This window comes from Nicotiana tomentosiformis, chromosome 8, assembly GCF_000390325.3.
Source record: "Nicotiana tomentosiformis chromosome 8, ASM39032v3, whole genome shotgun sequence".
NCBI classification, from domain to species: Eukaryota; Viridiplantae; Streptophyta; class Magnoliopsida; order Solanales; family Solanaceae; genus Nicotiana; species Nicotiana tomentosiformis.
In genome coordinates, this window is record NC_090819.1 from 61324096 (window position 1) to 61396184 (window position 72089).

Below are 72089 nucleotides of genomic sequence, written 5' to 3' on the forward strand. Positions count from 1 at the left end.
ATCTTTCAACACTTGCCCACTTCTCAGAGTTACAGCATTCACTGTTTCTTTGGGATTCTTTTCTGTATCAGCGGGGAGACTACCTGGAACCCTCTCAGATAATATTGTTGTAATCTATCCCACTTGTCTCTCCAAGTTTCGCAAACCAGTGCCCAATTCTTTGATATCTTCCCCGTGAGCGTCCAACCTCTCATCTGTCTTGATAATGAAGGCCTTCATTAGATCCTCTAGACCAGGCTGAATAGGCTGTTGAGGCTGAAATTGCTGCCTCTGCCGATTTTGAAAGACTGGATCTCCTTGTCCTTGAGGTCTAGAGTTATTTTGTTGCCACACATTTGCAGTACCCCCAGGTGAACTCCATGAAAAATTGGGGTGCCTCTGACCCATTGCATTATAATTTCCAACAGCATTTACTTCCTCAATTGAGGCTTGACACTCATGAGTAGGATGTCCTCTTCCACATATATCACAAGCTGCTTGAGGCTCACTTTGTATTGTAGCTAAGGTAAGGTTCCGTATTTCTTTAACAATAACATCAAGTTGTACCTGCACAGATCTGTTAGTATCAACCTGGTGAACACCAGTTGATCTTCTTCTTTTCGCACTCTCAGAGGGCCATTGATTTGCATCTTCAGACAACTCGTCAAGAATTATGACTATCTCCTCTGGAGTCTTCTTCATCAACGGGCCTCCAGCTGCATTGCTCAATGTTCTACGTGAGGCCGGTATCAATCAATCCCAAAAGTCTTGGAGTTGCATCCAGAGTTCAATTCCACTATGTTGACACTTTCGAACAATCTCCTTAAACCTCTCCCATGCTTCAAAAATAGTTCCAGTATTTTTCTGGCAGAAGTTATGGATTTCTCTTCTAAACTTGCCTGTTTTAGCTAAGGAGATATAGTTATCAAGGAACTTCCTGGTCATCTCCACCCACGTTCTAATCGAACCTGCGGGTAAGCTTCGAAGCCATTGTTTTGCATCGTTTTTGAGTGTGAAGGGGAATGCCCTCAAGTACACTGCATCTCGTGACACACCATTATATTGAAAGGTGTTCATAATCTCCTCGAAGTCCATTAGATGTGTTTTTGGATCTTCAGTTGGCTTCCCTTTAAAGACACAACAATTCTAAAGGGTTTGAAGTAACCTTTGCTTCAACTCGAAATTGTTTGCTGCAATTGGTGGTGGTCTAACACTTGATAATCCTTGATTGTAGATCGGTCTAGCATAATCGCTAAGTGGTCTCCCAAGCAAGGGTTGATGTTGATTAAGTCTAAGACCCCTCTCTTCTTCATAGAGGTTCTGCGCATCTCTAATAGTTGTTTCCTCAGCATCCCGTGCAACTTGTTCTCTTCGTTGGGCTGCTTCTCTCGCAGCCAAATCTACATTATCTTCACCATTTCGAGCCATAAGTTCTTTGGTTGAGGAATGCCCAACCTTTTTTGTTGTCTCGGTGAGATTTCTTTCCTTCTTCAACTGTCGCAGTTGTTTTTCAATCTCTGACTCGTATGGTAGCACTTCCTTCGCAGAAGTTCTAGTCATGCACCACTCAGAACCTGTAACCTGCGCACAGTCAAAGAACACTAACTATAAAAAGGGAAAAATAAAATTAAATAAAAAGAAAAATTCCTGAATTAGAACTACAAACTATTTCAAACACTATTGATTGCCAATCCCCAGCAACGACGCCAAAATTTGACGAGCTCGAAACACACACTTAAATTATGCTCGCTAGTCAAAGATAGTATAGTATAATATCGTATCCACAGGGATTGGAGTTAAACTATATCTTCGTAGTTTCTAGCTTGATTGCTAATCAGGAGAATCAACAATTGAGGTTTATATGATTTCTAACTAAGATTAACTAAAAATCTAAAGCTATTGGCTAATGACAATTGCAACAAAGTTAAGCAAGGAAGTTATCAGTGGGAGAAAATAGGGGTTGATAGGATAGGTACAAGATAATTATTTGGGATCTAGCTCTAGATAATTCACTTCTAATGTTTAAGTGAGTCTCTCGAATTCACTCAATTATTAGTTCAAACGTTTAGTAGAAACTCCTCTCTCGATTAAGTTTCAACCTCACAAGATGAACCAATTTAAGCACGTGAAGATATGCAAGAATGCGTAGTGGATTGGTCTTTAGGAGAACCTCTATCAATTATCCTCCTAACTAGGTTTAATCAATGATTCAACTAGCCTATTTTGATTACTAAGAAGAATTAAAGAACTCAACCAACAATATAATGCAAAGATATCACAAGTTATGCCTCTCGTGATTACATGAACAAATATATATAGATGCAACAATTAAATCATCCAAAAACGCTTCATTACATAAAATTAGAGTTATAATCCACAAACAAGTTGCTGTGTAAGTTGCTACTGCAAGCTGTTGCGTAAGCTGTTACTGTACCAGATATAGATGATCTTCTACCGAGGGTAATGTTTATCCATAACGGAGTACGAAAATGATAAGCTTATTCAAGAGGCTTATTTCCAATAGAGTACTAAATAGATAAACATATTTACAGCGGAGTCTCATATGGATAAACTTCTTGAGGAAGCTTATTTACAACAGAGTACTAAATGAACATCCATAATATAATATATTTATAACAGTTTTTTATTTTTTTAATTTTAATATTTTTATTCATATATATTACATTAGGCTCATGGGACAGCCCATCTCAGCTTCAACAAAGCTTGGTTGGACTGGGCTAAAAAGCCTTGTGCTCCAAATATATTAATCCAATCGTATTAAATCACGGGCCGAGTTTGGACCCCGTGAAAAATCCTAGAACAATAGAACATTCGAAAACCCTAAAACTAAAGAGCGGGCCTCAAATTCCAAAGCCCTAGACGTAACAGCCACAGGAGCCACATTGAGAGTATTTTCTTGGGGTTTTGGCATGGTATAACAACATACCCATATAATTGGCAGAAAACAGTCCTAGTTATAGATATTGGCATCAAATAGCCAGTAAATATATATCACATTAATAATATGCATATCACAACTTTTTTTTTCTTCTTTGTCTATATCAACATGTATATTAAAATTTTATTTTCATTCTTTGTATATAAATAATATTATTCTTTGTATATCGATAATATAAAATTATATATATAGTTATTGCTGCCTTTATATCAATGTATATCACAATAAAAATATTGTATTATTTGTATATCACAGTGTATAGCACATCAGACATGTGTATACCAAAATAGATATCATAAGTTTATTTTTCTTCTTTGTGTATATCAAAAATTAATTTTCTTTGTATACCAAAATATTATTTACTCCCGTAATTAAATTTATTGTTTTTATATTTTATAACTTGCTTAAACAATCTATATCCAAAAATAATTCCATTTTTGATCAATAATTAATAATTATATTATTTGTATATCACAGTGTGTAACATAATAATAATGTGTATATCAAAAATATTAATTAAAATTTTATTTTCCTTCTTTATATAACATATTTCAGATTTAAAACTCAAGTTCAAGACGACTCCACTTGTATATCCCCTATTGTAACCCGTGTATATCTCTTTGTACATAAGTGATATATCATGTATATTATGTGTGTCTGTGTATATCCATAAAAATTTGTGTTATATATACGATATACAATGTGATATATATGGACGTCCATAAAAAAATTATGTTGTATACACGATATACAAAATGATATACACAGGCGTCCTCAAAAACTTTTGTGTGTGATATACACTGATGTACACGATATACAACGTGATATACACATGTCGCAGTTGGATTTTTAGGTCAGATTTTTTTTTTTACCTAAAATCAGTCTAAATCACTTCTAATCTTGCTCAATTTTTGTATATAGCCTTGTTTAGGCATTTTCAACTAATTTCAATTGCACCCACTCATTCAATCCAAATAAAAAAAGGAAGAGAGAAGAAAAATAAAGTTGAAATATATTTTTTCTCTCTCTTAGTTTTTGCTAATGTTGCTCAAATTTTATATATAGCCTCATTTAAGTTTTTTCAACTAATTTCAATCACACCCACTCATTCAATCCAACAAAAAAAAGAAGAGAGAAGAAAAACCAAGTTGAAATATATTTTTTCTCTCCTAGTTTTTGCTTATGATTTTCTCTGATGTGACACCAACCTTACCTTTTCATCCCATTGATTTTTTTTGCATAATTTTCAAGAATTTTTGCTAAATTATGAGAGAGATAGAAGAAGAAATAGAAGGAGAGAAAAGGGGTGGGGAGCCAAAATGAGCGTGTAGTTATTTTTTAGAGAGAATATAAAAGAGTAGTTTTTTAAGATTTGGCTATATAATGACAATTATTTGGGGCTATCTTTGCCAAACCTAATATAAGCCTAAAAAATTGTCAATTCCGATTATGTGGTGTTATTTTTCTATTTTCTTTCTATCTCAATGGCAACGCAACAGACGTATGAGCAACATTTGATATGTGTCCATGGTGTTGCTGGTAGGGAGGATTTGTGGTATTGTATTGATTTAGTAATGTCCTTGCCGCATCAACTTTTTCCGACTGTTGTGGGTGATTACATCTACTGGGCTGGTGGAATCATTAACCTTACTTCCGCCATAAAACCTCACCGTATCTTATTCCAAGAAGCTTCACCGGCACGAAGCTTGTGTCTTTGCTGAGGGTGATATGATCTATGTTCTGGGGGGCAACACATTTCCATATGAAGGCCGGGAGGATGAAGGGAGGTACTGCGGTGAAGCTTACAACATTAAAACCCAAGGCTGGGAGCTGTTGCCATTGAATGTCTAGGATTTTGCTTTTCTTACTGGTTGTACTAGCACCCTCGTGCAAGAGGAAGGTGAGACGAAGGTTGTATGTTACTCGTCTGGTATGGGTTATTTGCTACTTTACAATGTCCATAAGGATGATTGCTCCGTTAGCTGATGGAATATTGGGAGTGGCTTCCCTTGTTGTCTCCAAACGCGCATACTCTTTAGATGCGTCCGTGGAGTTATGCGGCACTTTTATCTGTTGATCCTGATTTCACTTCTCTTGATGGGATGGCAATGTGAGTGCACTCTGTCTTTTATTCCTTACCTCTTTTATATAATTACATTAGCGTTTTCCAATGCGGATAAAAGGCAATTAAATAAATTGGTTAAGTCTTATTGGTTTTTGAATCTGTTTCAACTCTAAATATTAGAATCAATGTCCTGTGAATGAAGTTAATAAATTGGGTCTCTTATCTATGATGATTGTTTTAAAGATTGACATTTGAAGATGACTTTTAAAAAGTCAAGGAATACTTGAGATAGCTTTCTTTGAATAATAGTATACAATGTATGTGTTGTCACCCTATTCAATGCTAGAAAACATGTTTTCCTATGTGCAACAGATGCAACATGTGCGGAAAGGGAGTTGGATGATGCAAATTGTTTGTTTTTGCATTCTCATTAATAGTCTGTTTGGTTGCGCTTCTAATATTAGCTTATTTTGAAAGGTGCTTTTAGAAAAAGTACTTTTGGTTTTTGTAATATCTTTCTAAAAAAAAGTACTTTTGATGAGGAGTTTTGACGAAGAACTGTTTGTGTTTGGCTAATCAATTGGAAAAGTACTTTTGAGCAGTAATTAGTATTTGACCAAACTATTAAAAAGTATTTTTAAGTTAATTTCCTCAAAAGTACTTTTCAAAGTGCTTTTGGGAAGAAACTACTTTATTTTACTTTTCTGAAATATGCTTCTATGTCTACTCAAAAGCACTTTTGGCAAAACATCTTTAACCTTGGAAAAAAGTACATTTGGCCAAAAAAAGCTTCTTTTTACCAAAAAGAAGCACGCCCAAACAGGCTATAAGTTATACGATTTAAGTTACCCGATTAAGGGAGATGTTCCGCAATTTGGATACCAAAATGGTTGTCTCTTTGAAAGAAGCTTTAGTTATCTAGTCAGGAAGCAAAATCGACATCGACGGGTAGAGGTGTGCGTAGTTCCATCTTGCTCTCACTGGGTGGATTTGGAGACAAAACTATCGTTGTACGAAATGAAAAATACAATCTTTTGTATCTATTTAGCTTTTTGGTGCAAGATGGGATATGGCATTGACATGTTAGTTGACTTTCTTACATCTCGTCAAGCCGTAGATAATAAAGTAGACAGGCTATAAAGTCAAAATAAAAATGCAACATTAAGTGGATAGATAGAATGAAAGGAAAAATAGCTTCGAATTCGTCTGGCATGCCAATATTATCTTTTACGCTATACGTAGTTTGCAACTACTTGGTGCTGTCTATAAGGAGCTAATAAAATATTTTAACCATAAAAAAATATAAATCTTGAAGGTTAAAAGCACAGATGTGTCACTTTATTAGCATTTTGATGTAAACATTTGAATGTATATGATGCATATAGTTTGATAGAATCCAATGTTCCAGTAGAATGGTATGATATATTAGATATCACACATTAAAACATGACAATTAAGATGTTCTAACACTATGCTCATAAAAATAAAACAAAGCAGTTTTCCCTAGTTGTTTTCCTCAAGGGAATAACAATTATCTGTTGTAGCCTAGATGTGTTAGAACTGTTAATTTTTTGTTGCCCTGCAAGTGTTTCATGTTGAAGTTACAAATTTGGCTGTTTAAATTTAGTTTGCAATTGCATGTTTGGATTTGGTTGACGAACTCCTAATAGTAAACTTGAGTGGAAGATACACTTTGGGTGATTGCTTTATCCCTTTTGTCTTCAGGGACACAGTATTTTCAGGCTTTAGTCTTCAGATTTTCCTTTATATATATATTTTTTAAAATATCTAACAATGAACTTGAGTGGGTGCTTTTATTTTGGGTATACGTGTAACAAAGGCTTTGATTATAGTTCTGACTTCCTATAGAAAGCAGAAAAAGGCAAATTTGGAGGAAATATTTGGAGCGGGAAAAAAAAAGAAATTGTCTTCCACCCTGTTTGTTTTTCCTGCCAGATTTTCTGAGTTTTGACGTGGTGATATTTTTTTTAACATAGTGTTAAAGGTTGAAGAATATTCGGTCAAATACTATGCATGGATAATGCAATTCTTCAATGGAGAACTAATGGTGAGATGCTCTTTTCAATTATCATTTTTGGCTGTTTATTTTGAGAATAAACTTGATGTTACGGTGTTTCTTCCCTTTCTTCATGAAGTTATATATGAAACAATTTTGAAGTGCATGCATTTGAAAAAAATTCTTTGCAAACCTGCAATTTAGCATTTCTTGGTTATCTTCAGCAGTTAAGATGTCTTTGTCAGTGGCGAAGATAAAAAATTCAATAATTTGAACACCCTTTGCCAGTGGGCTATGCAAGGGTGTTCAAAGTCTATTTTTAATCAATAACAAGCAGTATTTTACCTTATATGTAGTATAAACTTTCGGTCAAGGGTGGTCCCCTTGGGCCAACATAGCTTCCGCCCCTGGTCTTTATTTTCTGGCTTTTGGCTGGGTTTGGTATGGTTCGTGTACTTGCAGTAGTTGATATATTGGTTACTTTGTGTTCTGAAGTTGTAGTGAACTTGTGGAAAAAAGAAATAGATGTGTTTTGCAACTGTAGGAAAAAGAAAAGAAAAGAAAACTTTTTGCATTGAACTTCTCTCTAGTACTTGAACCCCCCTCCAACCCCCAACACACACACAGCATAAAAATGTAAAGTCTGTATTTTCTAAGTTCGTGAAATATCATTGTGAAAATTTTGAAACATGCATATAATGCCCTTGAATAAGGAGAGATCGCAATATGACTTATTTGATATCCTACTTTTTCTTATCAAAGTTTTCGCTACTATTTGCTGTGCTTGCTACAGGTATAAAATCTTTTTATTATAGGAAATTTCCTTTCAAGATATTTTTTCTGACTTATTTTTTGTGGTTGCATTGCAGGTATCTTGTTCAGGTCAGAGTTGCGCAACTTAAAATTTATGAGTTTTGTACATTAGCTGTCTGTGTATGTACGTGGTACAGTGCGATGAACTTCTAGCATATTGTGCTAGAATATTTTTTCCGAATTTTGCACAATGTTTTCGTTCAGATTTATCTTTACATGAAAAGTGGCTAAATTTCGATTACTTTTGAAACTGTGGCTATTTTTCAATTAACACTTGTAAATCTAGCTATTTTTGAATTTCATCCAATGCCATCGCTTAAGTTTGGATTTTCATTGAAACACTTCTATGAAGCATAGTTAAAATTAAACACCTGAATTCGTTCACAAGTGTGCCTATCAGATGCCATTCACTGACATTGGTGCGTTACACAACATTTTTGCGGGTGAAATTGCTCGTGTTATATTTTTGCCGGAAAAATTAATTTTCTTGCAATGTTGGTTCTACTTCCTCCTCCCATCCTTTCGATCTATCTTTGCCATATATTCAATTTCTCTCCACCTCAAACTCAACTCTTTAGCCATTTTTACTGTGAATTCCTACTAAACTAGTTCTGCCAATTTTTGAGCCATTGTCTGTCATGCTTTTCAGCCTTAGATTCAAACGCTCTTTTTGTTCGAATAAGTCCGGCCATCCTCGAAGAAGTGTCTTTTTAGAATTTAAAGCCAAGAAAAGTTTATAATGCTACAACTTAATTAGACTTGTTTTAAAGTTTCTGAACAATTTGCCGGTGACATTTTTCCGTCGAAGAAATCAGACGTGGCGTTGTTTGAAATAGTTCAATGGAAGTCCGATTTCATTTCAGAGTAAAATATTCACATGGTTGAATCACTGCACTAATTTAAAAGCATCTAGGAAATTAAAAAAATATCTGAAGACTGAAATTCCTAGTTGGATGTTATAGATCCTTCGCCTGAATCGTTTTTTCCGGTCACCTTCTCTCTCTTTTCTTTTAGATCTTGAGTTTTACTTTTTCTAACTTGTTTCTTTTTTTAATTGCTTTTGTTTGCCATGTCATGACAACTGATATTTACGCCCTAAATTTGAAAATAATTTAACTTTAAACTTTTTATTTTACCCTTAATGAAAAGCTTTTATATTCACATAAATATCATGGCCCCACAAAGCTTTTACCCCTTAAGTTTTTAAGACCACAAATTTTATAAGTCTTTTTTTTTTCTTAAACTCTGTGCTGAGTCAAACTACCTCATCTAAATTGAAACAGATGGATTAGGTCATAAGATTTGTTTAGATGTCTAAATAAAATCTTCGCACAAGATTAAGAGGCCGCATATGTATTCAAATAAGAGATTTTTACCTATATATACTACATTAGAAACTTATTTACTCTCACTGTTTGAGTTTTAACTTAATTACAAGTTGATCTATAATTTACCAATTATATACAAATTAGTATTAATGAGTATCACTTTATATTAGAAATTGAATAGGGAATATCAATTATACATGCGCTTTCTCTGTCTCCGTCTCTTTTCTGTTCTTTCCCTATTTTTTTCTTACTTTAATGTTCTCTGCCTTTTACCCTTTCATGTTGAATTGAAAGAGTGTTTTTTTTTCATAAACAGAGAAATTTACAAAAGAACAAAACAGTGTCTAAGTTAGTACCACAAAGAGTTGTGGCCATCGACAATTTGGATCACGTATAATTTGTCTATCTATGGCAATTCAGTGTCTTATCCCTACCTCGCCCCTCCCAAAGCTTCAAAAGCAGGCAAAAACTATTGTATCCCTGCATTAGTATAAAAATTTGAATTTAAACTTCATTGACAATTATTAAAAAGGTTCGGAGCTTTTAATTCGAAAATTGGGTTTGATTAAATTGTTATTTATTTGGACTGGGTGTTGTTGCAAATGATTGAGAATGTCATTTGGAGTTTATATCTCAATTTTAATTGAGAATTTGGTTTTGGTTGGAATTTCAGATTGAAACTCGAAAAAGAAGACATAAACAAATTGTATATATTTTGTATCTCGGGTATAGAAACGACATACAAAATATCACAACAACAACATACACAATATTATCCCACACCGTGGGGTCTGGGGAGGGTAGTGTGTACGCAGACCTTACCCCTACCTTGTGAGGATAGAGAGGTTGTTTCCAATAGACCATCGGCTCAGGAAAGCATAAACACCACATTAATAAAAATATAGACAAGAAGGGATAGTACCAAAAAGCCATATAAAAGCAGAATAAAAATAACAAGATAGTAAGGTAATTAACAATGAAAAAAAATAACGGTTAGTCATAAAAACTTATTACCAATAGAAAGCGAGACTACGTGTCAATACTACTGTTATGAACACTCTAGACTACCTACTCTACTACCCTAATCATTGACCTCCATACCTTCCTATCAAGGGTCATGTCCTCGGTCAGCTGAAGCTGCGTCATGTCTTGCCTAATCACCTCTCCCCACCTCTTCTTTGGCCTACCTCTACCTTTTCGTAGGCCCTCCAATATCAATCTCACACCTCCTCACCGGGGCGTCTGTGCTCCTCCTCCTCACTTGACCAAACCACCTAAGTCGCGCTTCCCGCATCTTGTCCTCAATAGGGGCCACACCCACCTTGTCGCGAATAACCTCATTTCTGATCCTATCTAACTAGGTTTAATCAATGATTCAACTAGCCTATTTAGATTACTAAGAAGAATTAAAGAACTCAACCAACAATATAATGCAAAGATATCACAAGTTATGCCTCTCTCGATTATATGAACAAGTAAATATAGATGCAACAATTAAATCATCTAAAAACGTTTCAATACATAAAACTAGAGTTATAATCCACAAACAAATATCAATACACCAAATCCATCAAACCCTAAAGAGAACTACTCCATAGATATGGAGCAATTCACCACAAATATAATTAAAGTATAGGAAAATATAAATTCAAACCAAACTCGGGTCTTGAGTGAGGAAGGAATGATGAAATCCTTATGCTTGTGTTCTTCCAACTCCTCCTTAGCCTCCTTAGGTCTAAAGTATGTCAAAAGTCCAGAAAATAACGTTTTCCATGTATTTATACCAAGTAGGGTCGGGCCCAGACGAAATCACCCTTTCCTAGCCGAAATAGGAAAACTTGCAAACTTATTACTTTTCATGCGTTGCACTGTGCGTAGCAGGGTGCGTAGCATTATTGCGTTTTCTTGTCAGGCCACAAAAACCCAGCCTCTGAACTTTGTCAATTCCTGACACAAAAATACACTGCTTCGTTGCCCAGTGCGTCGCACTAGTGCATTTCTTCAGTTGTTGCTTCTTCCTTGATTTTTGACGTCCAGAAGTGATCCTCGACCCCCGAACACGATCCCGGCTTAATCCTTTGGGCTTTTACTCAGACTTCAAAGCTCCAAATAGCTCGAAGTAGTTCCACAACATCTACATAATTCGGAATCATTCCTACAAGGCATAAAATATGCAATAAGTGCAAAATACTATCAATTAAAGCTCAAAACAAGTAAAGTGCAGTGAATTAGAGTGCAATAAGCGACTAAAATACGTAATTATAGCATACCATCAACACCCCGCACTTAAACCATTTCTCGTCCTCGAGCAATCAAACTACACTTCATATAGACACGACATTTTTAAACAACTCTCCAAACTCATTATACCAAGAATATTTAAAATATATTAAGTACATTACTGAAACATCCTCTCCTCAATATTTGACTCAAAAGCACCACGCAACTTTCACAACCTGCTCACTTACTCTAACATAGAGATCAACGACATTACCTTTCCTTTATGAATCAAGTGCCCTCACACAATAATAGAGAGTAATTCCACATACAATAAATTTAAGAACAACTAGGAACTCAAGATAGAAAGAATTCGCTCACTCTCAGAAACAACATTCATATGCCACAAAAACGTACCATAGGCTTGCCTGTAGTGTACTACTCTACTAATTGAGCTCATTCAATCAAGGATCAAGTAGGACTTTTATTGGTTGTAATATAGGGTGCGGGACGGGTATGATACATTTAGATATATGAATGACTACACCTCCTTAAGAACTTTAATACATACATTTCATTGTTCAAAACCCCACACTTATGTCAAACCAAAACTCCACATTCACATCAATATACATCAACTCCTTACTTCTTTAAGCACAATTACATCAAGAGTCACCACTATCAAATAATATTTTGCACAACAATACAATATTTTTTTCTTTTTCGTTTCTTATTCAATTCAAGTGGCTTTTACTTTTTCAAAATAATGCACCTTTTTCCTATTTCATTAGTTCCACTCAAAAGCCAAACCAACCACCCCATACTTCAATTTTTGCAAAGTTCATAACAAATTCAAGTACTCACGAGAGGTACAAGGTTCAAATAGGTGGTCAATTCGAGCAAATGGGTAAGACTTGTAATGTGGTTGCCAAGAAAACAGGATTACAGGCTCAAAAGGGTTAACTAAGATACATAACAATTAGGTGGGTAAAAGCATATAACTGGCTCAACAAAGAAATGGCTATATCACTTCCAGGACTGAATACAACTACTATTTCGCTTAGCAAACACATGGGGCAAGTTCTAGACATCAAATGTAATGCACATAATAACACAAAACCTCACACCCATATGGCACATAACTCACTCAAGATCGGATTATCAAGACACTCTAGTCAAAATAGTTAAGCAGAGTTAAGATCATACAGTGTAAGGTACTTATACAAGAGTCAAAAACTGAGCCTAAGCGTCAAAACTAAAGCACTCACTATTCTCAAGGTATAATAAAGTCATGAGATATTGCCTTCAATTCAAATCATAGCACAAGGTTTCCTACTCCTAAAAAAATAAACTAACTACACCCGGTTCAAACAAAACACTTGGAAAAGAATCGCGGCACAGAGAAAAACCAAAGGGGAATTATTATACTACCTAACAAAAGAAAATCTTTTTGTCTTTTTCTTTCGACTTTATTCCCTCAAGAAACCCGTCGAATGATATCCATCGTTGGGAAAAATCAATTTTTTTTAAAATTTTTATGGTGTTTTCAATCTCTAACTACTACAACTAACAAAAAGAAACACATATACAAACAAACATACAAATATCCCCCACCCCACACTTTAAGTTGCGACATGTTCCATGACACACAATTAGAAAGTATAAGGTAAAGGAAACGTCCATGAACATCTAGTCGGGGTCTGAGTCGAAGTCGGGATCCATTCCTCGCCTTCGAACTAATGCGCACATCCAGGCAGACAACTTCTTCTCAGCCTTCTTGGGGTATGCCCCACACTTATCTTTCTCAATCAATGCAGCCTTCTCTTTTGAGCCCTTCACTTTCCACTCAACACTCGCAGATAGTTTTTCTTTTTGTGCCCCCTTTGCTACATTCATATCAAAAGTCACTGTCTCCTCACCCACTCTAAGCATGAGTTTTATCTCGTGAATATCCAATATAGCTCTACCTGTCGCTAAGAATGGTCTTTCCAAGATGAGGGGGGCCTCCTTATTCTCCTCCATATTCACCAGTATAAAATCCACAGGAAATACGAACTTATCCACCCGAACTAACACATCTTCCACTATTACCTCGGGTATTAAAGTCGTTTGGTCCGCCAGCTGCAAAGATATTGGCACCGACCTTATCTCTCTAATCTCCTTCTCCAGTTTCCTGTAAATAGATAGAGGCATCAAATTAATTGAGGCATCAGAATCACATAAAGATTTATCAAAATTTATAGAGCCTAAAGAGCAAGGTATAGTAAAACTTTCTGGATCTCAACACTTTTGTGGGAGTTTGTTTTACAATATCACGCTGCAATGCTTTGTGAGCTTGACCACTGAGGTATCCTCTATCTTCCTCTTCTTTGTAAGGATCTCCTTCATAAATTTGGCATAAGCATGCATTTGTGAGAGCACTTCTGTAAATGGTAAGTTTACATGAACCTTTTTCAGCAAATCCAGAAATCTCGCAAACTGCTTGTCTAGCTTTTCTCTACATAGATTTTGAGGGAAAGGTAGAGCAGGCATATGCTCACTCTCATCACGTTCCTCCCTTCTCGAAGTTTCTCCCTTCTTCTTTTTCTTCTCAGTTTTCATCGGGCCCCTTTTTCTTTTTATCAACATTATTCTTCAGTTGCTCCCCACTTTCTTTTTTAAGTATCACCTCTTTTTGGATCGGGGTAGGATCTTTCAACACTTGCCCACTTCTCAGAGTTACAGCATTCACTGTTTCTTTGGGATTCTTTTCTGTATCAGCGGGGAGACTACCTGGAACCCTCTCAGATAATATTGTTGCAATCTGTCCCACTTGTCTCTCCAAGTTTCGCAAACCAGTGCCCAATTCTTTGATATCTTCCCCGTGAGCGTCCAACCTCTCATCTGTCTTGATAATGAAGGCCTTCATTAGATCCTCTAGACCAGGCTGAATAGGCTGTTGAGGCTGAAATTGCTGCCTCTGCCGATTTTGAAAGACTGGATCTCCTTGTCCTAGAGGTTTAGAGTTATTTTGTTGCCACACATTTGCAGTACCCCCAGGTGAACTCCATGAAAAATTGGGGTGCCTCTGACCCATTGCATTATAATTTCCAACAGCATTTACTTCCTCAATTGAGGCTTGACACTCATGAGTAGGATGTCCTCTTCCACATATATCACAAGCTGCTTGAGGCTCACTTTGTATTGTAGCTAAGGTAAGGTTCCGTATTTCTTTAGCCATAACATCAAGTTGTACCTGCACAGATCTGTTAGTATCAACCTGGTGAACACCAGTTGATCTTCTTCTTTTCGCACTCTCAGAGGGCCATTGATTTGCATCTTCAGACAACTCGTCAAGAATTATGACTATCTCCTCTGGAGTCTTCTTCATCAACGGGCCTCCAGCTGCATTGCTCAATGTTCTACGTGAGGCCGGTGTCAATCAATCCCAAAAGTCTTGGAGTTGCATCCAGAGTTCAATTCCACTATGTTGACACTTTCGAACAATCTCCTTAAACCTCTCCCATGCTTCAAAAATAGTTCCAGTATTTTTCTGGTAGAAGTTATGGATTTCTCTTCTAAACTTGCCTGTTTTAGCTGAGGAGATATAGTTATCAAGGAATTTCCTGGTCATCTCCACCCACGTTCTAATCGAACCTGCGGGTAAGCTTCGAAGCCATTATTTTGCATCGTTTTTGAGTGTGAAGGGGAATGCCCTCAAGTACACTGCATCTCGTGACACACCATTGTATTGAAAGGTGTTCATAATCTCCTCGAAGTCCATTAGATGTGTTTTTGGATCTTCAGTTGGCTTCCCTCTAAAGACACAACAATTCTGAAGGGTTTGAAGTAACCTTTGCTTCAACTCGAAATTGTTTGCTGCAATTGGTGGTAGTCTAACACTTGATAATCCTTGATTGTAGATCGGTCTAGCATAATCGCTAAGTGGTCTCCCAAGCAAGGGTTGATGTTGATTAAGTCTGAGACCCCTCTCTTCTTCATAGAGGTTCCGCGTATCTCTAATAGTTATTTCCTCAGCATCCCGTGCAACTTGTTCTCTTCGTTGGGCTGCTTCTCTCGCAGCCAAATCTACATTATCTTTACCATTTCGAGCCATAAGTTCTTTGGTTGAGGAATGCCCAACCTTTTCTGTTGTCTCGGTGAGATTTCTTTCCTTCTTCAACTGTCGCAGTTGTTTTTCAATCTCTGACTCGTATGGTAGCAATTCCTTCGCAGAAGTTCTAGTCACGCACCACTCCGAACCTGTAACCTGCGCACAGTCAAAGAACACCAACTATAAAAAGGGAAAAATAAAATTAAATAAAAAGAAAAATTCCTGAATTAGAACTACAAACTATTTCAAACACTATTGATTGCCAATCCCCAGCAACGACGCCAAAATTTGACGAGCTCGAAACACATACTTAAATTATGCTCGCTAGTCAAAGATAGTATAGTATAATATCGTATCCACAGGGATTGGAGTTAAACAATATCTTCGTAGTTTCTAGCTTGATTGCTAATCAGGAGAATCAACAATTGAGGTTTATATGATTTCTAACTAAGATTAACTAAAAATCTAAAGCTATTGACTAATGACAATTGCAACAAAGTTAAGCAAGGAAGTTATCAGTGGGAGAAAATAGGGGTTGATAGGATAGGTACAAGATAATTATTTGGGATCTAGCTCTAGATAATTCACTTCTAATGTTTAAGTGAGTCTCTCGAATTCACTCAATTATTAGTTCAAACGTTTAGTAGAAACTCCTCTCTCGATTAAGTTTCAACCTCACAAGATGAACCAATTTAAGCACGTGAAGATATGCAAGAATGCGTAGTGGATTGGTCTTTAGACGAACCTATATCGATTATCCTCCTAACTAGGTTTAATCAATGATTCAACTAGCCTATTTTGATTACTAAGAAGAATTAAAGAACTCAACCAACAATATAATGCAAAGATATCACAAGTTATGCCTCTCGTGATTACATGAACAAATGAATATAGATGCAACAATTAAATCATCCAAAAGTGCTTCATTACATAAAATTAGAGTTATAATCTACAAACAAATATCAATACACCAAATTCATCAAACCCTAAAGAGAACTACTCCATAGATATGGAGTAATTCACCACAAATATAATTAAAGTATAGGAAAACATAAATTCAAACCAAACTCGGGTCTTGAGTGAGGAAGGAAAGATGAAATCCTTGTGCTTGTATTCTTCCAACTCCTACTTAGCCTCCTTAGGTCTAAAGTATGTCAAAAGTTCAGAAAATAACGTTTTTTATGTATTTATACCAAGTAGGGTCGGGCCCAAACGAAATCATCCTTTCCTAGCCGAAATAGGAAAACTTGCAAACTTATTACTTTTCATGCATTGCACTGTGCGTAGCATTGTTGCGTTTTCTTGTCAGGCCACATAAACCCAGCCTATGAACTTTGTCAATTCCTAACACAAAAATACATTGTTTCGGTGCCCAGTGCGTCGCACTAGTGCATTTCTTCAGATGTTGCTTCTTCCTTGATTTTTGACGTCCAGAAGTGATCCTCGACCCCCGTACACGATTCTGGCTTAGTACTTTGGGCTTTTACTCAGACTTCAAAGCTCCAAATAGCTCGAATTAGTTCCACAACATCTACATAACTCGGAATCATTCCTACAGGGCATAAAATATGCAATAAGTGCAAAATACTATCAATTAAAGCTCAAAACAAGTAAAGTACAGTGAATTAGAGTGCAATAAGTGACTAAAATACGTAATTATAGCCTACCATCAGTGTGCCCGCACATCCATCTCAACATCCTCATCTCTGCTACCTTCATCTTCTGGACATGAGCGATCTTGACTGGCTAACACTCCGCCCCATACAACACCGTTGGTCTCACCACCACTCTATAAAACTTACCCTTATGTTTTGGTGGCACCTTCTTATCATACAAAACAATGGAAGCGAGTCTCCATTTTATCCATCCAGCTCAAATACGATGTGTGGCATCTTCATCAATCTCCCACCCCTCTGAATAATAGATCCAAGGTACTTAAAAATCTCTCTCCCAGGGATGACCTGCGAGTCCAGCCTTACCTCCCCTTCCCCTCCCTGAGTCTCGCCACTGAACTTACACTCCAAGTATTCTGTCTTGGTCCTGCTCAACTTGAAACCTTTAGATTCCAGGGTATGCCTCCATACCTCTAATTGCACGTTCACACCGTCTCGCGTCTCGTCAATCAATATAATATCATCTGCAAATAGCATGCACCACGACACCTCTCATTGGATGTGGCGCGTCAGTACGTCCATCACTAGAGCAAACAAAAAAGGGCTGAGTGCCGACCCTTGATGCAACCCCATCATAACCGAAAAATGCCCTGAGTTCCCACCCACCATCCTCACTCGGGTCTTTACTCCATCATACATGTCCTTAATCAACCTAACGTAGGCAACAGGTACACCTCTAGCCTCCAAACATCTCCACAAAATCTCCCTCGAAACTTTATCGTACGCCTTTTCTAAGTCGATGAACACCATATGTAAGTCCTTTTTTCTCTCCCTATACTGCTCCATCAATATCCTAACAAGGTGGATGGCTTCTGTAGTCGAACGCCCCGGCATAAATCCAAACTGGTTCTCGAAAATAGACACACTCCTCCTCACCCTTAACTCTACCACTCTCTCCCAGACTTTCATAGTATGGCTAAGCAGATTGATACCCCGATAGTTATTGTAATTTTTGGATATCACCTTTGTTCTTGTATACAGGAACCATCGTGCTCCACCTCCACTCTTCGCGCATCTTCTTCGTTCCAAAAATGACATTATGGAATACCTCGATTTATAATTTTTTGAATTATGAAAAATCGAGGATTTAGGAGCCGAAACGAGCAATAGAAGAGATCCACTATACGACAACACCTTGGATCCGGTGTTAGCTCGCTAAAATACAGAGGGGACACGATTTTTGGGGGATGGGTGGGCTCCAATTGAGGTTTAAATTTTAAAAAAGGGAGGGCTGTTTTTTCGATTCTGTCCGCGAAGAAGACGACTGGGCTTTTTTAATATAGGTATAGCACATATATAGGATGCACTATACCTAACTGTCTTTTCAATTTCATATATAGATTTTAAAATTTAAATATAGCACATGGGTTGCATGCGTGCCGTTAAGGTATAGCGCATTCAACACATGCGTTATATATAAATTGGTTATCAGTTGGTTTTTTCATCTATTTTTGTACTTTGAGTCAAGACCACACTTTGATTTCGGGCTCAGTCTTGTTGTGACCAGGGGATAATAGCGGAAAAAGATTAAATTTTTTTTTGCTGTGCTTGTAATAGACAATGCTTGTAGGATGTTAATAGCTAAGTTTGGTAACAAAAATATCCTTCGAGACATCAAAATGGGTTGTAATACTATAGAACAACTGTAGTTTTATTTAATGAGATAAAATCCATTTTCTCTCAAAACAAATTTAAAATAATTTTTAAATTCGAAGTCAACTCACTTTATGATAATCATAATTGGGTTGTATGGGGAAAACTCACACATGCAATGCTTAAGGTTGAAGAGTCGAGATATTTATAAAGAAAAGTAGGGGTGTACCCAATCGAAAAATCGCACCAAACCAAAAAGTCAAATCAAATCGATTAAAAAGCCCGACTTGATTTGGTATTGAGTAAAAAAATCCGAACCAACCCAATATATAAATATATAATTTTTATATAGAATTTTAAGATTTTATATAGAATTTTCTTTAAATAATGTCTAGAAATATTTGGGATTCTCTTGCGAGATATAAATTTTAATAGAATATGAAGTGCTCCATATTTATTGACCTTAAATAATGGATTGTATGATCACTTTCTTATCAAGTGTTACTGAAATGCGCATATCTCTCTGTTCTTCCATATTCATATCATATGTTAAGATCTATTAAATTCTTCTATCTTTTTCGAATGTGAAGTGATTATTAATATTTAGGTATCATATTGATTTTTATTTTTAATTACTAAATTCGGTTAACCTGAAAGTGTACATCAACGAAAAATTCTTGTCAGACGACTAAAAAAATAACTATTATGTGTTACTAATAGAATTTTCCCATAAGAATATTTTAATCGATAATATGTTTGTCAATTTTTTATATTTTTACTAAATATATATTTACTTATCAAATATTTAACAAAGTAAGATTGAAATAATATTTAAGTAACAAAAAATCCGAAAATCCGAAAAATCCGACTAAACCGAAGCAATCCAAACTGAAATAGTTGATTTGGTTTGATTTTGATAAAAATCGAACCAACTCTGTCCCATGTACATCCCTAAAGAAAAAAATGAGATTAACTTGCACTTCAACCCTAAAAAGACGAGGTCAACTATACAAGCTTTGTATCCTACTATCTCCAATAATTCAAGAACCATGTCTATTTTACTAGGATTCAAAATTTTATTAACGACTAAAATAGATTATTTGGAGTCTGCAATTTGATTTTATGTAGAAGAAAGAACAACCCTGATAAAATTACACATAACTAGTACAACATTTGTTTTTCAATATAATTCAAGTAAAAGGAAGTGCAATGTATTAATAACCCCAGGATAACAATACTTAAATAAAAATATATATTCTTGAGCAGGTCGTACATAAAAATTTATGTAGTATTATTTAATGTATAACAATCTCTATGATATTATTTATTGTGTGATAATCAAGCATTATTGCCCATGCATGGTGTCAGTGCCGACTTTAATGGTATCACTAGTAAGCCTTAGGCCTCCAAATTCGGGAGGCTCCATTTTTATTTTTATTGAAATAATAGGTTTAAAGATATTGTAAAAAATAATATTTTGTACTTTTAATACAAAAGTAAAGTTTTCTATATAAAAGAAAGAATTTTTTTTAGAAATGTAAATCAAGTAGCCATTTGACTTACTTAAAACTGGGTAGATGGATAGTTTTCCCAACGTACAAGTAGAAGTTAATACTTTAATCGATATACTCAATCAAATGAAAAGACTGGATTCTTTTTCAAATGTTGATATTGCTTATAATAATGTTAACAGTTCATATAACAGTTGTCTCAGCGGAAAGAAGTTTTTCAACATTACAATTGATAGAATCTTATCTAAAATAAATAGTGTCTCAACAAAGATTAAATGAATTGGCTATATTATCAATTGAAAAGGAATTATTAAAGGAGATCGATTATAAAAAAAAAATTATTAACAATTTTGCATCTCAAAAAGCTAGAAGGATAAATTTCAAATAAAAATATATACTTTAATTTTTTTTTTTAAATTTAGACCTCACATTAAACTTTGACTTTATGTCATATATATGTGCTTGAGCCGCCATGCATGATGTACGGTATAATATAATCTCAACATGGTTAATTCATACACTGAACGATCATGAAGAGTTTTAGAAAATTATACTCCCATATAATAAGAAAATATTCCGAAAATCTAGGAATTTTTAATTTTAGAAGTGGCACTTGTTGCACCAGGAATACAGCAGAAAAGTCGTTTATTGTTTTCTAAACAAGAAACCAGTGGGGCTGGAGAGAGCAAGAATAGAGAATAGATTGCATATCTAACTCCCAAAAGTATATAATACCCACTGCCAACGAAGAAAAACACAATCACATGGCACTTACTGGCTGTAATACTAATTTAAGTACTTTGCTTCCCCTTCAACCAATTGAATTTGTTCTTTTACTTTTTTGCCTTTTTGTTTAATCAATGATGCTCGACAAACCGTCCCTTTGTGCTTATTGGCAAGCTTTCAATTCCACCACTTTCAAGTTTCAACTTCCCAAATAAATATTAAGTACTATTTCCTCTATTCAATTTACATGATATTTCTTTTAAAAAATTCAACACCAACTGTTTAATTCAAAAAGATAAATTTATCTTAGGAAAATTCCAGTTCGAAATGGAAGCGCATAAATTAGGGGGCAAATTTAGGATTCAACTATTGAGCTGGTTTTTCATTAATTGGTACACAAATATAGATGGTTTATTATAGGGAGTTCTAAAATTTCTAGAACATAGGTGTACCATAAAAGAAAAAAGGGAGAAAAAATATAAAGTGAAAATTCATCCTTATTTTTTTGACTAAATAATACTAAAGTATTGAACCAAGTGTATTATTCAACTGATATGGAGCATGAGTTTCAATAGATAATGGTAGATCAATTCTAAAAAATACATACATAAAATACCTAGTTTGACGAAAGTATCATGAGTTCACATGCCCATAGATCCGCCCCTTGATGGTTATATCAATTAGTACACAAATTTTATATTTTACAGAAATTTAAATTCATTAATTTACTTAAAGTTTAATTATTATTTGAATTATTATATCTTAAACTTCACAATGTAAGGTTCACGCTTCACACCCTTTCTGTAGTACATAGAGCAGTATTTTCTCAGGAGACAAGTCGAATCAAGACAAAACCCATCAATACAAGCAATCTTATCATCTCTCTATTCCTTGTTTCTCTGACTATTTTCTAGAAAAATAAGCTGAACTGCTTTGTGAAAAGAAAAAAAAAAGACAAGATCAAAACACACCCTTTTGGGTGAAGTTTTGTTCTGATAGTAAAGAGCCTAATAATGGTGGGAATATTTTCAAGATTTTCTGTCAGCAGAAATGGGCATCGTCGAGCTCAAAGTGCCCTTGTGAGCTTCTCTATCCCTCTCTCTTGCTACTCCTTTCTCTGGTTTTTATTCAGTCAATTCTTGGTAAAGTTGTTAGCTTTATGTTAATTGACTTGTTTCTTGATCTGGGCATCAAGAATTGTTTCTTTATCTCCTTTCTGTATGTTAATCTTTAGTTTTGGTGTGGATTTTCATATTTTTGCTTTTGGAATTTTTGTAATTTGATTAGGACCTTTTGAGATGTGGGGTTGACTAGTTCTTTACTCTCCAAATTGAGTTTGATTTGACTTTGACTATGAAATTATGTTTTGCTGCTTCCATTTCTGTCTTAGGATTCGTAATCATTAAATAAACCATATTGTTTGTATTTTAATTTTCAGAGAGATTTGACTGCTTAAATCAATTGTATCTGATGCTTACTTATTACAGTCCAAACTATATCATCTGGTTTTTATTTGTAATAATTTCTTTTCAATATGAAAATGCAGGGTGAAACAGAAGTGTTGCCTCCAAATACAGAAACAACAGGTGCTGCTACGATAGCTGGAGCTCCCTCTATCACACCTCATGGTATTGAAATTGCAGTTGAGTTCAAACCAGTTGAACACCCGACTGAGCCTCTACACAATGATCGGCCAATTCAATGTCCAATACCAGAACCCTCAATACTGAATGTAGGTTTGCTGTTCTTTTGTATCATGAAGTTGTGGTAGATATCTAGATATGTAAATTTGCTGTTGTTTTCCCTATCAAGCATGTGTATTTGATTGCCGGTGTTGTGATAGAGGTGACTCATCGCCTCTTTCCACATTAAGTTTCTTCTACAGTAAGTTTCTGTATGTGGAATAAAGGACTCTATGTGCAAATATGAAGGTTTAAGAGGTGAGCTCCAAAATCTGGCAAATTTTATAGTCCGCTGGTTTTTCAATCTACGGACATGTGAAGTATGATGTAGTTATAGACGCCCGTCATTTGACTGCATTAAGTCAAAAAGTCATTTGACTGCATTAAGTCAAAAATCTTTTTTACTGTCTAATTTGGTGATTACCCAGTAGCCTGCAAGATAGTCCTTCTTAGTCCTAGTGTCAGCTTTAGAGTCACCACTGTTCTTACATGAGTTGGAGTTAACTATCTTGTAAGGAGAGACACAATGGCTCATGAAAGAATCAGCTCTTGACATTGTTTGTTTCTTTGTAGCTGCAAGCTGCTGAACCATTTCCAGTAGCTGTTGATAATTTTTGGACGTTCTTTGTATATCATTTTCATTTTCATCTAATTCGGATGTTAAGATTTTTGTTAGCTGCAAAACATAAATTAACCATCATAATTTGTAGGTTTTCCAAAAGTTCACATGATTCATTGTGATTGGTTACAGTATTCTGTTTATTGGACTTCACTGACAAATCTTTCCTAGAGAATGAATGCTTCGTGCACTTTTTCCTTTTGGGTTGGGGAGTAATGACAAAATAAGAACTTAAGAAATCTAAGAATGAAAAGCAAGGAAAAGATGTTGTCAACTTCTTTGCACCCTTCTCTGTCTTCCATTCCCCTCGCTTCATTAATTTCTTTTTTCCGTCCATCTGAACAAGACAAACTGATATTTATAATCAACATTGCAATTGACATTGTTTTCTCTTGTTTCATACTTTACATCGACTCAGTCACACAATTTCCAGTTGTAACGCCTCTTTGCTGTTTTTCTCTTTTTCTCTTTTTCCTGTACAAAAATTTGTTACCAGTTTTCTTTTCATTAAGCATCTGTACTAGTCTCATAATTGGGAAGTGTCGAGTCTCCTCCCACTGTCCTCACCCAGGTCTTAGTTCCATCATACATGTCCTTAATCACCCTAGTGTAAGTTACAGGAACCCTCTAGCCTCCAAACATCTCGATTGAACCTTCATTGGGACTTTATCGTATGCTTTTTCTAGGTCAATGAACACCATATGTAAGTACCTCTTCCTCTCCCTATACTGCTCCGTTAATCTTCTTACAAGATGAATGGCTTCCGTGGTCGATCGCCCCGGCATGAATCCGAACTGATTCTTGAAAATAGACACGCTCCTCCTCACCCTACTTCCACCACCCTCTTCAAAACTTTCATAGTGTGGCTTAGCAGCTTGATACCCTATAGTTATTGCAATTCTGGATATCACCCTTGTTCTTGTACAACAGAGTCATTGTACTCCACCTCCATTCTTCGGGCATCTTCTTCGTCCTAAAAATGACATTAAACAGCCTAATAAGCCACTCCAAGACTGCCCTGCTTGCGTTCTTCCAAAATTTCACCGGAATTTCGTCTGGCCCGCTTGCTCTTCCCCTGCTCATTTTACGCATGGTCCACTCGACCTCCTCAACCTTTAGCTTCTCTAATGCAATTTGCTGTCGTGGTCCATATACCACTCACGTTCCCACTACTCCAGACCCCCATAGCCAACAACTTCTCCCCCAACTCCTAAGTTTTTTCCTTCGCCAAGGCTCCTCACTTAATCTTAAGTTGACCATACACAACCTTCTTTTTCCTCTTCGTATGAGGAAAGGAAGAAAAATAAAAGGGCAGCCCGGTGCACTGAGCTCCTGCTATGCGTGGGGGTCCGAGGAAGGGCTGGAAAAGGGTCTATTGTTCGTAGTCTTACCCTGCATTTCAGAAGAGGCTATTTCCACGGCTTGAACCCGTGACCTTCTCTGGTCACATGGTAACAACTTTACCAGTTACGCCAAGGCTCCCCTTCCGTATGAGGAAAGAATAACAATTAAAAAAATGTATAAGGAAAGAAAGGGGTTTGCTGCAATTGCTGTACGAAAGACTAATACTTTTCTCGATAGTGTACACAAATGGTTCCAGAGTTGGCAGAGTCATGAGACCTTAATTGGTCACTTTTGAGTGAAGGATAATGTGATTAGAAAATCATACGCCAGTTGCCATCTATATGCTTTGCTTGTTTTCTTCCTCTGTTGGTTATATAATGTCAATGCTCAACTGTTGGATATAGTGGTATGGTTTGTCAAAACCAATGAAGCATTTAATTTATCTTGTTTGAGAGAACAACATAATTACTTTGTATTTCTCAAGAAATAATACAGTTGCGTTGTCTATCTAGCCCCTTTCTATACCTGTATATCTACTTCTTAGGACCTGGGAACTTACACGTTGTGTCACTCACAGGATGGAAGAATATGGAAGGAGCGAGTGTCTGCAGTGAGAAGAAGGGCAGATATTCCAGTTATGCAGGAAGGAACAACTGCAGAGCCTGAGGCTGGAACAAGACCTAGACCACCCATGAATCGTGTTATTCTTCCATCAATCAGTGCGCCCGAACACAGTATCCTCAAGCTATTGGAGGAATCTGGAATTTAGCTGATGCATTGCTGAACCTGTGGCAGAGTACCTCTGTTATACCAGATAAACATGATGTTTCATACTTTACTTCTTTGCAAGTTTCTCTCTTGCTTTATATGAATGCTTGTAATTTTAATTTTTCTAGGAAACTTCACACATTTGCATGTAAATATTTTTTCATACTGATTCAAAATTTAGCGTCCAATTACTTGTTATGGTTTTTGATAGCTGATTGTATCTTCTATTCATGTTTTATAATGACACTGTCTGTGATAAATTTACTCTTAAGACATGCCAACGTATTTATTTGGTGATTAGAATTAAAATATACATGTCAAATCTAAAAATAATTTGAAACAGTCTCTCAAAGGTTGTTTATAGTAATACCTGTAGCTGTGTATACACTCACCCAGAAGTTGAGTTTCTTATAGGTATACACTGGATAACTGGATTTAAATCTGTGAGAGGATCTAGAAATTGAAACTCTTGAGCTCCATAATTTGTACCGAGGGAATTGAAAATCCGGTGAAATTTGGATAATGTTAGATATTAAGATTAAAGACTGGATGGAAGTCAAATAGAGATTGTTAGTTTACAGATATGTATAGTGTAGTCTTGTCCCACATTGGAAGAGGAGTAATATCTCCTTGTAGTGTATAGCTATAAATAAGGACCTCTTATATTGTATTTATTATCCAATATCAATAACATATTTTCTCCCGTGCTTTCTCATATGGTATCAGAGCATTAGTGAGAAACCCGTCGCTGTGCATCATTCCAGCGACTTCCGGGAAGAAAGACCTCTTCGCCGTGCAATTTTCCGGCGACTTAGAAGGCTGTCCGTAAGCAAATTACTTTCTGTTAGTGTTGTGCAAAAACCAACATCACCACAAGACTCATCAGGCTCCGGCGACCAAACCCCAGTCAACTCCACCTGAAAACACACGTCCACGCGCCCTCACGCGCTTGGTAAAGAAAAATTTTCGGCGAGATCTGATCCACGCGCCGGCGCGTGAGCACTGTTCCGACCAGATTTTGAAAAAGTTCCAGTTGAACAGTAGGATCGCCTGGTAATTCCGATCCTACCCTCACTGGTTTTGTTTCATTCTGACCACTTTGAGTTTTTTCGTCAGCTAAAGTAGATTCCGGCGAGCTACAGTGTTTCCAGCGTGAACAATGTTTTTCGGCGCAGAATAGTGTTTTCGGCGCAGAACAATGTTCTGTTTTCCTGCTGTAAACAGTGTTTTTCAAGCTTTTTCTTTAGTTTTTTCACCGGAGTTACTTATTCCCACTATTTCAAGTTAACCCTACTACTACATCTCATATCGACATGGGAACCGATGCTTTGAATAGTCGGATGGTTTCTTTAGCAGATTATATTGAGTTCCTTCAGTACAAAGCATGTAAGCAGACATCTTCTGAGATAGCTTCTGTTGTTCAAACAGGTAATAGCGTGGTTTGTTTCTCCCAATCTTCATCCTCTGAGTCTTGGGTCTTTGATTCAGGTGCATCAGATCATATTTCTGGTAACAAATCTCTTTTCATTACTATTTCGTATTCTCAATCTCTTCCAAAAGTCACAATGGCCAATGAGTCTCAAACCATGACAACTGCAATAGGTCAAGCAAACCCACTTCCTTCCTTACCTTTAGATTCAGTCCTTTATGTTCCCAATAGTCCTTTTAATCTCATAGCTGTTAGTCGCTTAGCCAAATCACTTAACTGCGCTGTTTTATTTCTTGATGACCATGTTTTTATACATGAACGCAGTACGGGGCGGATCATTGGTACCAGGCGTGAATCAAACGGACTTTATTACCTTATCCTTGCTAAATCACATGGACTCAAATCTTGTCTTCCTTCTACAACTTGTCCCGTTAGGACTCAAATCTTGTCTTCCTTCTACAACTTGTCCCGTTACTGATTCACCAGATTTATTACATAAACGGTTGGGATATCCCAGTTTGTCAAAACTTCAGAAAATGGTATCTGGTTTATCTCACTTATCAGCTCTAGAGTGCGAGTCATGTCAGCTCGGTAAGCATACTCGCTCCCATTTCCCTCGGCGTCTTGATAATCGAGCAGTCACTTTTACTTTAGTCCATTCAGATGTTTGGGGTCCTAGTCGGGTCAGTTCCACCTTGGGATTCCGTTGTCAGTTTCATTGATGATTATTCCAGGTGCACTTGGATATTTTTGATAAAAAATCAATCTGAGCTGTTTTCTATTTTCCAGACCTTCCACGCTGAAATTCAAAATCAATTTGGGGTTTCTATTCGCACATTTCGTAGTGATAATGCCGGAGAGTATTTGTCTTCCCCATTTTAGCAGTTTATGAAATCTCATAGGATTATTCATCAAACATCTTGTCCGTACACATCTCAACAAAATGGGGTAGCTGAAAGAAAGAATATACATCTTATTGAAACTGCTCGTACCCTACTCATACAATCTCATGCTCCGTTGCGTTTTTGGGGGATGCAGTTCTTACATCTTGCTATCTTATTAATCGTATGTTATCTTCAGCTATCCAGAACCAAGTTCCATTCTCTGTCATGTTTCCCCACTTACCTTTGTTCTCTCTTCCACCCCGTCTCTTTGGAAGCACTTGTTTTGTCCATAACCTTACTGCAGGAACAGATAAGTTAGCTCCTCGTGCTCTTAAGTGCGTATTTCTGGGTTTCTCGAGACAGAATGTAGTTGCTCGATCTAGAGTGCAAGAAACAAAATGTAGTTGCTCGATCTAGCGCCGAAGCCTAATATCGGGCCATGGTTATGGTGACGTGTGAGTTAGTTTGGGTCAAGCAGTTGCTCAAGGAGTTAAAGTTCGGAGAAATCAGCAAGATGGAACTAGTGTGTGATAACCAAGTTGCTCTTCATATTGCGTCAAATTCGGTGTTCCATGAGAGGACTAAACACATTGAGATCGACTGTCACTTTGTCAAAGAAAAAATACTTTCAGGAGATATTGTCACAAAGTTTGTAAAGTCGAATGATCAACTAGCAGATATTTTCACTAAGTCTCTTACTGGTTCTCGTATTAGCTACATGTGTAACAAGCTCGGTACATATGATGTGTATGCACCGGCTTGAGGGGGAGTGTTAGTTTACAGATATGTATAGTGTAGTCTTGTCCCACATTGGAAGAGGAGTAATATCTCCTTGTAGTGTATAGTTATAAATAGGGACCTCTTATATTGTATTTATTATCCAATATCAATAACATATTTTCTTCCGTGCTTTCTCACATTTTATGTGAATTCATAGATAGCAAATCGATTGATCCAGATGCCTGCCCTTTTGCATTCTTTTCCATATGCACTAGTATGAGTTCGAAATGGTGCACTTATTTTGAAAAACAGACTATATTCTTTCACTCTACATTAGCACTTAAAACTGTGGTTCTGTTATTCTGTAGAAAGAATGCCGCTGAGTTCTTCAAAATGGAGTATATCTTTCTTCATTGTAAACTAGTATTTTTTTTTCATTATGGACTATGTATAGCATCTGATGGTATTTTATGGGAAAAAATATATAGCTTCTTCTGATGTGTGCATTGGAAGATTCGTCTCTGAAATACAGGAATTAATAAGCAAAGTCAATTGCTTCTACTGTGAGAAACATTGTGTTAGTATGATTTGTTTGTCAAGAATGGTCAGTCTTGGTTCACGCATCAGAATTTCATTTAGGATTGTACAGCCTTTAAATCTTCCTTTCTTCAAATTGACATCTATTGAGGTATGCATACATTGTGAATACATTATGATTTTACTCAAGGGTGTGGTCTGGTGGTCAATGAAGTGAAATGAAAATTTTGGAGCTTAGGCAGAGGCATGAAAAGATGAGTGATTTCTTCCATCTGCCTAAACCTTGGTAGGCGTAGTTACTCCGTATCTGTACTGGTGAGAGGTAGCAGGTATTCCGTGGAATTATAACCCCGTGGAGTTAAACATTGGAGGCCTGGGCAAAGGTAAATAGGAAGGTTGGAGGGGGGAGACTCTTCATTGATTGAACTATACATGTGTGAAATATGGTTTTCCACCAGCTGTGTAGAGTTGATATGGAAATTTAGAAGAGCAATTGAACATCAAATGGATGCTTAACTGTGGGATTCACAAGGTGTTTCCGAGGTCCCCGGGATTCATCCATTGCCATCCTTGATTGCATTTCATGGACATTGCTCCTATATTAGTTGAATAAACTGATGCAGAAGACCTGAAAATGAAGACAAGAATGCAGCAAAAAGGTCTAAACTGCTGCACCATTGTGTTGTTGATATGTGTTTCTTGGATACTTTTGGGGTTTCTTATTTCTTCATTTAACAAGTGACAAGAAAGATCATTTTAGATCACACAACAAGTCACACACTGAATATTGATTGCTTGTGTTAGACCTGTGATTATATGAGCGTTTTGTTTTATTGTGGGTGTCATAATCTACTCGTGTTACTGTCATCATTCTGTTTGTGGAGTTATGTTGCTGAAATGAATGCATTTAGGTTTGAGTCATCACCCTTGAGTGGACAATTATCTTTTCTAATTTTATAAATAATAAATAATATCAAAGAAACAACTTATTAGTGATAATGGAAAAGGTTAAAAACCCCTTCTTACCTACCAAGTGGAAGGAAGAATCCCAGCATAGGAAATTTGGAATCTACAAGTACAATCAAACATTTTTATAATAGACTTGTTTGTTCTGATTTTTTTTTTATTTATAGTGAAATGATGTTATTGATAATATAAATTAGGGAAAAGGCCCAAAAATGACCTTGTGGTATTCGAAATGGATCGATTATAACCCCCGTTTAAACTTGAGTCCACAAATGACCCTACCGTTATAGAATGAGTCTAATAATGCCCTTGTGTTATTCGAAATGGATCAATTATAACTTTCGTTTAAATTTGAGCCCGCTAATGACCCTGCCGTTAAAGAATGGGTCTAATACTGCTATTTCCCTCAGTCAGTAATAATTAGGGGTGTAAATGGATATTTAAAAATCGACTAAACCGACAGAACCGTACCGTGCCGAACCGATTTTTAGGTTTCTTTTAATAAAATTGTAGGCTTTTATATATATATATATATATATATATATATATATATATATATATATATATATATATATATATATATATATATATATATATATACTGTACCGATAATTAGGGTAGGTTTTTTATTTTATAAAAATAAACGAAAAAATGTTGAACCATACCGAATAAATTTACATGTGAATATATTTTTCACATGTAAATATATTCGAACCGTACCGAATAAATTTATATGTAAATATATGTTTCACATGTAAATATATCGGACCTATTATTAGACCCAGTATAAATATATGTTTTACATGTAAATTTATTCGGTACAGTTTGATATGTATATATTAAGTTTAAAAATGATAATGGGTCTAATATTTATAAAGAATGGGTCGAATAAGTTTAAAATTTGAGCCTACTAATGACCCTGCCGTTAAAGAATGTGTCTAATATTTATATTTATAAATAATAATATATTAATATAAATAATGTACAAATTTTAATACATTATTATTTTTAAACTTAATATATAAATATATGTTTCACATGTAAATTTATTCAGTACGGTTCGATATTTTTTCGATTTATGTTTATAAAATAAAAATCCTACCCTAATTATCGGTACGGTTATAGATTTATATAAAAACCTACGGTTTTATTAAAAGAAACCTAAAAATCGATTCGGCACGGTACGATTCTGTTGGTTTAGTCGATTTTTAAATATCCATTTACAGCCCTAATCATTATTAACTGAGGAAAATAGCAGTATTAGACTCATTCTTTAACGGTAGGGTCATTAGTGGACTCAAATTTAAACGAGGGTTATAATTGATCCATTTCGAATAACACAAGGGCATTATTAGACCCATTCTATAACGGCAGGGTCATTTGTGGACTCAAGTTTAAACGGGGGTTATAATTGATCCATTTCGAATACCTCAAGGTCATTTTTGGGCCTTTTCCCTATAAATTATAGCATACAAGAAAGATAGGTTAAAAAATAAAATTAGAACGTTATAGTAAAGTTATGTTATAGAAGATAAATCTTAATAAAAAAGTTTGACTATATATGGAAAAGGATGTTGATAAGGGTCAAGGAAGTAAGTTAAAATCATTAAAGATTAGGGTTCAACAAAGATCTTATGTTAGTTGATTTTAATAGCAGGTATTAATGTAATAGTTGAGATATGTCCAAGCTGATCCAAACGCCACTATTATTATTTTTTAAAAAACAAAGAATGTCAAAAAATATCAATTTCTTTTCATCCATTTTTTCCCTTTAACCTTTTAAAGACTAAATATTGAGAAATTCTAAGTTGATTCTTTTGATTTATGAGGGGGAAAAAAAATCAATTGCTGTGAACTTGTTTGAATCCTTTCTGCATTCCTTTTATTTTGTTGACTTATTCTTCTTCTTCTTACAAAACCAAACCTTAAGGTAGACAAAACACTTGTAAGCACACAGTTGGATATCTTGTTTCTCAAATTATTGATTTTCTCGTCATATCTTACGTATATGTCGGCAAATAGTATCGAATTAACCTTCTGTTTCTTTTTATCTTTTTGTATAAGAGAATTGATTCTTTAAAGATGGCAGTCACTACTTTTTTTAGTTTCTCATCTCTCTATCAAATAGTTGCTTGAACTTTTTAATTACAGCAAGAAAATTCACTCCTTTGCATGTAAACTTTTCATAATAATAAGAATATAATTACAATTTGCTCAGTAACGGCACCGATTTGGTGTTGCAGACTAGCAGTTGTGAGTATGACCACATCCACTGTCTTCGATTTGGACAAAGTATTGTCACACCCCTTTTCTATCCCGAAAGATATATAAGTTATTGATTGTGTTATATGGGTTGGGTTAAAGAGTTTTTCCAATTAAAGTGACAAAGTTGAATGGAAATTATTTTACTTACAGAGTCGCCACTTGGAATTGAGTTTTGGGGTGTTTCAAGTCACCTTTTATTTGAATCCCTAGTCAAAGGAAGGTTTGACTCTATTATTATTGGTCTGCGAAAATAAAGTCCAGGTAAGAAATTCTGTTGACCGGGGAGAAGGTGTAAGGCATTCTCCGAGTCCCATGGTTCTAGCACGGTCGCTTTATTGACTACAATTTGACTTGAATTAATTTTGGATAAATTGTGATTTATTGGTTTCCATGTTTTATCTATCCACTTTTAATTATTCAAATGTAGAATTATCTTTGAAACGAATCATGTGTGTAAATCCGTTTTTTTTATTGTGCCAAAATTATGTCACGCGTAAGTGTACACAATTAATAGCATTTTATTATATTAAGATTGTTTTGGCCAAAGTTGCGCGAATACGTACTTCGGTTTTAATTTTAGAAATCGTAATTATGTCACGCGAACGTATACATAACTACGATGATTTGATTAATTTAGGGCGCGCTTAAAGCACTCTAACGTACTCAAAAAATTATTTTCCTAAGTTTGGGATTATTGTGATGCTTAAGAGTTATACATTCTTCTGATTAACACCTCTCATGGCCTATTCTAATTCCTTGCCAAGAAAGAAACAACTTTAATTTTCCATCTATCCAATTTAACAAACTCACTTAAATCACCACTTCAACATGTAAGTAAGAAAACTAAATCAAAGTCCATAGCATATTTAACAGAAATCATCCAAAACAAACTTACATGTACTCAAACGAATTAATCTTTAAAACCAATATATAAACCAAATAATACGCAATCTGAACACAAACAATACGAAAGAGATCAAGTATTTTCCATAGAGCAAATGAAATTCATCACGAGCAGATAGAAACACTAATATATCAAAGCAAGTGTATACTAAAAATTTAAACAAATACTGAAAAAAATGGATTCGAATGGACCTTTATATTGATGAATAAAGCTGAAAATTTGCAACTCAATCCAAAATAACAAATCAACAATCATTGGACGAAAATGCCGAAATTGCGAACCAGAACCTCGACATAGAAGCCTTGCCTGACCGATGAAGACGGGAACAGTTTTAGGTGGTTTAAAGCTATTTTTGGAGTTGTTTAGTGGCTGAAGTTTGGTGGTTTCAAGGCTGGTTTCAGGTGTGGGTTCGAGTAAAGTTTCAGTTGGTTTTCATGGCTGTTTCAAGGCTGTTTTCAGATGGATTTGGGGGTGGATTTCCAGCTCATTTTTGGGGGTGTTTAACTGGAGAAAAGGGGCCGTTTTGGGGAGTTATCGGCAACTGTGGGTGGACTGGTTTTCAGCTCGTTTTTTTGGGCTATTTTCAGCTCGTTTTTGAGCTGTTTTGAGGGAGTTTTGGGGCTGGATTTGACATTGTTTTGTTGCCCTTTTCTCCTCTCCTCTATGGCTGATTTTTGCAGCAATTATATAGAAGGTTTTATTGGTCTTTAGGGTAGAGATGAAGCTCCCTTTTTTGTGAGTGTCCATGTGTGTTTGTGGAGTAATCATATGAGGGAAGTGCTTGTGTGAGTTGTTAAAGAGGAAGAGTGGAGTGTGAGTTATTAAAGATGAAGAGTGGAAGTGTGAGTTGTGAGAAAATAATTGTGTTGGTGGTAAGGTGTGTGTTAAGTGATGTGAGGGAGTTTGGAAAAAATTCAAGCATCAAAAATTAGATGTTCACAGCATGCCCCTCTTTGCTTGGAAACATGAAGAGTTTTCAGGCAAAGAAAAGATGAGCGATATGACTAATTTTTGGCCATACCATTATTCCAAAGGGAAGAGATAAGAGAAAAAAATACAAACGAGTCCTGGTTTTAGACAGCCTATATGTCCCGGGTTATAGGGGAATCAGGTCATGTGTAGTTCAAGGAAAATGATGGAATGATGAGTTGGGTTAAGCTACGTAAAACATCCTGAGCGAAGAGTACTTCTACTCGGAACTATGAGCTGGATCCTCCTAGGCAACAAGGTTCTACCTGGGTTAAGCTACGTAAAATAACCTGGGCGAAGAGTACTTCTACCCGGAACTATGAGCTGGATCCCCCTAGGCGAAACGGTTCTACCTGAGTTAAGCTACGAAAAACATCCTGAGCAAAGAGTACTTCTACTCGGAACTATGAGCTGGATCGCCCTAGGCGAAAAGGTTCTACCTGGGTTAAGCTACGAAAAGCAAGCCTGGGTAAAGTGTACTTCTACACGGAACTATGAGCTGGACCGTCCTAGGAGAAAAGGTTCTACCTGGGTTAAGCTACGAAAAGCAAGCCTGGGCAAAGTGTACTTCTACCCGGAACTATGAGCTGGATCCCCATAAGCGAAACGTTTCTACCTGAGTTAAGCTGAGTACTTCTACCCGGAACTATGAGCTGGATCCCCCTAGGCAAAAAGGTTCTACCTAGGTTAAGCTACGTAAAACATCCTGAGCGAAGAGTACTTCTATCCGGAACTATGAGCTGGATCCCCCCTAGGCGAAAAGGTTCTACCTGGGTTAAGCTACGTAAAATATCCTGAGCGAAGAGTACTTCTACCCAGAACTATGAGCTGGATCCCCCTTGGCGAAAAGGTTCTACCTGGGTTAAGCTATGTAAAACACCCTGAACGAAGAGTACTTCTATCCGGATCTATGAGCTGGATCCCCCTAGGCGAAAAGGTTCTACCTGGGTTAAGCTACGTAAAATATCCTGAGCGAAGAGTACTTCTACTCAGAACTATGAGCTGGATCCCCCTAGGCGAAAAGGTTCTACCCGGGTTAAGCTATGTAAAACAACCTGAGCGAAGAGCACTTCTACCTGAAAACTATGAGCTGGATCCCCCTAGGCGAAAAGTTTCTACCTGGGTTAAGCTACAAAAAATGAGAGGTGTGAACAGTAGTGATGCATGCTAAAAATAAAGGAAAATTGGAGATTTTAAGGAAACTTACCTTTGGTGACATTCATCCTTTAGGAATCGCCATTCTGCACTGCTTTGTTCCTGCTACAAACAAAGAAAAATTGTGAGTTTTAAAAATGGTGGTTTGTTTGTGCCTTGATGTCTTTGGCAGCTTGGCTTTGTGCCCATCTTCTTTTGATGATAATTTCAACTTGCCACTAGATGTTTCATGAATACCACTTGCATTTCTGGCTCTAGAGAGTCTTTGACTTTTCAAACTTTGCCAAAACGGTTAGCCACTTGGGACTTAACCTTTTCAACTTCATTTTGGACTTGTAGGCACTTTCAATTTGATTTCCCCCTTACAAGAGTTTTTGATTTCGAAGCATCGGCCGCCATGGCCGGTCGACTTAATGCCCCTGCCGAGGCTGGGTGCCTTTTTTGCATATTAGCTTGTATCAAACGAGATTCCTATAAATCAGTCTTACCATTCTTTCTTTGTCTTAATTTCGGAACAGAGTTAGACCGAAATGGATTCAAAGAAAAACAAACAGTAGAATAGAGAATGAATTTATACAAGAAGTGTCCCTTTCGGGAAAAGGAAAGAAGGACTTCTCTGGAGTACCTGCGGAGTTCAATGAACATGGCATGCCTTTTGGACTGGATGCCTAATCTGTGTACACTGTCCGATTCTCAGAAATTCATCATAATTTATGCCTCAAAATCGAGAAACCTTGCCAGGACTCTGTCGATGCAGATGGCTGTGAGGATCCTCTTTTCGATCAGTGGCGCCCTTTGCGGGTTTTCACCAGCTAACTTATTTCATTTCTCTTCTCACCATCGCCTTATAGTGCTCTTTGCAAGTTTTCACTAACAAGAATCTCTCATTTTCAATTTCTCTGCTTACCATCGCCTTACGGCGCCCGTGAGGGTTTTCACCAATAAGACTCTCTCATTTTATTTCTCTCATTTTGATTGCATTGGATCCAAGTAGCTGTATTCTCCAATCCTTGAACATTCTCACTGATTGATCGGAAGGACTTGAAAGGATTTGGGTAAAAAGAATTTGGACTGAATTACAACTTTGGAACCTTTCAAACGAAAACATCGCCAAACCATTATATCATCTGCCCCAGTTTCACTTTTGGGGGAATTTGGATTTTTATTTTGGTGTGACTGAACCCCAGAGAGAGGCTGTCTACGTATCCTTTTCGGAATCAAGTCGAATGTAGTTCAAGTCACTTTGTTTTGATTTTGTTTTTGTTTTTTCATTTTCTTTTCTCCTTTTTTTCATAAAACTTCCAGGATCCAAAGAGGATAATCAAAGAAAAGTAACCGGCTCAAAAGGGTTTGCAAAGGGTTGATAGTGTTTGGGTAGCGAGAATGAAAGCCTTCGTCATCCCAATCAGAAAACATTAAAGATGCGTAAAAGGGTCAAACATAATACCTTTTGACCGTGTCTGTACAGACAGTTGTCTCGGAGACATTTCCTTCGAACTTTCTGGGCCGCACTTTCTTGTTGTAGGCACGAGCCATTCTTTGTTGGTACAACTGCCCGTGGCAAACTGCGGCCATACGTTTTTCATCAATCATAGTCAATTGTTCCAAACCGGTTCTTGACCCAATCTTTATCCTCAATCTCGGCTTCAACAATGATCCAAAGAGAGGGAATTTCAACTTCTTCCGATTTCATTTGGATCTTGGCTTAGGCCTAGTGTTCCACTTCTTTGCTTATTTTCTCACAAACCTTATCTTCAACACATTCTACTTCTTGATTCATTATTTTGAGGTCTGACGGCGTTTTAGGATCTGGGCATGAAGTCGGCAAGCATATCATATTATTAAAATTTGCGTTAACAGAACTGAAAAGAGAATGAGAAAGGTGACAAGATTAAGAAAAGAGACATTCCTAGACAATGAAATATTAATTTCATTTAATTGATTTTTTTTTTGATTTTTTTTTTTGAATTTTAAAGATAGAAAGGTTTTCATCGGAAAGTAAGACAATAATGTAAAACATCCGGATTACAACCTGAAATAATCTGGATGCAGAAAGGATAGCAAGACTAGCTACAGAGTCTCCCGTTTGATGGGGGACTTTCAGGTTTAGCGACCGTTTTTTTTTTCTTCTGTCTCGACAATGGATGCAATGGCCTTTAGTGCTGGATCAAATTCCTCATCTTCACGGATCATTCCGACTACTGGCCCATTAGTGTGAACATGCAAAAGGATTATTCATCATATTAGGGGCCTCTTCATCCCTAAGCATTATTGCCTTGACCTCGATGAGGTCTTCCACTGCTCTCTTAAGAGTTCAACAGTCTTCCGTATCATGCCACACTGCTCTTAGAGTGGTATTCACATCTAGCATTAGCCCGGTGTGAGGGGGACTCAGGATTTGGCCGGTTCGGCATTATTGACTGCAGTAGACCTAGCCTGGCTAGCTTTAGAACAAGCTGAGTATGATTCACCAACAAGGGTGAAGTGATTCCATCTCGGGGGGCACTCTTTTTTTTTCTTTTTATTGTTTTCGCTCTTTGTTTTTCTCTGTTATTTTCTATCACTCTTTTTTTTCTCTTTTTTTTTACTCAGTTTATTTAATGGCAATGATCAAATCCGATGAGGATTGCGTACGTATCATGACGCCGCATGAATCAGATCTTGCGTAGTTCGGGAGATCAGAAATAAAATAGATAAACTAACTCTTTTTTTTTCGTATACAATTAATCCGACAAAATCTCCTAGCAAATAATTTTTTTTTTTAATTTTTTGTTTTTTGGAATTGGTGAAAGAAAGACTTCTAATGAAGAAAATAAAATATTTTTGAATTTTGAATTTTATTTTTTTTGTAAATTTCAAAAGAAAGAAAATATTTTTTTTGGATTTTGTTTTTGTTTTTTGAATTTTGGGAGAAAAATATTTTTTCTTAAAAGGAAGAAAATATTTTTGGTTTTTTGGTTTTGACGTCTCAAAGAAAGACTTCTAAAGAAGGAATTACAGATTTTTTTTTTGGATTTTTGAAAATTGGGGGTCAAAACCGATGAGGTTTGCTTGCATATCTTACATCCGGTGAGAATCAGACCCGCGTAGTTCGATTAAACCGACTATTTCTTTTTATGATTTTTGTGAAAATTAATCTTTACATCGCACGCCAGACTACTACAAAATCTTAGTAAAAAAATATTATTTGTACCAAACTAGGAGAATAATTTTTTTTTTTAATAATTCCACTCAACTAGTTTCTAAAGCCGGTCAATAATGCAAGCAAACTTTCAAATGATGTAGCGAGTAGCACAAAATTGAACATGATGGTCTCAAAAAGGATACTTGTCTTATACGGACCCGCCTCTGTGCCGAGCTTCCCTAAGTCAAATGCACATGATGTAACAAAATGATCCTACTAGGGATAACCAGGCATGTGGCTTGTTCTTCTATGTTTTAAGACTCTTAGGAGATGAGGTGTATCTAGACTGGCTATAAAACGAGCGGACAACTCGAGTTGGGAAGGGGTAGCGTACCGGGAGCAATACTTCTCCGGCTTAACTACTGGAACCTCCCTGTTCTTAAATATGAGTGACTAATAATCCTTCACCGGGAGCCCAGGCCCACCGGTTTTATCTCAAAGAAGAATAGGGCGCGTATCCGCGATTCCCAGGGTTATATTCAGAAGACTCAGAGGGGGTGCGTGAGAAGACAGTTTATATATACAATTAAACAATATCAAGGCGGTAAAAACTGGACAAGTAGCACATTAGGCCCAAATAAATCACAATATATACAAAAATTAATAAAGCCAAATAAAGTCAATGTACAAGCTCGAATTCTCTGTGTCCCCAGCAGAGTCGCCAAAGGTGTCACACCCCTTTTTTACCCCCGAAAGATATATATGTTATTGATTGTGTCATATGGGTTGGGTTAAAGAGTTTTTTCAATTAAAGTGACAAACTTGAGTAGGGATTATTTTACTTACAGAGCTGCCACTTGAAATTGAGTTTTGGGATGTTCCAAGTCACCTTTTATTTGAATCCCTAGTCAAAGGAAGGTTTGACTCTATTATTGTTGGTCTGCAAAAACAAAGTCCGGGTAAGAAATTTTGTTGACCGGAGAGAAGGTGTAAGGTATTCCCCGAGTCCCGTAATTATGTCACGCGAACGTATACATAACTACGATGATTTGATTAATTTAGGTCACGCTTAAAATACTCTAACGTACTCAAAAAATTATTTTCCTAAGTTTGGGATTATTGTGATGCTTAAGAGTTATATATTCTTCTGATTAACACCTCTCATGGCCTATTCTAATTCCTTACCAAGAAAGAAACTACTTTAATTTTCCATCTATCCAATTTAACAAACTCACTTAAATCACCACTTTAACATGTAAGTAAGAAAACTAAATCAAAGTCCATAGCATATTTAACAGAAATCGTCCAAAACAAACTTACATGTACTCAAACGAATTAATCTTTAAAACCAATATATAAATCAAATAATACGCAATCTGAACACAAACAATACGAAAGAGATCAAGCATTTTTCATAGAGCAATTGAAATTCATCACAAGCAGATAGAAACACTAATATATCAAAGCAAGTGTATACTAAAAATATAAACAAATACTGAAAAAAATAGATTCGAATGGACCTTTATATTGATGAATAAAGCTGAAAATTTGCAACTCAATCGAAATTACAAATCAACAATCATTAGACGGAAATACTGAAATTGCGAACCGGAACCTCGACATAAAAGCCTTGCTTGACCGATGAAGAAGGGAACAGTTTTAGGTGGTTTAAAGCTATTTTTGGAGTTGTTTAGTGGCTGAAGTTTGGTGGTTTCACGGCTGGTTTCAGGTGTGGGTTCGAGTGAAGTTTCAGTTGGTTTTCATGACTATTTCAAGGCTATTTTCAGGTGGGTTTGGGGGTGGATTTCCAGCTCGTTTTGGGGGATATTTAACTGGAGAAAAGGGGCCGTTTTGGGGGGTTATCGGCAACTGTGGGTGGACTGATTTTCAGCTCATTTTTTGGGCTGTTTTCAGCTCATTTTTGAGCTGTTTTGAGGAAATTTTGGTGCTGAATTTGACGTTGTTTTGTTGCCTTTTTCTCCTCTCCTCTATGGCTGCTTTTTGCAGCAATTATATAGAGGGTTTTGTTGGTCTTTAGGGTGGAGATGAAGCTCCCTTTTTTGTGAGTGTCCATGTGTGTTTGTGGAGGGATCATGTGAGGGAAGTGCTTGTGTGAGTTGTTAAAGAGGAAGAGTGGAGTGTGAGTTGTTAAAGATGAAGAGTGGGAGTGTGAGTTGTGAGGGAATAATTGTGTTGGTGGTAAGGTGTGTGTTAAGTGATGTGAGGGAGTTTGGAAAAAATTCAAGTACAGTCAAAAATTAGGTGTTCACAAGTATACATGAAAAAACATCATCTTTTTAAATGTATATCTTTTATTATATCATATTATACTAAAAGTAGGAAGCTTCTACCTTCAAAGTTAAATTACGATAATATCCTTTAAAATCTGAATTACAATTTTATCCTTGAGAAACTGAACTGATTTTCCACAAAATGATCACTCTTTATTATTACATTAAAGTGGCTAAAGATGGAAAATTTTCTTAATTATTACTCCAAGCGCTTTCCATTTCATATTCGTTTCTCCTTCCACGGTAGTTACAATTTTACATTCTGTTTGCAATCTTTGCTCTATAAAAGTGAGAACAGACTGTCTGATCACTAAGGCATAATATTCTATTTCTCTTGCTATATCAAAAATTCCTTTTCCCTTAAAAATTCTTTGTGGCATATCCTTGGCAAATGTGCCCTTCACGTTTCCACTTTCCAGAAGTAAGGCTTTTGCTAAATTATTAGCCTAGATGACATGAACATTTGAAGATTAGAAGAATGATGTATTAGCTAATTAACGTTTTCGCTTCCTTTTATTTCTTTCTTCACTATTTTTTGATTTTTAAAATGATTTCTCTTTGTTTTAGCTCCTTTTTCAGTTGCATGTTTCACTTGAAAGTTTAGAAACATTATTTTTCTTATCTTTTTCCTTTTCAAGAATCCATGGATAAAATAGTTAATAATTTATTTGGGTTAGTGACTTAGTTAGCCCATTTAAAAAGTGTAATATGCCACTTATTATTTGGTCAATTTTAACCCCTTTTTTGTTGTTATGCGAGTTTAATAGATAAACTGAAAGTTCAAATTTTTTGAAATAATAGCCCACATGGTGCATAATAGATGTTATATTTGACACATGATTATCGTATTATGCTTATATACTTATATAATTTATACAATTCAACTAATATTTTTTTGTCAAATTTACAGATGAAATGAGTCATAATTTTGTATCAGACAAAGGATCCTTGTACGTACAACAATGATATCAATAAAACTTTTTGATGTCAATAACTATTAAATATCTTTATCGCAAATAACTACTTTCTTTTTTGCAGCTTTACAGCACGAAATTGATTACGATATACTAGCCACTCTAAAGAAGACCTATGTTGATCGAATTTCTTTACAACTTATACAAGTTACTACTTTCATTCGACAACAACTTCTTGATATGTATGCATCTATAAAAGTAAGAAGGCTACAATTTCTTAAAGATAAGGGAGAAACTTCTAGACGTGAAATATTTGCAACCATAGCCGATGTTGCTCATATTCAAATGTAATCTACATATTGTTAAAATGTAGAAAAGTAAGAAAATTGTCACGTTGAATATTTGGTATGACAATATCCTATTTAAGTTGCTCAAATGATATAATCCTCTTACCTTCAGCAATTAAGTTGGAGCTTATATTTTCATCCCTTAAATTTTGGTACAACTCATCTCACATATACTATAATATTATTCATACCATTTTAAAAGGTTTATACTTATTAGGTGAAAATCAAGTAGGAGGATCCTATCCTCAAGATAGATTCACATTAATATCTGTTAAAATTCTAATTTTAAAAATTAATTTGTCCCTCATGAAAAAACCTTCCATTACATAATTTTTAAGTATTTGTTATATTTAGAGGGTGAATAGAAGTGAAGTAGCAGTACTTCAATACTTCAGACACTCAATCCAAACATTTAGTAATAACTAAAACTAATTAAGAGCAAATTAAAAGACTATCATTACAATCTCATCATTATGTTGAATTAAAAGTAACACTAAGTTAAGTTTCTCAAGTTTATAACTCATGTTGAAGTATTATGATCGTCCGTATAATTTTGCCTTTGAGTAGTGATGGATTATATGTTTGCTCCTTTTCTTTTTGCTTTAAAGAAGTTACATGTAAATTCTTTTGGGAATTTGTGTGTTGCTTTCTAAGTATTAATGTTTGTTGTTGCTTTATTTAACTAAAACTTTAAATGCGTGGATCTTCTCCCTTTTTAAAGGTTCCCCAGGACTTATGGTATTTCTGGTTGATGATACAACACACATGGTAAAGGCAATTAGTGAATTCGTTAGGTTGTGTTCTTTCTTGTATAGTTGTATCGGTTTGTAGAAGTTTTCCCCCCAAATTTGCAGGTTTGCTTCTAAAAAAATTCATAAAATGTACAAAACTCTAAAAATATAATACAATTATAATCTTTTGTTGTGTTTTAAAATATTCTTATCAAAATTTAGGATATACGTGCAACGCACGTGTCCAGAAACTAGTACTACTATAAAAGCAGGAATCCTTTTTAAAAAGTCAAATTACTTTAATACCCCTCACAGCATAAATAAACTACTAATACTTTACTTTTTTTTTTTTTACAAAAAAACTTATGCCTCCAACCAGCCACAACCATTTCAAGCCTCTTGCTCCTTCAGTCACAATTATTCGCTCTAAGCCACCCCTTTATAATCCAGAAAAATAGTATCGAAGACAGAAAATTAAACTAATTAATTAAAGTGTTTCGTCTTTTATGATATCCACAAATGTGTAGGTACAATTATTAAAGATCAGAAATGATTTTAATTTTCATTTTGTCTCATTCTCCAACTTTAAAGAAGGAATCTTACTGCGTACTTTGATTTGATCAACTTCTTTTTCAAATTCAACAAATAGAGATAGTTATATCAGGAATTTCTGTTATGTAAACTGGAAAAACTCACGTTATATGTGTTTCACTAACATTCTTGGCGAAAGTTTGTTCGATTTGCTAGAAGAAGGATTATTTTTCCTTTCTTTTGGTGCTGCAAATTCAAGTCACATTCCAACCTAAGAGCATGTTATGATCTTTCCACAAGGTATGCTTTTTTACTATTATATGCTTGAAGTTGAAAGCATATACTACTAGAAATTCGCTAAAAACTGATCAAAAATACCGACCAACGTTGGTCGGTTATGGCAAATTACCGACCAAAACGCGACCATTACGGTGTGGACGGTGTTTTGATGGTCGGAATGACTTATCGACCAAAGTTGGTCGGAAATTACCGACCAACTTTGGTCGGTATATTAAAACGACCATCTGACAAGTTTAATTACTTACCGACCAACTTTGGTCGGAAACATATTTTATTAATTTAATTTTACCGACCAAAGTTAGTCGGTTTAACTAAATTATATTTTTTTTATTAATTATTAAAATTAAAAAAAACCGACCAACTTTGGTCGGTAATTGAAAATATATATTTTTTAAAACTAATTAAAATTAAACATTACCGACCAACTATGGTCGGTAATCTCAACAATGCAAGCAAAATACCGACCAAAGTTGGACGGTAGTGTTGAATTCTGGGAATTCAATGTTCATTAACCGACCAACTTTGGTCGGTATTTTGGAATAATTTATTTTTTTTTATTAAAAACCGACCAACGTTGGTCGGTTTTTTTGGGATTAATTTTGGCATAAAATGCCTGTTTTGGCAGCTAAACCACCTGCCAGCATACCAATACAATAACACAACAACAACAACAACAACAACAACAACAACAACAACAACAACAACAACAACAACAAAAACACAACAACAACAACACAACAACAACAACAACACAACAACAACAACAACAACAACAACCAAAACATTCAATAAATACTTTAAAACTAACAAATTAAAGTTCAATTGAACATAAAAATCCAAAACCAAGTTAAAACTAATTACAACTAGTTCAAAACTAGTTCTATTTGTCTAGTTCAAAGTATATAAAAGTCAAGGGGTGTTTTGTACAACATCATCATCACCGTCTGATGAACTTTTATCTACAAGACGATATAGAGAATGGTCTTGTGGAGGACGAGAAGCACGATCACGGGGAGGACGGGAGGAACGATCACGAGCAGAGCGGGAGGAATGATCACGTGGAGGTCGACCCTCTGGAGATGACTCATGAGATCGGGGCAACGGAAAAGCTCTACTAGATAGGAGAGTTCTGATCTGAGCTTGCATGCCAAGGAATTGAGCATCTCTAAGCCTTTCTCTTTCCTTGGCCGCTTCTAGCTCTGATGTGAGCTTTGTCACTGTCTCCCGCATAGCAGAGAGGCTCTCCCTATTAAGTTGCTCGCCTTGCGAGGAAGTCCCTATTCCTCGCATTCCACACTTATAGCGATGGAAGTTTTTAGTAGGAAGCCCGTATACCTTCCCCCATTTTGGACCGCCAACAGACTCCAACCATATTCTTTCAGCATCCTCGTCCGAAGGTTGGGTTGGCTCACCCGATTCACCAGCTGGATGACTACGGATGAATTCCTCCACGTTACTTTGGTAGCGACCCTATATTATTTTAAATTAAATCAGTATTTCAAGTTGTTTATAAAAGTAAATTATAATACTTAAATAAAATTGAAAGCTTACATATGCAGTCGAGGCCCGGTCCTCGACCCACCTATCTTGATCCCCCTCTTTCTTCTTCTTCACAACATGTGTCTCCTTGAATAGCTCATCATGACTCATTGGACGCCCATACTTCTTTTCCTGAAAACAAATTAATTTAGTTAATAAACAGAATAGATATACTTAGAAAAGTAAAATAATTTAAGCAATTACGTACCAATCTTCTTTTTATTGTCCCTAGGCTGATCGCACCCTCCAGTGTGCAAGGAGCCTCCCTTCTCGGATGCGCGAGCTTTCTTTCCTTTTTCGCTCCTCTCTAAGAACTCTGCGGTAAGCCATTGCCTTTGCAAATCATTCCACAAATTCTCAAGTAACCAGCCAGGCCTCTTGTTCTTCTTTCTAGCATCCGAGAAAGCATCCGCCAATCTCTTGCGAGCTTTATGATGAAAATTTGTAGCCACTTCCGCGCTATAGCGGTCTTCCCATACACACTTGCTCTGTATTTCAAAAGTTAAATATTAGATGGAAACATCATAAATATAAATTATTAAACTGTTTAAAAGAACATTTATACCTTAAATTGATTAAAAATTTGCTCCTTCAGTGAGAATGGGCAATCAGTCCAAGTCGCATAAGGGCCATCATAAAGCTTTCTGATGGCATTGGTGATTATCCTCGTAGTCTTATTACCCGGCCTGAACCTGCAATTTAACAATAAAAATACATTAATATCTTAGTAAAAATGTTACAAATCAATAGATGCAAAAATAATGAATAACACTTACCCATCACCCTCAGGGACTATGATGATCCTGCCATATCGATCATAATGCACTACCTCGTCATCACCCAGACAACATTCCATACGCAGAAAAATCATTAATAGTCCACATTAAATTAGCACGCATATTAAAATTCTGCTTGGTTGATATGTCATATGTTTCAACACCATCATACCACAATTGTTTTAGCTCATCAATCAAAGGTTGTAAATATACATCAATCAAACTTTTCGAATTACGTGGACCGGGGATAATACAATTTAAGAATATATATGGACTAGTCATACACAACTCAGGTGGTAGATTATAAGGTGTAAGAAAAACAGGCCAACATGAATATGGTGTCGTAGATATAGAAAAAGGCGTGAAGCCATCGGCACACAGACCTAACCGAATGTTCCTTGGTTCACTAGCAAAATCTGGATATGTCCTATCAAAGTGCTTCCAAGCTTCTCCATGTAAAGGATGACACATAACACCAGTTGGTCTTCTATTTTCAAAATGCCATCTCATATGAGGAGCAGAACTCATCGACGCATATAACCTCTTTAACCTAGGTATAAGAGGTAAATAATGCATTGCCTTGACAGCGACCATATTCCCGCTGGAAAGCCTCTTGAAACGAGGCTTTTCGCAAAATTTACAACTGTCTAAAGTTGCATCATCTTTATAATATAACATGCAACCATCTTCACAACAATCAATTCTCATTGACGAAAGTCCTAACTTAGAAACCAATCTCTTCGCCTTATAGAAATCACCAGGTAAGTTGATATTAGGGTCAACTAGTTCACTCATAAGGTCAATGAAACAGTCCATGGCTGCTTGAGAAATATTCCAATTAGATTTGATACTTAGTAATCTAACTGCAACAGACAGCTCAGAGTGCGGACTTCCTTCACGTAGTGGACGACTAGCTTCCTCTAACTGTTCATAAAAACGTTTTGCGTCATCATTAGGAGTTTGTTCAACATTTTCATTGGGCTCACCCCCAAAAGCATCCGCAACCATATCCTGAATTCTAGAATCAAGATTTGTATTCTCCACCGACCTACTACTTTCACCAACAACCATGTTATGAAATATCTCATGGCTACCATCGATCTCTCCATGATTAGTCCACACAAAGTAATTCTCTATAAACCCCTTCCTATAAAGATGAAGCTTAACTTCCTCCGATTTTTTAAACTTCATACAATCGCACCTGACACAAGGGCACCTAATTACTCCTTCACTTTGGTATGGTGGAAGTGACATTGCATGTCTAATAAAGTCATCAACCCCTTCTACAAAATCCTCCCGCAATCCCCGCCGATTAGGATAATTTCTATTGTACATCCAAGTACGATGTTCCATCTATACAAATAAAACAAGAACAAATTAATTTATTCTATAATTATAAATTAATTATATCTTTTTTAGTTAATTCAAGATAATTATTTTTTTCTAATTACACCAATTTATATCCTAAAAGTTCAATTCATATCCAAAAGGTCCAATTCATATCTTAAAAGTTCAATTCATATCCTAAAAGTTCAATTCACAAGAACAAATCCTAAAAACTAAAATTTCAATTCATATCCTACGAGTTTAAACATAAACTAACTAAACTAAAGAAATTCAACCCATACCCTAAAAGTTCGATTCACAAGAACAAATTAATTTATTCTACAATTATAAATTAATTATATCTTTTTTAGTTAATTCAAGATAATTATTTTTTTCTAATTACACCAATTTATATCCTAAAAGTTCAATTCATATCCAAAAGGTCCAATTCATATCTTAAAAGTTCAAATCATATCCTAAAAGTTCAATTCACAAGAACAAATCCTAAAAACTAAAATTTCAATTCATATCCTACGAGTTTAAACATAAACTAACTAAACTAAAGAAATTCAACCCATACCCTAAAAGTTCGATTCACAAGAACAAATTAATTTATTCTACAATTATAAATTAATTATATCTTTTTTAGTTAATTCAAGATAATTATTTTTTCCTAATTACACCAATTTATATCCTAAAAGTTCAATTCATATCCAAAAGGTCCAATTCATATCTTAAAAGTTCAAATCATATCCTAAAAGTTCAATTCACAAGAACAAATCCTAAAAACTAAAATTTCAATTCATATCCTACGAGTTTAAACATAAACTAACTAAACTAAAGAAATTCAACCCATACCCTAAAAGTTCGATTCACAAGAACAAATTAATTTATTCTACAATTATAAATTAATTATATCTTTTTTAGTTAATTCAAGATAATTATTTTTTCCTAATTACACCAATTTATATCCTAAAAGTTCAATTCATATCCAAAAGGTCCAATTCATATCTTAAAAGTTCAAATCATATCCTAAAAGTTCAATTCACAAGAACAAATCCTAAAAACTAAAATTTCAATTCATATCCTACGAGTTTAAACATAAACTAACTAAACTAAAGAAATTCAACCCATACCCTAAAAGTTCGATTCACAAGAGCAAATTAATTTATTCTACAATTATAAATTAATTATATCTTTTTTAGTTAATTCAAGATAATTATTTTTTCCTAATCTGAATTAAAATTTATGTTGTGCCATTATTGTTGAATGGATATACATAGGATAAGACCTCATTAGTAAAATATGACGCCATGAAAAAATAGGTAATTTCTTCTTCTTAATTAGAAGATGGATATCCTATAATATAATAGAAGAAATGATGGAAAACCAGTATATGTTCCTGGTATGAGGATGAATAATCTGTAGGTTTTGTGCATTGTAATCCTTATTTGTTGATGAGATACAATTGACACATAAATATATAATTTTGCTCTTTTATTTATAAAAAAGGGGAAGCCCTAACCTAAATAGTTAAATTACTTAAATGTTCTTCTGAAAAATTTAACTACCTACTTATAAAAAATATAAGTATTAATTAATATTTATTAAGAAGAAGAAATTAATTTGATTTGAAGTGTATTTTCAAAAAGTTGTGTCTTTTTAATAAGTAACTAAATAACATTTTAAAATATATTCAAACGTTGATTTTAGTATGGAAAAAAAAAATATGTTGCCTGGGATGAAGAAGAAAAAGGAAAACTTGGGTATTTGTAGTGAGAAAAAGTTTGGAAATTGAAACTTTCAAGTTTCATGGATAGAAGTATTATTTTGTTATAACAATATTGGAGTAGTGAGATCTTTTGAGGTTTCATGGAGGTATGGGAGAGATATAGTCTCTTTAATATTTACAGTATATTATGCTTCTTTATTATCGCTAATAGATGATAAATGATAGTACTTCCATTCTAGAAAAAAATTATTAACGATTAAGAAGAAATGCCATCTTTTAATCATACCATTTCTTAGACAAATGTTAGCCCATATAAAATACATTAAATTCTTTTACAAAGATCTAAATATTTAGAGGATCTTAAAGTATAATTCAATATTATAAGAAATAGTATTTGATATTTGTAAGTAGCAACTATTGTAATTTATCAGAATTATTTTTTTAGTGAAAATAGTTTACTTATGAATATTCATATAAGGAACAAACATCATCAAATATTGATGAAATACGAAGTATAAAACTTTCTGCTCGCATATAAACATTCATATGCAAATTAAAAGTCTTGAATTGAATTAAATTACTATATATATATATATATATATATATATATATATATATATATATATATATATATATATATATATATATATATATATAGTTGCGTTAGGTTTAATTATCCTATTCTCATTGCATTATGCTTGAATTTATATTATCAATTTTTTAATTGCATTATGATGAACTGGATTATGTAACCACAATTCGATTACTATTGAATTGTTAGGAAAAAAGGATTGCTATTAAATTAAATATTCATCTTGTACGAACTTGTTATTAATTCTTGAATTTAAATAGGAATATATGAGAAAAGTTTAAAGGACAAAATAATCTTTTAGTAATATAAATTTATATTAAATAGTAATTTTACTAATAATTATGCTGATCAAAACTAGAAAATATTTAAGAAAAAAGGAAAATAAGAAAACTATTTGAAGTGATTTTACTAAAGGTTGTGTTTCTTCCTTTAGTAACTAAGCCATTTGAATTATCGAATGGATGTTGATTGGCTTTATCACAAAGCCTCAACTATATAAAGGCCTTATCCATTAGCCAATTTTTTTCTCACTGCTCCTCAAAAGCTCACCACTTTAATCACTTGGTGACTCGAACTCACAACGTCAAAATTGAAGGCAAGGAGTTTAGCATTTGAGCTGTACACATTTACTTGACTATTCTCCAAAAACAAACATTCCTCCCGAGATTAAAGCAATTAGAATAACTTTTTGTCATTCTTATTTGTTCCTTGCAATTCTTCCATTCACTTCTTCCTATTGGATTGTATTCTTGTGGTCAAAAGAATAATAGTGCAACTTTGATATCAACAACCAGAGTTATAATTATGATAGAGCAATTACATATGCAGAAGGGAATATACACCAAGAACATTGTATATTTAGGCATATTATATATGTACAAGTGTATTTAATATTTATACCTTCTATGATAAATTAATACAATTATTTAACTAACTTAACTAAAATGATCTATATTAAAGATCAAGACTACAATTAAGAATTAAGAATTCATATACTATTACATTACATCAATATATATATATATATATATATATATATATATATATATATATATATATATATATATATATATATATATATATAGAAATAGAAATTGCAACTTAAAGAAATTTTACATGTTATGTCAATATCTATTCTAATCTTTTGACGATAAACGTGATATATACGCTTAATTATTTTTTGTCAATATTATATCAGTACTAAATTCATTATCTTGACGTTACATGTGAGAAGAAACTAGTATAAGAAAAATGCACCCGCTCTCAGTATCAAAATAGCTGATCATCGCTTTTACTATTATCGTTCATTTTCATTTTTTCTTTTAAAAAAAAAATTACACCACTTTCTGATTAAAAATATTACTAGAGAGAAATGCCTAAGATTTGAATCTGCAGACTGCAGTAATGGTAAAAATTTTAGCAAGTAATTAAAAGTTATTCGTAAACTATGTATGTTACATCTGATTAATATGGCCTGCTCAGTGCTCACTGTCATATTATCCGTTGCTTCAACAAGAAGGGGAATAATTCAGTTGCTTCCACTTTTGGCAATTGGCAGATATTGATTAGGAAGTTTCATCTCTAAAACACAAGAAATAAATTAGCATTGTTGACCATGTGGTATGATGATAGTTTTATCAAGAACGATGATGAGTCTTATAGTACATCAATGATGCACAAACTCACCATTCAGTCATTTCTATTTCACTTTTTTGGTTTTCCTTCATATGCTTCAATTCTTGGACATCTCCGGTGGAATTATACTGAGTTTGTTGTTGTTGTTGTTATTTCAATTCTTGGACATGTCCTCATTAGCACAAGAAACAACATATGATCATACTTAGACATGAGCCAAACGTACTAAGGGAATTAAAAGTCTACATTTATTCAAGAGAAGCATTTTCTATCAACTGTAAAAAGACTAAAACTAATATCAAGATTGACAAGAGGCTAAACTGGCAATTGGGGTATGTCGAAACGATGATTAATGGTGGGATTAACAAGGTGTTTTTGAGGACCCCGATTGCTTCCATGATTCATCCATGGCTTCTTTTTCCACCTTTGATGAACTCCATGGACATGCCTTGCACCCTGTTTCCCATAAACAACACCTATATTATTTGAATGAGCCGAGGAACTAAAAATGAAGATAAGAAGAAGAAGAAAAAGTCTCAACTTAAAGACCATATTTGTGTTATGGTTTTAGATTGAATGTCTTTCTCTTGTGAGAGTTAAGAGGTTTTTAATAGAGGAAAAAGAGTTAACTTTCCTTCAATTACAAGTCACAAGAAAAATGTTCTTTTTTTTAGCTCACATGTATCACTCTGTCTGTATATTGATTGCTTTTGTTGGACCGCGCGTGATTATTGTTGTACGTACTAGTTCCTTTCTTTCGTTTTCTCCTTTGGCATAATTGTTGTACTAGTTAATTCGTTGTTTTTTATTGCTCATCATCTAATTGTGTTATCATCATCATTTTGTTGGTGAAGTTTATCTACGAAATGAATGCATTTATTATGGTTTAGACTTTAGTATATGAGACTCAAAGTGGATAACTATCTCTTACTCCCGACCACTTTAATTGATTCTTTTTTGCTTTTTCATGCATATTAAATAAGTTTACCTTTTAATATTAATTAACAAATAAAATTGACCATATTAACTTTTACTATCCTTTTAATTTGTTCATTGGATATATGATAAATACCTCCGAGACTCTTTGCTCCAAGGACAACTTTAAAAAAAAAAATCAATTCCTTCTTGACATCTGAAAAAATTAAATATTATGGGGAAAAAAAAGGTCAAAAAATTAATTAAAGTAGACCAGACTTATTACTAAGTATTTGGTATTGGATCAACTTAGTCAAAATCACAAAAGGTTAATATCCACTCAGCTTAAATGGTGCATTAATCGATTCATAATCAATAACCTTCTCAAATCCACTAAGCTTTTATGTGGTGCACTTTTCAATTTTAGAATCAATAACCACCTAATATACACAGCAGTTTTAGGTGTGCAAAAGTTTCTTTGTACATGTTTAGGTTGAATTACTTCACCTAGTACTATTAGCATCTCTAATTATCATCTCACAATTGACTGTATATGAAATCTATTGTTTATACTAATAATTAACTATTTATTAAATATTAGTTCTAACTAATTCACTTATTCATCATTCGCGGACGACCTGGCAAGAAAATGAAGAGAGAGAGAGAAAAAAAACTTGCTAAAAAGGTCGGAAGCAATTATTTTTTGTGTTTTGAAGACATCATGCACACTGATTGTCACACAACTATTTATGATTGTTTAGGACTCTGCCTCACACAGACCATATTCTGCCTTTAATGTTCATACCAAAAATATTAGCACCTTTTGTAGGGAAAAATGATTTTAACTGGTAATTGGAAATAACCTCAGTTTTAAGAGCAATCGAAATTTAGCCACTTTTTTATATAAAGATAAAATCTGAACAAACACCCTTAAAAATCCAAAAACATTCCAGCATAATATTTACATATGAGATTCCAACATAATGCGCTGGAATTTCATAATGTGTTAGAGTTCCAACATAATATGCTGAAAGTTTATACACATTATGCTAAAATTTTCAGTGTTTCAGCTAGGGTATCTTTGTCCAGATTTTATTTCGGCATAAAATAATGACTATTTTTTTAATGACTTTACAAAACGTTAGGCTATTTTTCGAATACCAGTCCGAAAACTGGCTAGCCCATGCTATTTTCAGCCATCCTGCAACCAAAATCTTTCCTGAAGGTCTCACCATTCCAATTCAAGATTGGTGTTAGTGAGGGGAGGGGGGAGGGGAATAATCTACTGAAACAAAAAGTCACTATCATCTGAAGCTTCTCAGGGGAAAATTACAGCAAAGAAAGACTCATATAATTGGTACTGCTCATGTAACTAAAAGCAAAGCTACTTTTACAACAGACAGATGAGGTAGAAGGTTGATAATAAGCATTTATTATCATCATTCCACTGCCATCTAAGAATATATACTTGGATGGCACAGCAATATAACCCAAGATAATCACTCACTTGAAACACCATCTCTGTAAAAACCACGAAAAGGCGATGGTGAAAAAAAATTAGATTCAACTTATTACCATATTACATCCCTCTTTCTTTGTCCTATCTACAATATCAACATACGTTTAAATTATTCTTTCACTCCTGCCGGATGAATGGAGACGAGCTAATATCGGTTGTACTGTAAAATGAATCTTCTGCTCCAACATAGTAGGTCTCTTCTTTTTCCTCGTCCCACTTCACTACCTCCCTTATATACTTGAATGCCTCATCAACAGTTATTTTGTCCCTTGCCCGAGCTTGCCACACAAATAGCTTTCTACCGGTGAGGGAAGCATAGAGGTCTTTGAACTTCATGGCTACATAGTAATATGCTTGGTGAGCGAGCGACTGGCTATTATTATGAGGTCTCAGTGGACTGAAATCAGTGAACCATTCACAAGCGCCCAATGGCACACGGTTGAGCTTCTCCTCGAACAGATCATACTTGTTCAATATTAAAACAAATGGGGTCTCTTTGAAACAGGGATGCCTGACCATTGTTTCAAAAAGTTCTCGGTAATGCATCATCTTGTTCTGAAGTAGTGTGCCACTACCACTGTCCTCTGGAGCAACCCACATCTGATCATAATCACTAAGGGCAACACAAAATACAACGACACGAACATCTTCAAACATCTCCACCCACTTGCATCCTTCATTCATTCCCTTGCCATTTAGTCTAATTAGCTGGTACCTGTTCGAATAAAAACATAATTACCAAAGCAACGGCAAGCAAAGATATGCATAACTTGTGGAAGTACACTCATATCATATTGAAGAGGTTTTACTCCATTAAAATATTTTCAGGTATAGTTATGATGCTGATTAATATTTTAGTCTATGTCCCTAGACTCGAATAGACTATAACACACGTGGATATATGCACCATCAGTGTACTGTTCTTGGTGTAGATGAAAAATCACGGCTCCGTGCAAAGAACACATGTTTGTCCAATCCGAGTGAAACCAGTATGTGAAGGCAATGTGAAAGATCTGGGACTATAGAAGATGTTCCAGTGAATTGTTCTTTTCTTCCTAACACGCTGTCAAAGGATAACTCCAGAAAGTTTCCACCTCCTTCATTTTGCATAAAAAATATGTCCTTAAGCCAATATTTCTTTTCTTTTTGGTAGGGAGGAGCGAATGACCTCTTTGCTAATTCAACAGTCCCCTCCTCGATATCTTAAGAACCTAATCAGCATATTTTAGTGTAAGCACCTATCTAACACAAAAGAGCATCCTAATTTGAGCAACTACTGCCCTAACCTTCCAAACGACCTTTTGACGCCTTATTTCCCATTCATCGAAGCACGTGTAAGTTGTTAATCATATGATTTACACAAGCTATATTTAGTGAAATACTGAATCAGCACAGGTTAACACCAGTAAACGCAAATGTATTTTTTCATCATTAGGTCAATTTATATAAATATAGAACTTCGGATCAGAATACAGTACTTCCAGAGAATTCCACACAAATATAGAACAAAAAACTAATGAATAGTAGCTTCAAGGCCAACAAATACAAATATCGATGGGTACCTGGTGAGAGGGGGAGGAGGAGCATCCAGATTGTCTCCATAGGTGTCAGACATTGGGCTACGATCATCCAATTGGAACTCCATAAATGCCAACCCATTCCCCTGGGTAACTCCTTCTGCATACAGAATGTCTTGCTCCGAAGGTTCATACTCATTGCTTGATACCTCAACAGCCTAAAAAGAGACTAGTTAAATATCCATTTTTACCTTCCACAATGATGAGCATTAGTCAGATTAAAACTCAACTATGTGATAGCTTCCACTATAAATCAAGAAAAAAGAGAAGTGGGATCAACTAGATAATTGAACAACTCCATTGCCCATAAACCTCCGATGCAGCTAGTAAAAGTATGTTGGTGGACTAAACTCATTACAAGGACTATATTGGACAGCGTGGTTCAAGAAACAAGTTATATGCAAAATACCTTGCCCAAGAAGTAATCCGCCACATCTGGAAGAAAATGAAGCTCATTCTTCCTCTTGTATGTTTCCTGTATAGCAGGATCTTTCCAGACCTCTTCAACCAATGGAGCATATTCACGCGTTGCTGCAGGGAAGAAAGCATCCAAATCTCCGGTTGCTATAATATCCAGTAGCCAATTTGAGAAATTCTTCAACCTTGGATTTAAGGAATAGACACACTGGGTGTTTTCCGCAGATTCGGTCTCACTACCTATAAAATTGAAATCAGTTAGTGAAGCGCATCCACTTGGTCTTTTGACAACCGCAACTGGAAACAAAACATCCCACCCTAATTTACAGAAGCATATGTTAAACCTTAAGAAACTGTTATGCAGTATTTACTTTCCATGTGAGATATAATGGTCTTTGAATTTGATAAGAAATGGAAGGAGTATTAATAACTAAATATGTACCAGTTAGCTGAACTCCTTGAAGATTATTTTCTTAGAAAAAACTTGATCAAGAATAGACAAGAACTACAGCAGAAAGGCGCAAGCACACAGCAAAGGATCATTTTTAGTTAAAATTGGAACGTAGGGATTGACAAGAAATCAAAGAGCACCTAAGCTATCACATCTGAAATGACAACTACATAAACTGCATTTATGGAAAAGTAAGGCAAGGCAAAATATTCTCCGAGTGAAGACAATTTTAAACAGGTCCTGACAAATAAAAAAATAATTTACCTCCCAATACTACGATGTCTATGCAATTACAGCTAATTCCCACATTCCGAGGAGATCTGAAAGAAATGCAAGCATAATAGGGGAGTAGACAGACATGGGTTTTTGGGATGTCCGAAACCACTGAAATGAAAACCGTAATACACAAGACACATATCAATCCAACTAAATTTCATTTTTAACGAACTTTTTAGAATACATCTGTTGGGCAGATTCGACTATTGGTAGATGAAGCTTGAGCATACTGCAATTGGTTAAGAGGAGGTAAGAGCTCCACTTTTGGCACAAATTGGCACTAGTGGAAATGGAGTTCAAAAACGTGCAGGGGAGGAGACAAAGCTGCAAGTCCAGCTGATGACTGCCAGTCTACCCCATCTAGAGCAACTCCTTCGTTAATTAGCAGTGCACTTTTTTATCAATACTTCAGGATATATTTTAAAGTACCTTCAGCTTTTATTGTTGATAAAGCCTCCTCCTCAAAGCGCTCCCTTCCATCAAGGAGAATGCTCAGATACTTGTAAATATTGCTTTGAATCATCAACTTGATGTCCTGGATTTCTTCAGGAGTAAACTTGTTCCCATACAAAAATTTCGCCTACACATTAAGGTTATAGACAGAAGCAAATGAGTACACACAAATGATAGACAGCAGCGGGTGCACCACCAAACACTTAAATGGTAAAGAAAAGCAAGCATTTCATCTCACATTCAGAATGCAATAATAAGCTATATGACCGAGCAGGAAGGGAGCAAAGGGCAAAGCAGTGGAGGTGAAGAAAAAGAATAGCGCATACAGACATGCAAGTACATGGTCCCCTCAATACATCATCATCAGATCTGACACTCCTTCCCTTCCACATTAAGTAAACATTTCTGCTTTCCTCTAGCCTTAAATAATGTCTTTTTAAATAAAAACAAAAGATTAAAATTCTTTTGTACTACATCCAAATTTTCATGATCTCACATTTTTTATACTTCTCAATAAAGCTTCTTAATTCAATCCAATATAGTTTCAATTATGGCTCCTGTTCAGACGCATAAAGAACTAAATTTGGATTTGGCTGTACAAGCACTCTGTAGGAGCTGCTGCACTACTTTTGAGATAAATATCATTTCTATGGTTAAAGCTGAAATGAGAATAGCTTTTGTCTTTCATGCATATCGAAATTGAGACTGAAATGAACGCAGTCCAGCAATAAAACAAGATACCAACCTGAGGTCTTAGAAGAACAAACAGAGTCTATCTATACCGGAAACCTCATGCAAGTACACTAACAGAGCTCAGGAACGTTACCAAACACACATAGGTGGGCTACTGTGCTTGCTTCAAAAGACATGCGCAGGCCACACTACTTACTGCTTTCACATCGACTCCACCCCCCCCCCCCCCAAAAAAGAAAAAACCAATGGTTAATCAGATCATTATAGTAAACAAAATCCAGTGATTGGCCGGAATAGCTTACTAGCATTCTTCTTCAGATAAGAAATTTTAAACCACACCATTTGTATTTCTTTCCTTTTCCCCTTTACTAGTAACTACAACAATTAAACCATGCACTGAATAGTTTCTTTCCATAAGGGGAGGAAGAGGATCCAATCTCGGGACTTTCAGCCACATTTTTCACAATAAATGAAGGAATTCACCCATTCATTTTGAGCCTTAGTTTCTTGCCACAAGAGTGTTTTACTAATCAAGCATTAAAGGAAAAATTTTCTGGCGATTTTGAACATATATTAGGGAGGGTTCCAGAGATGTACTCAACATTCGAGCATCTGGTACTCAATACGCGTTCAGAATAAAAGAACAGAATATATTATCGATGCATCATACACCATATTCTTCAATACCATGGGTGACACTGTATTTTTAATATTTAACAACAGAGAAGACATTGCTAATCCACTGTGCAGTGCTCCACAAGACAAAGTTTCTTCCCTTATTGTGAAGGATTCATGTCCAAGAAAACCGTCATGGAAAATGCGGATCTAGCACTCCAATTATAGCATTGTATTATAGTTCACCATGTTCTAATACAATCAACCAAACACATGACTAAGTAGAAATCTAGCTCATAATCCACATATTATTAAATCCAGATATTACAAATCTTTTTTATCTGGTAAACCCTGCCCCTCCCCCAGAAACCCCTTATCCAGGAAACGAGCGATGGTTTTTCCCACTTGGCTCTATTGGTGATTCAAACCCCCAATCTTATGATTGGAGGTGGAGAGCCCTTACCACTGGCTATCTCTCTCTTGTCAATCCTCATATTTCAATGTACCCCATTTAACGTTATGACTACCAAATGGCCCCATCTGTACCTCGTTTATGATGACTAATCAATGGTGACCTTTAACCAGAATATGATAGGACACTGAGGTTTCTTGTTGTTATACTCAGTCATCTAATTTAAGTCATAAGCAGTGCCTTACAGCACAGAAGATAACTCAGCTGCAATATATCAATCAATCAATCAATCACCAAGCCTCAAATTGATTTGGGAACTGAGCTGCAATATGATGCTAGAAAATTTTCTGGCAGCAAAATAAAATACGTGGATGCTAGCAGATTCAAGTCCATAGAACAGATGAATAAATCAACAGGCAACTGAACAAGCTATACTGCAGATATTTGAAAACAGTTACATTATGCAGAGAGAAGATAAAACCTCTAAGGAAAAATGTCATAGAGATCAGACCTATATATAGAAGCTTGGATTTAACTAGTTCAAAAATTAATCAAGAAAAATGGAACCCCTTTTCCTGAAAAAGGAAGTGCTGCAAAGCTAATACCTGTTTGAAAATAGTGCTTGTTCCAGAACCTTCAAGCCCAAGCAAAAGTAGCTTTTGAACCCTTTTCTGCTCTAAGTAATTTGGAACAGTAGTATAATTGCTAGGCTCGTCTCTCTGTCCATAGGGCTGACCATGCAGTACAGGCAATGAAAACAGAGAGCAAACAAACCGTGTTGATGCCTGCATGTCAATATAAATAAAAGATATTAAAGCAAAAACTTTGCCGACTAACATCGTCGAAACTGTACCCTATGTTGCTACCTTTTCCCAGATGTTGCCCCGAATATTGTTTTGTCCTTCTTCCTCGTAACGACCATCATCATATACCCAAAAGTGAGTGTCACGAGGGCATTGCACATTTGCAAACTGAAATGAAACCAATGTCAGGACTCATTGTAAATAAAAGGAGTTTCATTCTATGATTCTAAGAAGATAATCTTTTTACAGAAAGGTGAATCCAAGGCCCTTAAGCTGAATGCTATTACAATGTATGTACTAGTTGTCAAGCAAATGATATCATCTCTGCTACTAAATTGATGGTGATATTTCATCTTAACTTTGTAAGAATTCTTGTCAAAAGATTCTGCTCACTACCTGGACAAACCAACATCTTTTCTGTTCGTTACCTACTGTCAAGCAACAACGATATTACAGATAAGTCCTTAAACTAATTCCAAATAGACACATCAACTTCACATACAGATTTTGCTTTTTAGGGTCAATTTCTCGATACTGTTGTCACTGTTTTAAATATGGAAGTAATATTTCTCTTTAGAATCTATCAAAACCTCATTAAGGTATAGACATACACAAGTCGATGCAAAATAAGTTGTTTCCTTTTCTTCTCTCTTTTACCTATATCCTGTTGAAAAAGAAAAAGAATATTTGATTTTTTTTTTCTTTTTCCAACCGTCAAACATGAGACTTCTAAAACTTCTGTTTCCCTTGTGATTCTTATCGAACTAGGCGATCACATGGTAAAGGATTTAGATGTTCAGGGGATGAAACTTCTTAAACTTCTGTTGCCCCCGTGATTCTTATCAAACTAGCGATCATGGGGTAAAGGCTTTAGATATTTGTGGGATTTGTTAAGGACTTCTTTCTTTTTCATGACAAGAAAATACCCTTGAAACTGTAGCCCTTTACCAGGAGCTGGTGTTATATGGTCAGTTGATTTGAGTTAGTATGGATTAGGCTTTTAAGAACATGGAAGATTATGACTAGATTGAGGGCATCAATTTTTGCTGATGCCTATTTTCATTCAAGTTTCCCTATGTGAAAGAAGAAAAGATGCTGTCACAGAGCAGAAATAGGTGGTTACACCTTTTCCTTCTCAATAGGTGGCTGTTTCAAACAGGCTGCGAATAATGGTACTTAGGTTAATCCATTGGCTTTTTACAGATGTGGTGCGTGGAGCTGTTCTGCGAATTAGCAACTACTGTGGAGATATTTTCGTTAGATTCTGGATCATTAAGTTATTTAAGAGAGAGGGAGGCTTTGGTTTACCACAATGGCAAAACTCATAAATACTTTAAATCTTCTCTTCAGATACTTCAGACTTTTCTTTAGATGCTGGATCATTTTGAACCAAGCCTAACTGTAATTTCTGAACCACCTAAGTTCTCTATGCAGTAACGAAAAATCGAGATGATCGATTGTGTTGCTGTGATTGACAAGGAAAGATTCATTTTGTAAATTTCCAGACTTTCAACATGATTCACCGGGATATTTGAGATTCTATTATTTTAGAGAAAAAAGAAGTTCAAGGGAATAATAGAAGTGCTTGAAAAAAGGTTAAAGGCAAATCCATTTTGTTTCCTTTTGTGAGAAAGTACATGGAAATCTGTATAGATCCAGCTTCGTAGAATGACAATCAGTCAAATAACTAGCTCGGATAGTTAAAAGCAAAATACAAGTTTGAGGCTTTCTAAGTTAATTAATACCCTGGCTCTAGAAAACGACAACAGTTATAATCTACTAATATAAGGCAAAAGTCTTTCTTTTCACAATCATCTAAGCTGAAAGACAAGACACTCAGAGCTATAAATGATTTATTGGACGTACATTATTTACTTCCTATATAAGTGGGCAAAGCAGAAAGAAATGATTGTAGCAACAATAGATTGAGAAAAATATATGCATTGAATAAACGAAAGCTGTAAAATTTAAGGCATCTCCATGTGCGACAAATTTAAGAGAAGAATAGGGAGGTATGACTCACCACTGTCAGCTAGGAAACCTCATTTCATGAACAAATGAACAATAAAGAATCTAAGACCTATAAATGATTACATGGACGGACGTTATTAATATCTACCATCAGTCAAATTCCCTAATAGTTAGACAGATTAAGAGGAGGGGACAAAACACATAATTGGAACATAAATATGGAAGTAAAAATTAATCCAGCCTCAATGCTGGGTGGAATAATGCACAAAAGTTATAGAAACTCAATATTACACCAAAGAATGAGACGTATCCTTCACCACAATCAAACATACAAGCTGTCATGACCACATAAAGACAGGCTAGTGATAGGAAATGTGAATAACAACGGATCTAGGGTTAAATCTATTGCCTTACATATTTGTTCTGACATATGCGCTATTTAGTTGGAAAAACAAAAAAGGACAAACCTTGAGCACTCTGAGTTCACGTTTTGTAATCTCTCGGCCATTAATGTAAACCTGAGTATTTCCACTGCTGGCATGAGCACTAAGTTTTCCCGTAAAATTTAGGTTTGAACTAACAATTCTGTCTGGTTTTTCTCCTTCCTGTTTAATTAAGTCAAAAACTATATTAGGATTCTTCCTTCTGACATAAGGAATAAATAAAAAAGAATGTGATTGTTTGTTTTACCTTTCCCCATAGTCCAGATTCCTTATCATACCAATACCTCCCAGGCTTCAACTTGTGAGGAGGTAAAGGGCAGCCAAAGAGTTCTGCCATCTCATCTGGCTTCAAAGGAAATCCGTTGACAATCAGCTGCTCAGGTCGGAGCTGATTAGCAGCACATTCTTTTTCTGCTTTCATTATCTGCTTGACTTCCAAAGGACTAAGCAAACGTGATAATACTCTAGAATGTTTACCAAGTTTGGACCTCTTCGACTCGTCAATTGGCTGGCCAATGCAACTTACACATTTCCGCCCTTCAGGCATTGAACCCATTGCTCTGAGCACACAATTGCTACAATACTTTGCATCACAAACGAAGCACGACTCTTTACTCTCCCACTTCCCTTTTCCACACCTATAACAGACTCTTGACTTCTTTTTCTTCTTTGAAACTCCAACATATTCTGGAAAGACTTGGTTCTCAATTTCCACCACTTTTCTTTCAGATCTATCGACTGTATTGAAGGTAACTACCGGGGCTCTTCTCCCTGAATGCCTTGCAGCATTCCCCTGGTGATTCAGCACTGAACCTGGGGATGCCGAGGGGGAACCCGAAGAAGAATCAGGGTCCTGCAAGACAGACACCTGGGACTCGGAACTATTCGACAACCTAGGACTCTGACTAGGGGGACTTGTTACACCAGCAATACGAGATACTGGCAAAGGAATAGGTTCTATAATGGGGGCAACATCACGACTCACTGATCTTCTTCTTGATTCTGAAAGAGGTGATGCTGTTGGAATTGCACCAGAATTGACATCAAGGGGCTCTACTTTAGGAACCTCATATGACAATAGAGGACCAGTATACTCACTTGCTATTGAGTATTCCATATTAGCCCCATCAACTCCTGGTGGAAGCATTCTCCTCACCATCTCCCTCCAATCCTCTCCCTCATTTTTCTCCATTTCTCTCACCCACCAAAAGATTCAATCTTTCTTTACACTCAATTGCTTATCACTACTTACAATTTCTTGATACTAACATTCATCTGGTAAATAAAAACCTCTTAACTCAAACCAAGATTTGCCCTTCTCAGCAAAATCACAAAAGCCCTCAATTTGGAAAGATTCAATTGCTCCTGCTGATCAAAGCTTTGACATCTGAAATTTCAATAGTCCAAAGCACAAAGTTTTCAACCCAAACAAATCCAAAAGGCTGACAAATACATGTTAGAGAGAGAGAGAGGGAGAAAGTAAAACAAAGTTGGCAGCTTTAAATGGGAATCAACAGTTTTGAAGGTTGAAGTGTTCCAAAGTTTCAGAGTCAAACTAAAACAAAGCTAATCCTAAGTTCCCAACTTGCTTTGAGACAGTTTCAACTTTCAACCAAAACACATGTACACACACAGAGAGATAAATTAATGTTAAAAAAAAAAGGGGGTCTTTCTTTAGAAATGACAAGAAAAGAGTAAAAAGGAAGAAAAAAGTTTTTTACTTTGATACAAAACACTAAAAAAGAAAAAAGAGAGAAAAGGGTTGAATATCTGTGGACAAGCAAAGGTGAGAAGATGAATCTTTAGTTAAATGGGTGGGGAGGGTAAAAAGATGGTTAAAAATTGGCCTCAACCTTTTCAAGCTCCTAAGCTCTGAAAAATTAAAAAGTAAAAACCAAAAGGGTGTTAAAGCCTAATCTTTTGGGGAATCTACCCTTTTGAAGAAGAAGTTGAAGAAGGTGCTAAAAGATAGATACATGTATGTATGTACTATGTAATGTAAAAGCTAGAGAGAGAGAAACTATATTTACAGATAATTTGATGGAGAATACGTAAAGAGGAGGGTGGGTGGTAGTGGGTAAGTGGGGTCCATGTCAAGGATTACATTTACATGGTTAGGGGGACATTCTTGACCAAGGGAAAAGAAGGTGACGATGAAGCGTGAGGTGAGGTGTAAGCTTGAGGCGCTGGGCATAGATTCTATGATATTTAATTTTTAAATATTTTATAAATTAATAAAATAAAATAAAAAACTATATATTTTAAAATTATAGAAAACTCAAGAAAATTATAAATTTACTAGGAAATATATAATATTTATTAGAAATATGCTAATAAATGTAGGAACCATACAAAAAAATATTTATTTAAATTTAAAAAGTGAAAGATATAAAGATGCATTACACCTATAACATAACTATGATGGAACATACTTTGAATTAAAAATAATATTTTAGTTCCTAATATTTTAAATAATAAAAATAATAATATAAAATTATTATTTAAAAACTTAAAATTAGGTAACAAATCACAAATACTCATTATAATACAAATAGCCAGAATAGAGTCTTCAAAATAATATCTAAATCAGAGTGATACCAAAAGAAAATCTAGAACCAAAAACTAACTTAAAAATAATATATTAAAGACTGCAAAAAAGAATTTGAAGAAAATAAAGCATAGAAAAGAAAAATGCAAGCTTTGAAGCAGAACAAGAAATGGAGGATAAAACTCTTTGTTGTGTAGTTTGCATTTTGTAGACAAAACTCAGTAAACGACAAAGAGAAAAGATTATGAAATTAGGATAAACTTTAGAGAAAATATTTGACTTCTGAGACTTTTAGCTTGAGAAGTTACTACAAGTAAATGTTTGGATATTTAGGAATTATAAAAAAAGATTTATTAATCAATTTAGCCTCAATTTTGAAAAGGTAGGCTTATGCCCAAATGACGACTAGTACGTTGGGACTCACGCTTAGATGAACGGACGGAAGGTTGGGGTTTAGGCTCCACAATACGTACGCGCTGCCAGTATGCCTCGATATATTTTTGGTACGCCTCAATGCGTTTTTGGTACGTTTCGCCTCGAGACTCACCTCGGGCCTCACCCAAAAATACCTTTTAAAACATTGATGATGAAGAATCAAGACAACAACAAAAGACTAGTAAAGATTATGATGAGATAAATAAAAATATTACTCTTAATCAAAATCTTGAGGTTAAGTCTAGAACTAAGAAAAAATTCTAATAGAAAAGGTATGTTTGGTACGAAGGAAAATATTTTTAATTTTTTCATATTTGGTTGGCTTAATTTTAGAAAATATTTTTCTTATGAACTCATTTTTCTCCAATTGGAGAAAATTATTTTCCCTATCAAGAGAAGGAAAAATATTTTTCAAAATTCTTTTTCAACATTTTCCACCCTATTTTTCATCCCCACCAACCCCTACCAACCCACCCCCATACTCCACCCCAACCCCACCACACCCCATACCCCACTCGCCCCTTACCCACCACCCGACCCCCACCTTACACGCCACCTCCACCCTAAATAGAAATATTATTAGAGTACTTTCTTTTCAGTTTTCATGTTGTAGATAAAATAAAAATAAAAAAGGCAACCCGATGTACTAAGCTCCCACTATGCGCGAGGTCCGGGGAAGGGTCGGACCACAAGGGTCTATCATACGCATCCTTACCATAGTACTTTATTTTTTATTTCTACAAAATGAGTATTTTTTTCATGATGTAGAAAAAAATATTTTTTTTATTTCAACAAAACGAGTACTTTCTTTTTATAATGTAGAAAAAGTATTTTCTTTCATTTTAACAAAATAATTATTTTCTTTTCATGTATCTTCTTTCATTTCAACAAAAAAAGTACTTTCTTTTCATGATGTAAAAAAATATTTTCTTTTCATGATTTAGAAAAAGTATTTCTTTCATTTTAACAAAATAAGTATTTTTTTTTCATGTTGTAGAAAGAGTACTTTCTTTTTCAACAAAAAAAGAGTATTTTTCTTTTATTATGGAGCTCAAATTTTAACGTTGTTATTGTGTAAAAAAGTAAAGTAGCACATTAGTTCCTTTGAATTTGTGTGAAGTTTTAAAAGAATAATTAAATTCTTGAGAAAAATAAAGTCCTGATTGGTATTTGGGGGGGGGGGGGGGGAAGGAGGATCGGGGCACAAGAAACATGAGCATTTGTGGGAAGGGGGTGATGAGAGTAGCATAAAAAATTATTTTCTATTCTCTAACCAAACACTAAGAAAATATTTTTTTTATTTTTTTTCACTCACCAATCAAGTAAGGGAAAATAATCCTAGGAAAACATTTTCGTTCATACCAAACACACCCAAAAAAATTCTCATTTAATAATCTTTATCCAATGTGGCTTGAATTAATCAGATCATTGAGCAGATAGCAGATAATATATTGAAAATCAAAAAATACAATAGAGATGTGTGATGCAAGCATTAGTGGAAACGAGTGGGAGTTAAGAAATTTTGGAGGGGCAAAGAGTATAGGTGATAACCGGACGGGCTGGTCCGGGCTGGACACGAAAAAACAGCACGTCCGGTTATTGTTCCGGGCTGGTCCGGGCTAATTAGGGCCCGTCCGGGTTCGGGCTTAACGCGTTCGGACCAGGCCGAGTTACATTTTTTTTTTTTTATATATTTTTATTTTTCTTATTCAATGTTATTGATACTTAAGTGTTTGAAAATTTTTAAGGCTTAGAATTAAACTTTAAAGTTTAAAGTTTTAAATTTGAAATTTGAATTTTAAAATTTTAAAATTGAAATTTGAAAGTAAGTGACTACAAAAAATTATTTAATAAGACCAATAGGCAATATGTAAGGATCAAACTCCGAAGGATTTCGTTTTATATTTTCATTGAATAATAAATAATACTTTAAATTAATTTGCAAGTTCTATTTTAAATTTTTTTATTTTTGAACTTGCAAATTAAAAGTTTACAATAATTATAAAAAATAAGAAAGAGTACATCACATGCTTTGCATCATTTTTGTAAGTTCATCCATGTCAACATGAGGTTCTTGGTTTCCGACATTGCTTGAATCGGACCCATAAATCATTATATCTCCAATTTCTTGGTCCTCCGCTTTATCTACCTCTTCACGCCCTTGATTTCACCGTTCTGATCTTATCCAATCTCTGAAGCACACTAGAATTTCCAAAGCGTTGCTGCCCAATGAATGACGAGTATCTCCTAGTTGCTGTCTTACTTGGCTAAATGCATTCTCTGATGCGACTATTGAAATCGGCACATTTAGCACGTCTCGAGCCATGACCGAAAGAACAGAAAATTGATTTGAGTTGCTCCTCCACCAACCCAGCGGTAGAAATTCCTTTGTGCGGGGCTCTAGTGACTTTTGCAAGTAGAATTGGAGTTCATCAATATTCCTGCTACTAGTTTGTTGATGCTCTCCTAGTGTAGACCAAATCAAATAATCTTCATCACCATCATTATCCTCCAAAGCACCGGATGCAGATGTTGAAATTGAACTTGAAGGAATATTTGTATCTATAACATCAGAAGCATCAACAATGTTAGCATAATAATTATATAAAGTATGTAAATGTTTGTGTAGATCAGAAATACAAGCTTCAACATCAGGGGTTTCAGTTAGTCCAATATCCATATAAGCATATAAAGCAGTGATTAATTAGCGACAAGTGGCCATTTTGATAGAAGGGTTTAAAATAGCATCAATTAGGTAAATAGGGGAAATTGGGTAGAAATATCTCTTAAATTTATCTAGCATAGATTCAACAACAGAAGAATATCCTTCTTTCTTCTTCAAATTATGGAGTAAAAGAGAAATTTCAGCAATATGAACTAAACCATTTGCAATAGTAGGATAATAAGCTCCAGAAAACTCAAGTTAGTCACATAAAATTTTTGTAAAATTTTTACAACATCTTCAATAACATCCCAAGTTCTAGACGTTAACAAACAGTTATGATCGGTACAATGAGAATTAGCAACTTCAGTTATAGGCATTTTATATTTATGACAACATTTTAAGAATAAATAAGTATAGTTCCACCTAGTAACTATTTCTCCAGGCATGAGTCTTGGTTTTAATCCATATTGTACACATTTTTCCTTAAATGCATTTAATCTAGCACTTCTATTATTTCCTTGAATTACACCAATAACCCTTCTAACTTAAGTGATCTCATCTCTAAATAATTCAAGGCCACTCTTCACAATTAAATTATAAATATGACATGCACACCTAACATGAAATATTTCAGAAAGTGGTGGGTGTAGATGCAATTTTAATATTATAATAGCAGCATTGTTGTTAGAAGCATTAACAAATGACATACACAAAACTTTTTCTAAAAAATTGTAAAATATAGCAACTGATAACATCAAGGACAAGGATAAAGTTGTGGAAGCTCCAAGGCCATTTACAAGATCTCAAGCTAAAGAGTTGCACTCTAAGATTGATGGACTTCAATGGCAAATAAAGAAGCTTTTAATTGTAGAGGAAGAGCTCAAGCCCAAAGTAGATGAATTATCCAAGTTTTACAATTATTTGGTGATCCAAATTGAAGTCCAAGAGGAGGAAGATTGGGCCACCAAATCAGCCCTTGAAGTCCACCAAAGGGGCTCAAAATGAACTTTAAAAAGGTCCAAAAGGGGGTATTTCAAAGGGAGCCCAATTGGAGTCCAAATCAATGGCCCAAACTAGTAGTTTTAAGGTCCAAATCTGCCCCAAAGGGATTTGGCCGCCCCCCACCTAATTGTAATGACTTTTCTTTCTCCTTAGCAATCACCTTACCTACTTGTAATGACTTTTTATGCCTTAGCAACCACCCTACCTAATTTTAAAGACTTTTTGTGCCTTAGTACTCCTATAAATAAGGAGTTCTTCTCATTCATTGAGACAATTCATTATTGATTAAGTATATCATACTTTGAGAGTTCTTTTGAACCTTTGTTACTTGTGCTTTGAGATTTATCTTTCAACCTTTACTAGTTCATAGTTCAAGGTAGTAAGATTACTTCTCTATTGTGATATCTTTGATTCCTTTGTGGTATTCTTAGAAGGCGATTAATACTAGTTATTAATTGTTGTCTCAAGTTACTCGTAAAGCGGTCAAGATCCGAATCTATTATTTTGATTTGCTTTTAAGTAAAGGCGCTTGATTTCTTCAATAAATCAAGACGGTGTTGCTTTGATCTTGTCAAGGCTATAGAACTTGCGTTCTTGGAAGTTCTTGGAATTCTTTCCTTGAATTTTCCCATATCCTTTATTTTCTGCCATTTAGTTCTAGTTGCTCAATTCCTTATTGTTATTGCTTCCGCATTTACTTTTCAAATTCTTACTCTAGTTTGGATTTCCGACCTTGTCGTTATCAAGTGGTATCAGAGCGGTTCTATCAAGGTTTCGTTCTTGATAATTCTGGGGATTTCTTGAATACTAAGAGCTAAAAAAAAAATTAAAAAAAAACAGAAAAACACGAAAATCAATTTTTTTAAAAAAAATTGCTTGCTCTCTAGGAACTTTCTTTTGTATCTAATTTGTTTCCAAAAACTATCAAAGGAAACAAGAAGAGGGGATTCCAGATTTCAAAGATAAGACAAAAATTCAATTTTTCTTACTCTTTCTAATCTAAATATATAATCATTTCCTTTTTGTTCGTGTCTTGTTTCAACCGAGCCTAATAGTTCTAGGATTTGGTTCTTCTTTCATTTGTTCCCTAAAAATCTATATTTTACTACTAAGAACTTTATACGAGTTGGGTTTAACTATAAATCTATAAAGTATTTCGCTCAAAGGTTATTTCGAGAGAGAAAAAAAGGCAAAGTGTGTGTGAGAACAATTGAGGAAAAATTCAATTTTCTGATACAGTTTAATTATTTAAGATGTCACATACAGGTAGTGATGATGAACGAAGGGTTCTTCAAGAAGCCGAAATCAAAGCAAGAAATGATTTTACCTTGCAAGCTATGCATCAACAATTCGAAAGGTGAAATTTGCAACTCCAAGAGATGAGGGACACCATTGCTGAGCAAAATGATACAATAGCTGAACTTAGAAGGGAAAATAATGTTAGGCCCCAAGCTAGGAGAAATATACCCCTTGCTCCCATTGTAAATCAAGAAAACTCAATAGATGATTTTAATGATATCGATTTTGATAGGGTGGGAAGAGATAGGAGGGGACAAAGAGGTAGAGTAGAAGATGATAATATAAGCAGTATAAAGATGAAGATGCCATCTTTCAAGGGAACAAGGGATCCAGACTTGTACCTTGATTGGGAGAGAAAGGTTGAAGCCATATTTGACTGTCACAACTACTCTGAGGGTAAGAAGGTTAAACTTGCTATTGTTGAGTTTTCTGACTATGCTGCTATTTGGTGGAAAAAGCTTACTAGGGACAGATTGCAAGAAGGACAAGCACCAATTGCTACTTGGGCTGAGATGAAGAGGGTGATGAGAAAGAGATTCATACCATCACACTTTCAAAGAGAGCTACAACAACGCCTTCAAACATTGAAGCAAGGGTCCATGTCTGTGGATGAGTACTTTAAGGCTATGGATATGGCTATGATCCAAGCTAATTGTATGGAGGAAGAAGAGGCTACAATGGCTAGGTTTTTAAATGGTTTAAATAAGGAAATAGCTGATGTAGTAGAATTACAACAATATGTAACAATAGATGAGTTAGTTGATTTGTCTGTAAAGGTAGAAAATCAAAATAAAAGAAAGCAAGCTAGCTCTTGGAAATGTCGGTCAAACACCATCTCCAAGAAGCCATGGTCGAATCAAGAGATGAAGAGTTCTTCTAGACCTCAAGAAGACAAGGATAAAGGTAAATTTGAGAAAAAAGAGGGAGGTAAAATCTTTAACCCTAAACCTTTTACACCTTCTAGTTCTATTCAATGTCATAAATGTAAAGGAAGGGGACATATGATGCATGAATGTCCAAGTAGAAGAAACATCATTCTTAGAGAAGATGGAGGATATGAGAGTGAAAAAAGTGAGGGAGAAGAAGAGGGAGATGTGAGTAATGATGATGATATAGAACTACCTAATGATGGCATGATTGGGGTAGTTAGGAGGATTATGACTATCAATTTGGGAAGCAATAGTGAAGAACAAAGGGAGAATATATTCCATACTAGGTGTGGGATAAAGGAGAAAACTTGTTCTATGATCATTGATAGTGGTAGTTGTGCTAATGTGGTGAGTTCATACTTTGTGGAAAAATTGGGACTTGCATGCATGAAACACCCTACTTCCTATAGACTCCAATGGTTAAATGATAGTGGTGAACTAAAGGTAAACAAACAATGCATGATTTCATTCAATGTTGGTAGATATGAGGATGATATTCTTTGTGACATAGTCCCTATGCAAGCTTGTCATATCTTACTGGGTCGTCCTTGGCAGTATGATAGGAATGTTTTTCATGATGGAAGGAAGAATAGATATTCTCTTGAGCTAAATGGCAGGAAATTTACTCTTGCACCTTTATCTCCTTCTCAAGTGTTTGAAGATCAAAAGAGATTAAGGGAAACAATGGGAAAACCAAGGGGAGGGATAAAAAGTGAGCTTGAGGAAAAAGAAAAGAAAGGAGGCCAAGAGTTGGAAAAAAAGAGAGATGGCCGAGAGAAAGAGAGAGAGGGCAACAATTTGAGAGAAGAGATAAAAAGGGGCTTGAATGAAAAAAATAGAAAGTCTTGGTGAGAGGAAAGAGGCTAAGGAAATAAAAAAAGAGAGTTTTTATATAAAAGCCAAAGAGTGTTTAAATGCAAGAAAAGAGGGGTTGCCCATAATACTACTTACTTACAAAGAAGTTTTGATTAATTCTGAGTTACTAACTTCTTCTTTGCCAAGTAGTATTTCTTCTCTTTTGCAGGATTTTGAAGATGTCTTTCCTGAAGATATTCCTAATGGATTGCCACCTTTACGTGGCATTGAGCATCAAATTGATTTCGTGCCTGGATCACAAATCCCAAATAGGCCTGCTTATAGGAGTAATCCAGAAGAGACAAAAGAGCTTCAAAGGCAAGTTGAGGAGCTGCTTGAGAAAGGCTTTGTGAGAGAGAGCATGAGCCCTTGCTCTGTTCCCGTCCTATTGGTACCCAAAAAGGATGGAACTTGGAGGATGTGCGTGGATTGTAGAGCAATCAACAAGATAACGGTAAAGTATCGCCATCCTATTCCTCGTCTTGATGACATGTTGGATCAATTACATGGATCCAAAATCTTTTCTAAAATTGATCTAAAAAGTGGTTACCATCAGATTCGAATGAATCCTGGAGATGAATGGAAAACTGCTTTTAAGACCAAATATGGGCTTTATGAGTGGTTAGTTATGCCTTTTGGCTTGACTAATGCACCTAGCACTTTCATGAGATTAATGAATCATATCTTTAAGGATTTTCATGGAAAATTTGTTGTGGTGTACTTCGATGATATCTTGATCTTTTCTAACACTTTAGAA

The 72089-nt window shown here is 35.3% G+C and overlaps 2 protein-coding genes and 2 non-coding genes across 4 annotated transcripts; 3 read left to right on the forward strand and 1 right to left on the reverse strand.

Moving 5' to 3' along the window:
• The first annotated feature begins 769 nt into the window (after positions 1-769).
• On the forward strand, positions 770-876 carry LOC117280709 (small nucleolar RNA R71). The gene has a single exon (XR_011410772.1). It is a non-coding gene; the product is annotated as a small nucleolar RNA R71 (small nucleolar RNA).
• Positions 877-14836: 13960 nt separating this feature from the next.
• On the forward strand, positions 14837-14943 carry LOC117275733 (small nucleolar RNA R71). The gene has a single exon (XR_004505938.1). It is a non-coding gene; the product is annotated as a small nucleolar RNA R71 (small nucleolar RNA).
• A 6818-nt stretch (positions 14944-21761) lies between these two features.
• LOC104088562 (uncharacterized) lies at positions 21762-25575 on the forward strand. The gene is made up of 3 exons (XM_009593261.4): positions 21762-22053; positions 22521-22706; positions 25197-25575. Exons 1-3 carry the CDS (start codon positions 21988-21990, stop codon positions 25386-25388), a joined length of 444 nt encoding a protein of 147 aa, XP_009591556.1. The 5' UTR covers positions 21762-21987; the 3' UTR covers positions 25389-25575.
• A 27723-nt stretch (positions 25576-53298) lies between these two features.
• Positions 53299-63377, reverse strand: LOC104088561 (extra-large guanine nucleotide-binding protein 3). Its single transcript, XM_009593260.4, has 8 exons — positions 61847-63377; positions 61624-61761; positions 59249-59353; positions 58988-59167; positions 56639-56789; positions 55475-55722; positions 55051-55223; positions 53299-54203 (listed from the first exon to the last, which is right to left on the reverse strand). The coding sequence occupies exons 1-8, from the start codon at positions 62789-62791 to the stop codon at positions 53606-53608; spliced, it is 2538 nt and encodes an 845-aa protein (XP_009591555.1). The 5' UTR covers positions 62792-63377; the 3' UTR covers positions 53299-53605.
• Positions 63378-72089: the final 8712 nt, after the last annotated feature.

What these genes read in the sequence shown, in the direction of transcription:
- LOC104088562 (XM_009593261.4), top strand. Translation starts at nt 21,988, where the DNA reads ATGGTGGGAATATTTTCAAGATTTTCTGTCAGCAGAAATGGGCATCGT. An exon ending in GTCGAGCTCAAAGTGCCCTT is followed by an intron (nt 22,054 to 22,520) that starts GTGAGCTTCTCT and finishes ATGAAAATGCAG; the next exon opens with GGTGAAACAGAAGTGTTGCC. An exon ending in CAGAACCCTCAATACTGAAT is followed by an intron (nt 22,707 to 25,196) that starts GTAGGTTTGCTG and finishes TGTCACTCACAG; the next exon opens with GATGGAAGAATATGGAAGGA.
- LOC104088561 (XM_009593260.4), bottom strand. Translation starts at nt 62,791, where the DNA reads ATGGAGAAAAATGAGGGAGAGGATTGGAGGGAGATGGTGAGGAGAATG. An exon ending in CAAGCACTATTTTCAAACAG is followed by an intron (nt 56,790 to 58,987) that starts GTATTAGCTTTG and finishes CTTAATGTGTAG; the next exon opens with GCGAAATTTTTGTATGGGAA. An exon ending in CCTCCTCCCCCTCTCACCAG is followed by an intron (nt 54,204 to 55,050) that starts GTACCCATCGAT and finishes TTATTCGAACAG; the next exon opens with GTACCAGCTAATTAGACTAA.